The 69,324-nt window shown below is 41.0% G+C and overlaps 3 protein-coding genes across 3 annotated transcripts; 1 reads left to right on the top strand and 2 right to left on the bottom strand.

Moving 5' to 3' along the window:
• Positions 1–10,715: 10,715 nt before the first annotated feature.
• LOC140934432 (uncharacterized) lies at positions 10,716–11,126 on the top strand. The gene has a single exon (XM_073384058.1). The coding sequence runs from the start codon at positions 10,716–10,718 to the stop codon at positions 11,124–11,126; it is 411 nt and encodes a 136-aa protein (XP_073240159.1).
• A 9,542-nt stretch (positions 11,127–20,668) lies between these two features.
• LOC140934430 (uncharacterized) lies at positions 20,669–23,515 on the bottom strand. Its single transcript, XM_073384057.1, has one exon. The coding sequence runs from the start codon at positions 23,513–23,515 to the stop codon at positions 20,669–20,671; it is 2,847 nt and encodes a 948-aa protein (XP_073240158.1).
• A 3-nt stretch (positions 23,516–23,518) lies between these two features.
• Positions 23,519–29,594, bottom strand: LOC140934429 (uncharacterized). Its single transcript, XM_073384056.1, has 2 exons — positions 27,231–29,594; positions 23,519–24,142 (listed from the first exon to the last, which is right to left on the bottom strand). The coding sequence occupies exons 1-2, from the start codon at positions 29,592–29,594 to the stop codon at positions 23,519–23,521; spliced, it is 2,988 nt and encodes a 995-aa protein (XP_073240157.1).
• Positions 29,595–69,324: the final 39,730 nt, after the last annotated feature.

The following is a 69,324-nucleotide window of genomic DNA, read 5'->3' as shown; positions in this document are numbered from 1 at the left end:
CAGTCGAGATGTTCACTCCACGCCATCTTGTCACAAATGATCAGATTTTGAATACCGCAAATGATGCTTAGCGATCGTAGTGCGCACACCACCTGATTCGAGGTTGTAGCTCTGAAATCTCAATTTTCTGATCCAAAAATGAGACCTGCCTAGCTGATTTTCTGATTCTCGAGCAAACTTCCACCTATGAACGGTTGTTTTACCGAGCTATTTAGCTCGAAACGAGCCACAGTTTCACCTGTTTTGAGCTTAGGATTGTTAGCATGGGATTCAAAAATTGCCGCATACCAGCAGTTTCTAAAGCACATTTACTGGAATTTTGTGGAGTCCGGCATCTTAGGGATTGGAATATGGATCAATTTGTGAGTCAGTGTCAGTAATGAATTAGGAAAGCCGTACTTTTGACAAAATCTGCTTGAGATAGATCCGTTACGCCAAATCTGAAAATATCATATTAGCTCGCATAAGCGTTGATACAAACGGTCATAACTTAAAATACTGAAATCGTACATGGGGTTTTGTATCTGATTAATAACAGATGGTCTATCTTTGCGTCTATTTAGTCTAGAGCTTTCAACTATGTCCCAAACGTCAGAAATAAGCTTTTAAAACAGGTTCATTTTTGGTCTTTCGCTCCAAGGCAATCAGTTGTGGCCATATTTTGCTTGATTTCGTCTTTCCAGCTAAATTTAGCGGATAACTTTTACTTTCAGGAAAAACTAGAGATGTTTACCTATAAATAGGTATAAAATTGATTGGTAGATGGTGCAAATCCAACATTTTACAGCGCCGCAAAAAATGCCAAATTTTCAGTTTTCAAGACGTGAAAATGGGCGGAAAAAATACTCGGCGCCCCCCAGCGCAGCCAGAAAATTATTGTGAATCAGTGTACAGGGTCAGGGTCTTATTGTGAATATTTTAGTTATAGTCTCGATAAGCCTTTTATTCGCCGGAGTTTCAGGCAAAATTATTTTTCACGCGAAATTGAGTGGGCGGTTTCTACTGAGACAGCCTCATAAAAATTATTAAAATCAATGTGAGAATCAGTAAAATATGTTATCATGAGAGCAGAAGCTGATAAACCAGTGGCCTTCAACTAAATCAACTAACCTAACAACACAAGATTTATTCAAAATAAGGCCTCAAAATTATCAATATCAATATAAGAGTATCTAAAATAAGTTGTCAAAGCATTCTTAAAAGATGAAAGACTGTTTTTTCTTTAAATATCATCAGGCAGACTGTTCCACAACTTTATGCTACTGACTTAAAAAGACCTTCGCGCTTCAGTGATGTGTCGAAACTTTGGACATACGAAGTTATGTTGGCCATGTCTCGTCTCTACCGTGTACTTATTTGTTCGTAATTAAGGGATCATTATTATATATGGGTCTGCTCCGAATGGGGTCACCACTTATCGTGGTGGGGCAGTTTGTATGTCTCAATGACCCCCTAAAGCTATGTAGGCTGGAGTCTTGTACTCCTGGTAGGGCCACCCATGCCGAAAAGGTCGAAGGGTAGAGACGAGACAAAGAGTGACCCCCTGGTCCTCCAGGTTGGGGGTTGCGCGTAGTGCTTACTAACTGTTACAGGAACCAGAAGCGTTGATAATGAGACAACACTGACTGGGGGTGTTGCTGCTGGGGCTGCAGTGACGCTCTTGGGTCAAAGCCAGCCAGAAGCCCAAAGGCCGATAGGTCGCATAGTAGCCCCCAGGCGACAGTCGATCATCGGTTGTTGGAACGTGAGGACCATGACGGAGACAAAACGGGCGGGGCAAGGAGCTAAGCTACTGATTCTATGAAAGAGTATGGGATTGAAGTGCTAGGGATAAGTGAGACCAGGTGGAAAGGGACGGGATGAGTAAAACCGCAGAGTTGAGAGAAGGTGGTGTACGGCGGAGGAATCAGCCACAGCGGAACTGAAACTTAGGAGCTATTGTAGACAAGGAGGGTGGAGGTAGCAAAGGCATTATGCACCGTCCGCAGAAAGCACGTGGCACATTCCAGAGACTAAGTAGGGTCTGGGCAGCTAGAGGAATAGGGAGGAGAACCAAGATTCGCCTATTCAATACTTTAGTTCGATCGTTCCTACTATATGGCTGTGAAACTTGGAAGATCACCAAGAACGATGAACGGAACCTAAATAGCTTCCCGTGCAAAAGCTTGAGACGGATACGGATACGGATACCAAGAAGAGAGGTTGAGAACGTCTGCTTTAAAGTATTGGGATGGACTCCTGAAGGTCGGAGAGCTAGAGGAAGACCAAAAACTACTTGGAGAAGGACAGTGGAACAAGAGCGAAACAAAGGTGGGAGGAAGAGCTGGGAAGTAGCCAAATCGGTTGCACTAGACAGAAAGTGTTGTTCAGCCAGCGTGGAGGTCTTATGCGCCTACTGGCGCAAAGAGACTTGATAATGATGATAAACATGGGTGATTCGCCCTGCAATGCCTTATAAAGTAGAACACACTTATTAATCGCGCTTGCGCAAGTAGCGAGACTCTGGAAATACTTCGTCGTATTTTGTACACAAATGGGGGGCGGGGGGGGGGGGGGGTCATTGTGCCAGGCGTTCCTAGCGGAGACCGTGGAAATTGGGACTAAGCCGGGATCTTTGCATGATCGGGGCCACGGATGTTTTGCGAAGAAAGCTTAGGAAAGATTAAATTTAGAGCTTTTCCAATACGTGTCGGTCCACGAATTCTATTGCTTCAAAGCGCTGATTACTTTGGAACAAGTGTATACTACTGAGTGGTCGTGGCTCTTGTGATGAGCATGCGGTTTATTATCGGCGATGATTGAAATGACGTGCCATGTAAATCATTTTTTTGATCTGTGGCAATGAAGTCATTTCTCTGGAATCGAGGCACTTGAATTTTCGTGTATTTATACACGCGTATAGCCTGCGACCGCAGACGTGTTTCCGGTCGTCGCTAACACACGTACTAAATCAATAAAAAGTATCGAAGACGATAAAGTAGGAAGTAAAAAACCTTTAGCGAGTAAATCCTGTTTCGTGTAGAATTAATCGCCTCTTCATTTCTCGATCTAATATCCAAGCAAGCGAGATGGAACGCCGCCTTAAGAGCGTTCTTGTTTTACATAGGGCCGTGTGTTGTCAACGGAAACGCATGTGTATATGGTTCGACCTACACCCTGGGCTGAGGTGTTTGTTCATACGTGGGATTCCAGCCCGGTTGATCAAGATCTCGGCAAACCAGTCAAATGGCCTCACAGAGGAGCCCTTAGTAAGAAAAAAGGATGCTATTAACCTATTCCTGGTAATTAATTTCCGTATGATCGCTAAAATCACTGCAAATTCTCCAGTTGTATTAATAGGGTAACCATGACGACGAGGGCAACAAGAATTTTTTTTTTTTTAAGAAAAATGGCTTATGAGCAAAACAACAACTCCGCAAGTGTACCTTTCTTGGACGTCTACTGCATCATGGACTACGACGCAAAACTTCCCGGCAGTGCGAGTTTTTTCTCACAGCGGACGTTACAAAAGAACGACAATTTTTTCTTATTCTTTTTGAACTTGGATGGAATGCCATAAGAATTCAGCGCCACAAGAATCTGAATAATTAAACTACATCTGACAAATTAAGCGAGGCTTAATGAACGTAAAAAGGCGTAGCACACTCCAAACAGGTGGAGCTTATCCCGGTTTCCTTATCATGAAGCAAGCCGAGGAGTATTGGTACTCTCCCCTTGACGGGATGCCGATCCTTCGCAGGGTTACCCCCCCCCCCCCCCCCCAGCAGTATGTCGCCGGTGCAGTTGTCCCTTTCGTAAATGGTCGCTGCCATTTTTATGACACTTATAGAAAATGTTTCATCTGTTATTGAATGTTTCGCAAGCTATGTGTCGAACCCGGACCTTTCGTATCCTAATCTCTCTCCCTTGCCACTACACACCACGCCGACCCACCAAAATTCCGAAAAATTTGAGTAAATACACTAACAAACTGTCTTTTTAACTGTAACCTTACATCAATAACAGGTCACCCCAGCCCTTTCCATAACTTTTAACGAAAATTCAACATGGCCAGCTTCAACGTCGTTCTTTCTAGCACTATTCAAAAACGTATTATTTGCCTTATTGTAACTTAATCCATCTGTCGCTACTAAAGGCTTCGTTAGCAATGGCGGCATCGACCGTTAAAAATGGCAAAGACCGTTTACAAAAGGAAATAGGCGTCGCAGGTACCCCTGGGTGAAGAGAGACAAAGCTGAGTAAAGTTCCTTGTCCAAGGAAACAACGTGACGTGCGAGGCTTGAATCCCGGACCTCCCGATCCGGAGTTTGAGGTGTTAGCAACCGCTCGGCCAAACACCCACTTGAATTTTTGTGTATTTATACACGCGTATAGCCTGCGACCGAAGACGTATTTCTGGTCGTCGCTAACACGCGTACTTAAGTAGTTCAGAAAAAAATAAAAAGTAGCGGCGTCGATAAAGAAGGAAGTAAAAAAACCTTCAGCGAGTAAATCCTGTAAGTAAAGTTATTCCCAGGTCCAACAGTTCTGTAGTCTTATCTCAGATCTTTCCCCTCAGATTACATGGTATCCTTATCGTAAGCCATATTGGGATCTTCATCAAGAAATGAGGCCCAGTTTAGCTCAGTTTGTGTTTGAAATGTTTTCGTTGAATTTACGCAAATTTTTGTCAGTAATCTTACGTATGAATACTTTTCTCCATCGCGCTTCAGAGTTTTGCCAGAAAAATAACCAAAAACCGTAAGTGATAGGATAAATCGTTAGAGTTGCAGAATGAGGCGAGGCGCGTTGGATTGGAGATGAGAGGAATAAATGCGTGCGAAAATAGTGTGTCGATGAATTCTTGAGTTGGTGTATGATTGCTGTACTGGAGAAGGTCGAGGTTAAAGTCTCCTATAACATAACATTGTTTGTTGTCCTTAGAAATGCGAGAGAGAATGTCGTTAAATTTGTCTAGAAACAAGGCCAGGGATATCTGTTTGTTTTTCGATTTTGCGACACCTTCAAATTCCTCTGGCTACTGCTTTTTTAAACTGTCAGCCTTACTTGTTACCATAGTAATGTTAATGCCAACTTTTAACACTCCCAATTCTGCGCCTATTATCTTTCCATGCAGTGATATACCTCCACCTTTAATTACCAAGACCTCAGCTTTGGTGTATCTATCACAAACAGCCACTGTACACTTAGCTTTAAAGTACCCTTAACCGGCAGTGGTTGACTAGACGCATATGGGTAGAGCGCCCTGTCTGGGGTAGCAGCTTGTGATCCACATTTCACTCCCTTCACGTTCAGCTGTTCCCATGTCCCATCGTCAATAATTTTGCTGTTCGCCCCAGAATCTGTTAACATCTTAAGGGCTACTCCTCCTACTTGTATGGTGACCATTTCTGAGTATTCTCCTTCAGTAATACTGAATGCATAGTCGTGCTAGGGCCCAAGATCATTGTCATCGGGTTCCCTCACAACCAGACGAGCATATGACTTTGCCTTGCAGACTATTTCAAAATAATCTTTCCTACGACACTTTCTACATGCTACATGCTTTCTACTTCTTGCTGGGCACTGGGGATCACGGCCAAAATGTCCCATTAAACCACATCTATAACATATCGCCCTTGTATACTAGTGCTCTGATTGTTACTTCTCTCATTGATTTTATTTATACTTTCTGATTCTTCCCTCTTTACTGAAAGTGCAACCAGTTGGGTTTCTATCTTTTCGCATTGTTCGGCAACCTCTAGGGTGCGCGTTAAGCTCAGTCCTTGGCCTTCTCCAAGCAATTTTCGTTTGATGTAAGTAAAAGTGCACTTATTGAAAACTGCATATCTTATCTGGTTGTCGATGTTAGTGGCAAAGTCACAATCTTTAGCTGCTTTCCTTAAGCTAGTGACAAACTGTTGAACTGTCGCACCTGGGTTTTGCGTGACCCGATGAAACGTCTGGTGGGCGAATATTGAGTTTACCTGTGGCACGAAATGAAATCGGTGTTGAGAGCTTCAACAGCAATGGCGTAATTTGTAGCATCCCCGGTTCCAGTACAAGTTAAGGTGGTATATAATCTCCTGCACATCAGGCCCAGCCAGGTGGAGTAACATTGCTCTTCGCTTCTGTTTAGCTGCTGTTGTGGTTCCCCGCATACTTAGCGGCCTAATACATTACAGTAGTTACGTTACTTTTCAATATTTGCTTTCTTGAGCGTTTGTGACAAGTTTGAATTGCTCGGTCATGTGCAAGCCGCCATGATGTTTGAGTGTTATTTCGCCGTTCTTCTTGGATTCATTGCTGGTTACTGTTAGCGGTTTTATCGGATTATTTTGGTCATCTTGTTACTTCAACCTTTCCTCTTTTTAAATTTCGGTTTCGGGGTCTACCCGGGTCTACACCTCTCCTTTTTAACTCGTGGGGACGCGCGAGCGTACCACGAGTTATTGCAGGGACTAGGATATGCAAGTTAGTCACTCACTCACTCGTAGTAGACGGACATCGGGTCGAGGATAATCCGAATTCGAGAGTGCGAAGATCCATCGTTTCCGAAGAAGCACACGCTCCCCGAATTTCGGTGTGATCAAATTCTTATGAGAACGTGCATTGTTCGCTGCTCAGACTCAGAGTTTTCTTTGTGGCAAATTTTTTTCGTCACGGTTAGAGGTCTTACCAAATTTAAGACACGGAGGAGTCTTTCAGATGAGTACGATGGTTAACTTCGGGATTGGATTGACGAGAAGGTGAGCATTTTCTCTTCGACTTCTCAACATAACGGGGGATACACCACTGTATACAAATTCCAGCTTGCTGGAACGTGATCTGAAAGTGAGAAAATATCATGTCATGCTATTCTTAAGAACCTGTATGAGCCAAAAATGGATGTGATTTTGACCATTACTGATTAGCTTCAAAGTAACAGCGGAAATCGAGATGAGAAAAGATCTCAGAAAACTTTGCTTTGTAAAGCATACAATGTATGTTCTTTCATTCATGTTGCCGTGAAATGCGTTCTGTTTTTGTTTTTGTTGTTTTTTAACTGTCATTAGCGCCATTTTACGCGGCTCGATCATCTTTAACGGCGTTTGCCAGTGGATTTTCCGTGGAAAAGGCATTAAATAAAAACTTCTCGCCAAGATGCACCTTAGTGGTGTAGTGGTTAGGTAAAGTCACAAAGAGTTGAAGGTGCCGGGTTCGAGTCCTGCTAGCCTGCGAAAACATCCGTTTTTCCTAAGAGCGAGGAGAAACGGATGTTTTCGCAGGCTAAAGTCCTGCTCATTCCTTTCTTTCTTCCTTCTTTCTTTCTTTCTTTTTTTTTTCCCGGTTTGGTTTGTTTGGTCTTTTTTTACTTATTTGTTTTGTTGTTTTTCTTTAAATATATACCTAAATACATAACTATTATTTAATAAAGCGCAATAAACAGCGAGAAAAGTATCGTGTTTCCAGGGAAAAGATAGTATATTTAATATATGGATAAACAATCTGAATTTCTATTATTTCCTACAATTTACTGTTGGAAAACCGGAATTGATAACCATTTGATTATTTTCTAAACAACGTTCCGATGAGTTGACGATAGTCTTTCTTTGATTCCCGTTACGAGGCGTTGAATGAAGAGATCGTCTCAGCCAAGTAGCACAACTCCCGGGAAGCGGGCTGGGAAAACATGCCGAAGCGGAAGCCGACTTGAAGCGAGTAACGCCAAATCCAGGAAGAATTTGTTCCATTTTAAACCAGAAAAGGTAAATAAGTTTGAATATTGTAACAACCTCTAGAAACAAAACATTTTTCATAACCCAGTGCGGAGACTTAAAGCGTGCCTTTCAAATAATTTGCATGCTGTGTGTGCTATGTGTATGCAGATCTTCATCATAGGTAGCCTGCGTAGCCTCTCCTTCTCGCACGTGCTTTTTTTCTTGTGCCCACTACTTCCAAGCGCCCGCTATGCAGGCTACATCATAGGCGGCCCAAGTTCGGTATGAGAGTTTAATCATTAATACATGTGGTTTCATACTGCATAATCCTTAAAATGGCCTTGAAAGTAAAGGATTTTTGTGAGAATTCAGGTAAAATATTCAAGAAGATAAATAATAGCAAGAATTTTCAATAGAATTCACCTTACCTTAATTACTTAACTTGTCTCTGCTTGCTGTGTGGTTATTTTTCCGATCCATTGCGATTTAAGCGATTTTTTTTAACCCCGAATTAGTGTAAACGCGGCCGGGTTAAAGGAAATCGCTTAAATCGCAATGGATCGGGGCTGGAACGCGTGACGAGCCCCTAAGAACATTTGTGTGGGAGGCTATACTCGACCGTGTCACGACTGAAATAAGGTACATTAGCAGTTTTACCCATGAACCTTTGTGGGTCGTGACACACACCACCTGTGTGTTACGTATCTGTTCACTGACATTCTGTGGAACAGCCGTTTTTAAAGTATTAAAGCAAAACTGAAATTTCATTTCTTCTGCTCATTTTATGCTCTTAAACAAGCATCAAAAACCACGGAGAAAATCTCTTGCTTGACCGTCGATTGATCCAAGTTGATAAGCGTGGACGTAATTTATAACTCGTGTATATAACTGTGTATTTTAAAAGCACTTGGAGGATTTGCCAGACACAATTTTATCATTCACAACTGAATCTTTGCTTGGAAACGAATTAAATTTGTCACTTTCGGGCCGTGAACGAAAGACTCTGCCGCGTTTTCCAATTCACACACGCCCAACCCCTACCCTCATCCCACAAGAAAAGTTGGACGCGTGTATCCAGAATTTTTCCGAGTTTCAACTTTGTATAGAGTAGGGGAAAGGGAGGGGGGGGGAGAGAGAGAACTGCAAGAAAATTTCGAAAAGGATGCACTGTTTTATAAGCGAATCCAGAAATGACAGAAAAACATGAATATTGTATTACTGTCCCGAGGACATTTGTTCATGATTGAAGCTAGAACGATGGACAATTACTATACCCTGCTGCGAGCAGAGGCTACATTTTCGCGGCGTGAGTGAAGTGGGTAGCAGTACGTTTCGCACGCCAGCTCACGTCGCGAAAATGTAGACTCTTCTCGTAGGGCAGACCATTACAGAAATTCCCTGAAATTTTAATTCTGTTAAATTCTGTGCGGATGTATTCTATTTCCATAGAATGAATGAATGAATGAATGAATGAATGAAAAACTTTTTTTTAAGTGTCTATGTTCTTAGCTATAAGCTAATGGGGGACACTGTAAAATAATAAGTCAAATACCAGATAAAAATCACTAAAAAGCAAAAATATAAGATTGCGTGTAGATTGTATAATTATTTACAAAATTTGTTGAAAATCTAAAACGTCTAAATATTTACAAGAGTTGAAAGGTCAACTTTCCTAATGTTCCTCTTTAACGAGTTCAAAGTTTCTATCATTCTTATGTGTCTTGGCAACTTCGACCAATTGAGAGGTCTCATATATTTTATTGAATTCCTACCAAATCTAACAGTTTCGAATCCTGGCAGTTGGAAGTCACTATTCCGTACGTTATACTGAGAGTTCTTTAAATTAAATAAATCAGGAATATTCACGGGTACGAGACTGTGCTTAACTTTAAACATCAAAGTGACAACGTCTTGTAGACGTCGATTGTACAACGTCGGTAGTTTGGCGCGGTCTAGCAGTTCTTGATAGGACGCTGATCTGGTTTTGTACACCGCTCTTAGCGCTGGCTCCTGAATCCGCACTAGCTTTCTCCGATCCGATGCATTGCAAAAGTGCCAGACTAGATGGCAGTAGGTTAGATGGGGCAGAATTGAATACTTGTAAAGTGATAGTTTAGCATTACAAGGTATGAAGTTGCGTAACCGCACTAGGACCCCTACTCTTTTACTGGCCTTAGTGCATAGTTCACTTATATGACCATAGTAAAACTCAGTTTTTCATCGATTTGAACTCCTAAAAGCTTTATTTCCCCCGTTCTCTCAATAGCATGTCCATCTACGGATATATCTTGATTATCGTTGTCTGTGTCAACATTTCTCGGGTTGATTGTTAGTAGCTGAAACTTTTCTGCTTCTTCCCCATGACATACATCTGATGGTCATTGGCGTACATACTCGGATTAGCATTATTTATATGGAATGGCATGTCATTTTGGAACAAATTCCACAGAAGGGGACCGAAAGACGAGTCTTGCTGACAGCCAAGTAACATCCTTTTCCAGTCACTTGTCACGTCTTTTATTTTCACTCTGTTAAAGAAGGTTGAGAGAATTTTGTCCAAAGCCATAAGCCTGGAGTTACTTTACAATAAGAGAATGGCAAAGAGAGTCGAAGGCTTTACTCATATCTGTAGATGTCTCTCTAATTCGATCTATACATGAGTTAAATGCTAAGGTTGCAAAGTGTTCTTTAACGTTATTATTGTATAAGAGTTAAATTAACTCGGTTAGAGGTGATTGCTGTAATAGGACACGGCATTACAATGTTATGACAAATAAAAGGGGTTCCTGCGTAGCATTTGTGTGTTAAACAGTTAAGTTTCATTTGTTGCCTAAGATACACAAACCTGGCAACTCTGGACGACCAGTTGCCTCCGCTTGCTCATGTCCTACAGAGAATTTAGCTTTGTATCTCGACAAGGTAACAGCTCCCTTCGTACGCGGCTTGGAGAGTTACGTGAAAGACACCACCCATATTCTGAACATACTAGACTCTTTTCGTTTCAGCAACGACGGGGGGCAGAGTTTGGTGTTCACAATGGACATCAAATCACTGTATACAGTCATCCCAAATGATGAAGGTCTAGTGTCGCTAAAATATTTCCTAGACAAGAGGGAGGTCAAAGACCCACCAACTGATACCCTTGTTCGCATGGCGGAATTGCTGCTGACCCTCAACACCTTTGAGTTCAACGGCGATTATTACAAGCAAGTAGGCGGCGTGGCAATGGGTAGCAGATTAGGGCCAAACTACTCATGCCTCTTCGTTGGCTATGTCGAAGAGAGGATGTTAGCCGAATACACTGGTAGGAAGCCTGATCCGTATAAGAGATACATGGACAACGTGGCGGGCGCAGCCTCGGGCAGTGAGCAAGACCTACAGCAGTTTCTTGATTTTGCTTCGAAGTACCATCCTAAGCTTGTCTATACGTGGTCTATCTCGTCTTAAAAACTCCCGTTCCAGGACATTTATATAACACCCCGTGACGACCGCAGATCGAGACACTGACAGCCATTCATATCTGAAATTCGGGTAGTCACATCCATCCAAGTGTAAATTGTCCATACCATATACCGTATTTATTCGAATAAGCGCCAAACCTCGAATTAGCGCCCATCCTAAAGGCAGAAAATGTTAATAAGCGCCCAGCCTCGAATAAGCGCCCACCCCACCCCACTTCCTCCCACAAAAACTTCAATAAGATATAATAAGAGACCCTCCCGAAGACGGAGTTTTCTTCAGGGTAGCATTGTACAGAAACCTTGCTTTGTTACATCTTCGCTTTTTGTTATTAGCATTTACTGTTTTGTTGCAAAATATACAACTACACTTACTGAAAATGGTGAAAATTTAATAAGTGCCCAGGGCGGTTAATCGAATAAATACGGTAGTAAGTTTCTACGGCTGCGAAAGATCTGCAGTGAGGACGACGTTTTTCAAAATGAGGCCACAACCGTGCAGGCTTTTTTTGCTGCACGTGGCTACCCCCATGACCTAATTACAAGAGCACGTCTCCAAGAGGAAGAAAACAGAGGGCTGACCCATTAGTCACCACCCCGGGTAGTAACTTCTCTGCGGCCGACCTACTCCCACTGGTCATTACATACCAACCCAAGAACATCGCCGTCTGCAATATCCTACTGCGAAATTATTCCATTCTATGGGATGACGATACCACCAAGGTCGCTTTTGACGAACCGCCGCTTAAAGCCTTCCGTCGGGCTAAAAACCTGAAAGATCTCGTTCATAGCTCCATACTGCAGGTTCTCCAACGTCAGATAGGCACTTAACCTTGTAACAGACGTGACTGCCGGACCTGTCCCTTCATTAACTCCTCTGACCGCATTACCACTACACAAGGGCAGATCAAAATATCAGGTTTTTTTACGTGCATCACCAGCCAGCTGATCTATTGTATTTCGTGCCGCAAATGCCGTGGGGTTGTTTACATAGGAGAGACAGGCCGTAGACTTGGCGACCGTTTTCGGGAGAACCGGCGGACTTCATAAAGAAGAAAGTGGCCCTGCAGGTGCCTGCCCATTTTGCGGGAATGGACCACCTGGTGGAGGACATGCAGGTAGCCGTAATTAGAGCTGGTCTACCCGAACAAGGCAAAAGAAGCCGCGAGGAGATGCGATTTATTCATAATTTTGGCCCCCTCGCTCCTGGTGGACTCAATCAAGATTTCTCTTTCACGTGCTTTGCGCGCGCGCACACTCGCTTGTTTTACGCGCGCATTTTCAAGTCTTAAAATTTTCCTTTATATCGAACTCACATGTTTTCCCTGATGAAGGCAGCATTGCCGAAACGTTGGACTTTTATTTGCAATTATCAGCGTTTAACCAACCACCTTCTCACTTTTATTACAATGTTATTGTCTGATGTAGAACTTCAAAATTATTGTGGTCAGTGCTTCAGCTATTCTCCCTGTGGTCATTTTTACATAAGTTGGTATGCAGACCTTATTGCCCCGGCAGGGTTCAGGTCCAGAGGCCGGAATTTGAGCAGGCACCCTAAATTCCCCTGCTTAGAGAAGTACTGTTTTTTTTCGTCCTATTGATAATATGTGAAATCTTCTCGATTTGAAGAAACTAGACGCGTAAGGTGGTCCCATTTAGTTTTTGAGCATGCGCACAAGGTTATGGACTTCGTTGCACGCCTGGCTTTGGTCCAGTACCTGTGACCACTGTTGCGCTTACCAACTAATTTGCATTTAAAATAGGAAATCTCGCCAGGGTGACATTTAGCACTTACGCGACGGGTGCAAGGCTCACTTCTTCATAGGGCAAGAGCCTAGTGAACCGGTCATTTCCGCCCTTGCACCCGTCGTGTAAGTACTAATTGTCACCCTCGCAAGGTTTCCAATTTCCAATGCAAACTACCAGTAGCCGTTGGTTAGGAAGTGCGGGCGAAACCGCTTTCATTTGAATGTGAATGCCCTTTAGTTATAGTGTCAAAAAAAGGAATCTTCCCGAATCATGAAAACTGGATTGAACAACACAGTGAACAAGGCTCATATTTAATTCAACGATTTTATGCGTAGTTACTTGGATACAATTAGGCGGCGAATGGTAAGGAGCGAGGAGAGACGTTTGTATTCGCCGGCAAAGATACATTGAAACAGTAAGGCGTGAAACTAGTAAAGCATATATATAGTCATGCACGAAGTGTTATTATTCATCGAATATTCAATCAATGTTTAATGACCAAAGGCCGTTGATATTAAATAGAAAAATTGCCACTGGAGTTTAAAACTTATTGAAGCTTTCGGATGAAAAGCAACGTAACAGGCTTGAAAACGTATAAAAATATAAGAACCATGCACTGTAGTGAAACTTGAATAAACTTAATTTACATTGATTTCTAGACTTTGCTAGCATTCGTATCTTACTGAAGACTTGCCCTGCACTAAGCTGAGGTCTGGCTCTACTTTCATTTTCCTGGATAAATAAATTCCGGGCTGGCAAGGCGAATCGAAACGTCACCCTTTTAGTACAGTAATTGTGTACCTAAATTATGTGTGCTTGCGAATCAAATGTCATAGTGATCGTTGCATCACTTCCATGTACATTCACGTGATTACCGTGACATCAGACAGACCTTAAAATCAACACCAGGGCCTCCGCGGCCACATACCATGCATCTTAGTCAGTACACCACAGGCATTCCAAGAATGTGGACAGGTTCGGAAAAAAATCGATATACAATTTAAAGAGTGCCGCTGACCAAGAAGGGCAGCGGGCTCCTTTTGTCGCCAGCAATTACTTGGTAAGCGAAACAGTGGTCACAGGTAGTGGACGAAAGCCATAAGCTAGTGCCTCGAAGACTAGCGCAAATAGCTCGATTTGATGGAGATATCAGCAGCTGTTTTCTAGCTGATCTCCCAGAAAGAAAGAGGAGGTTTACCTCTTGGGCAGGAGCTGAAAAATTTTCCAGCGAATTTGAATTTCGGCGAAAAAAACCCGCCATTTTTGTTGCAACTGCTCCAGGACCCTGCCAGATCGAAATGACCAGCCTTGACTTCGTATTGTGAAGGGAGTAGCAGTGGTTATGCAATGATTAGAGTTATGGACAAACCGGTCTTCTATAAAAGTTGGTATCAAATGGGCATTTCTCAGGTGAATCAAATCGTTTAGGAACAACCAAGTACTTTCTTGTCACCAACAGAATTTGAAAAAAAGTTTCATACAAAGGTTTGCCCTTTGACATTCTATGGAATGACATCTACCCTCCGAGAGCTCTGGAAAAATCAAAAACTACAAAGTGTACTACTAAACTGTAAAGAACAAGAGTCTTTCACAACCGCCTTTTTAAAATCGAAAAAGCCCAGCAGACTAGCTTATCAAAAACTGGTGGAATTAAAATGTAAATTTCTAGTCAGGAGAAATGGAGCAAATTTTTCCCAGAAGCTCGTGATTCAATCTGGCATAACGCATATATGACCGCTTTTAAATGTACCAAAAGCACCAAACTGACTGAATTTCAATTTAGATTCCTTCATCAAACTTTGGCAACAAACGTATCTTTCGTCGAAATGGGATACAAAGACGACATTAAGGGTTCATTTTGCCATGAAGAAGCTGAAAACTTCATGCATCTTTTCTGGTTCTGCAGCAAAATAGAACTTTTCTGGAAACACCTTATTGCCTTTCTAAAGGATCGTAAACTTTTATCCAACGACTATCTCCTTAACAGTCTTGTCGTCTTGGGTCTGATGCCTGGTACTTCCAAAAACAAAGCCGCAATTGACTTCGTTCTGTTACTTGCGAGATTCTACATTTGGCTTTGCAGAAGCAAAGGAAATATTCCAACTATTGAAAATTTTAAGCCTTTTTTAAAACAATATAATAAAGAAATTGGACCTTTCCCTCTTTAGTAACCTTTTACCAGTTTGGGGTCTCTCGCTCTTTTTACACTTTCCTTCCTACCAGACATTCCCTTCCTATTTTCCTCGCTTCAACATTCAAAGTATATAAAGCTAAATTTCAGTGAATCAGCAGAGAAAGATATCTCTTTTTTCTCCTTTGAGTTAGAACTACAGTTAACTAAAATTTACCATACTTCCCCGCCCCCTTTATTTTCTGGTTTTTTGTAGCGTATGGAATCCGTATTGTAACAAGTGCAAGTAGCTGTTTTTTTTTGTATATATGTAAAGTGTGGAGTATAGCACTGTTAGTGTGTTAGTAGCTTAGGTATCTCATTGTAAGTAAGTATTGCAAGTTTTGTATTGTAAGTAGAGTATAGTATTGTTAGTAGCGTAAGTATCTCACATTGTAAATAAGTATTTTTTTGTAAGTAGAGTATAGTTTTGTTAGTAGCGTAAGTACCATACATTGTTTGTAAGTAAGTATTGTAAGTAAGTACTTTGTAATTGAAAGTGTTTTAATTGAATTTAAAAAAATCACTAAAAAGACAAACAGAAACCAAAACACAGTCGAATACATCGCAGGTAGGTCTTTCTAATTCATTTAATTGAGAGACAAATAATATTTAAGGTTATAGTATGTTGTCCAGTATCTAGCTACTTCAGTTTAACATTGCAATAACAGCTAATTTATACAACAGGATAAATTGGAGTTAATGTGATAACCATAAACCCGCCCTTACCAGTAGTGGAATCAGCTCACTTCCTTTCAGGGGTCACTTCCTGCATGCGACCCCTGTCACACTAATTGTTTCGCTCAGCCAATTAGATGCCAGCTATCACATGTACAGTTGATGCCTATATTTTCGCGCCTAGCTCTTCAAAATAGCACTTCATATTCTTCTCTTCGTGGAACAAAATGTTTGTTACTTATAGCCTGGATTTTTTCTTCATGAATTGGAATTTTTCCTAAGCTGTAATGACGAGATCACCGTTTAGGAAGGGCTACCTTGATCTTCCAACTGCATACAAGCCTTACGCGTTTGAGTTTTTCTGGATAGACCTTCCACAAAGAGATGTTGCACCGCCGCTCTTGCTCAAACTCCGTCCTTGGAACATTGATCTACAATAGTGCAACCCTCCTCTCGAATGTGGCTGCTTTCTCCTCTTCTTGAACTTTCGATATCCTCTCGCATGTACCGTCACTTTAGCCGTTTTGACTCTCTCGGCTGGCACTTCACAGTCAAGGTTCCTCCGCAGCAAATCATCTTAGCCCAGTGTGTCTTCCTTTGGGATCAGAGTTGCTCTCTCATGATTCAGGTGCGGTATTTTTCTGGTTTATCGATAGTTAACTTAATATTCTTATTCTATTGTGCCTCGAACGACATCTGTTTCTGTAATATTCCTGAATATTGTGTGCATGTGACTGTACTGAGCGCTTTGAGCCATGGAAAGTTATTTTTGATTCCACCTACTGTATTATGAAGAAGGACTTGGCGCTGCGGCCTCTAAAATTCACTTTATTCAAGTCCCGGGGACTCAAGTATGCATGTCCGTGCGTTTATTATGCTCTTACTATGGAGTAAGAAAGAATACAGACTGTTAAAATCAAATCTGTGACGATTGGGTCTTCAAGGTTTTTTCAAATAATGGATTGAATTTCAGTTTCAATTGTTTATTCTCATCTAACATATTATGAGTTGGGAATGATACATGACAGAAAATTATCAAGGTCGGTTTCATGCTTCGCACATGCAGACTGCTCCCTTAAAAAGGCGCGTTTTACAGTATTCGAAAAATCAGAAATTTCCTTCGTCCTCCGGATCATAAAGAGGAATTATAAGCTAAGATTTTCAGGGATTACCACCTCTCAGGGCCTGGGGATTAGGACCCCAGAGAGAGGATTAGGACCTCTCTTTACCCTGGTTGTTGTGTTGTTGTTGCGTGATAATGTTCTTATTGGGCGAGTCCTCTCGTTGTTGTGGTTGTCCCCAGGGGGCCTGGCAATTAGGATCCCAGAGAGAGGATTAGGACCTCTCTGTAGCCTGGGGACCTGATGGCTTGTTGTGGTTGTCCCCAGGGGGCCTGGGAATTAGGATCCCAGAGAGAGGATTAGGACCTCTCTGTAGCCTGGGGACTTCATGGACCCACGGAAAGGAGTGAGAGGATTACCACCTTTCAGGGCCTGGGGATCAGGACCCCAGAGAGAGGATAAGGACCTCTCTTTAGCCTGGTTGTTGTGTTGTTGTTGCGTGATAATGGTCTCATTGGGTGACTCCTCTCTTTCGGAGCTAACCTTTCTTGTTGTGGTTGTCCCCCGGGGGCCTGGGAATGTACTGTTGTCAATGTTTCAATAATTGGGTTGAAACCATAAATTATACAGTTACTTTTAGTAGCTTACAAACAACAACCATTAGCATGTGTATTCTGATTTATCGATAAGGAATTGTTTTAAATTTTGTCAATATATATTGGGTTCTCACATCTCAGTATCTGGCCCCGACTTGATAGATACACCAGTTGCATCCAGTTTGTGTAATTGGTCAATTGATTGTGCTTATTTAGAGACTGATCCTTTGTTTTGTTCTTTGTTATTGCATAGCTCCTCATTTGCTAGGGAGGAAGTCTTGAAATTGGCCCCTGACCAATTTGTTGCTGTTCCTGGTTAAGTCCTCAGCTGATACCTCGTCGATGGGACATTTGCCCAGTCTAATCTTACACGCAATGTTCAAGTACCATGTGACCATTGTTTCAAATAACATTTGACTCTGGAAATAGCCCTACAATTCCTGTTGTTCGTCTATGGGGAATACCCCTTCGGGGTATTTGTGGGGATGAAGTGCTCCCATACAGGCCACACTTTTCCCCATAGACTCTCGTTACTCCTTAAACCGGGGAATTAGACATCTAGAGAGGTCTTTCCACCTCTCCAGTACCCAAGGGGGATTATCACCTCCACTCACAACCTTAGGGGATTATCAACCCTTAGAGAGGATTATCACCTAGCTTCTCACTATCCTGGAGGATTATAACTCCCTAGAGAGGATTATCACCTCTCCCCTTGTAGATTTGGGACTGTTACACCAATACGTAGAGAAAAGTGACCTGCTGTCCATATTCGGAGTACTTCATCCCTTACCCCTTTTCCCCATAATAATTCTGGTCTAGTTACTTGCTTTTATCTAAGGGGTTATGGGTTAAGAGCATTAAAACTAATTTATATAACAGGATAAATTGGAGTTAATGTGATAACCATAAACCCGCCCTTACCAGTAGTGGAATCAGCTCACTTCCTTTCAGGGGTCACACTAATTATTTCGCTCAGCCAATTAGATGCCAGCTATCACATGTACAGTTGATGCCTATATTTTCGCGCCTAGCTCAGCAAAATATCACTTCATATTCTTCTCTTCGTGGAACAAAATCCCATCCCACTCTCCCTTATTACTGCTTGATTCTCTCTTCTGGTTTCCTTAAGGTTTTATATGTGGTCTGTTCTCTTGCTTAAAAATTTAAGAAGCTGCTTATACTTTTTGCAGTCATACGAACTACTGATCTTTGTTGTTTACACTTTGAATCAATTGGCAGTTGTCAAGAAGATATGGCAGAAAAGAGGTGGGGTTTCTACTGAGGGGTAGAATGAATCCCAGGCCAGTCAAAGTGAACAGAGAAAACCTTACAACAACCTAGGAGTTAACCTACCTTGGCAGCATTCTCAGACATGATAGCGGAGCTGGCAACGACATCAAGAATGAATCGCCTCGGCAAGGCCAGAAATGCCTTGAGAATGATGAACATCGACGTTTGGAAGTCATCCCAGTACAGCACCAAGACCAAAGTAAGACTGTACAAGAGCTGTGTACCTTTCACCCTACTGTACGGCTCGAAATGCTGGAGGATGACGAATTGTGACTTGAACAAGTTGTTCACCTTTTACACAAAGAACATCAGAAGGATCCTGCGTATTTTCTGGCCTGAGGCCATTCCAACAAACAACTTCTCGCCCGCTGTAACCAAGAGAGCATGGAGACCATCATCATGCGAAGGCAATGGAGATGGATCGCACATGTCACCCGCAGAGAGTAGGGCAGCATCATTTGCACAGCTCTACATTGGGCACCAGAAGGAAAACGAAAGCGGGGACGACCCAAGAACACCTAGCCTCGGACTGTGGAAGGGGAGCTCAAGACCCTACAGCACGCCCAATGGAGCCATTCAGAAGCTGGACAGAGAACAGACTGGAGTGGCGTTCCTTTGTTGTTGCCCTACATGCTTGACGGTATTCACGGGCATGAGTGAGTGAGTGATGAGGAAAGACAGTTTAATTTTTGTGCCCTTGTTTTTATCGCGAAATTAATATTTTTGCAGCGTTCCTATGTTTCCCAGAATCCGGGAAGCCGGCTCAGTATCACAACGTAATTATACGTAAATTTCGACAGGCAAGCGACTTAGAAGCTCCTCTTGCACTTGGAAAGTAGTCTGGAATTCGATTCCAAAAGTATAAACCGACATGGGAACCTAGCATCGTGAAACAAAACCTAACAAAACCTCCCAGTCGATTGATGGTGTGACAATGTGACGGGAAATGCCCGTTTGTGTACGGAATTTGTAGGGTATAAACAATTCACTCCTTTAAAATCACCTTTTAAACAAGCCTTTTACTATGTGTGGCTGCCGACGACCCAAACAAACAAACAAACGAGAAACGAAACTTCGAGGGGTGTGTCTCAGCAGGTTAGGTTAGGGACTATTTTACGGGTCGGCAAAACAGGAAAACCACGGAAAACCAAAGGTGACGGTTAACGGTGATTTAATTCCAAATTCCAAAATCTATTGACCAAAGATTGACCGTAAACTGAAATAACAATACAAAAATCTCTATCAATTTTGGCGGAAGGGCGATACTAAGACAAATAACGCGTAATCAATAAACTAAAGCTTGAAAACGGTAATAAAGCGATTCTTTGACGATTAGGTCGATAACAAGACGGTAAAGTCTAATTAAAGGCTACATAAACTTAAATTAGACAATAATTCCATAAATCTGATCTTAATCCTTGTACTATAAAGCAAAAGTGTGGGCGTTGCTCTAACGGGCGTTCAAATCCGCTTTTCGGTCATGAAACAATTATAAATCAATTAAGCTTAAATCTGTATACTTGTACAGTAACATTCGTGTACTTTTGCCCACAAACTAAAGAACGAAACTAAACAAAAGAAATAACAAAAGAAATCACTTACATATCGGTCCCGCTTGTACCAAAGGTTAAAACAAACCACAAAACGATGTTACGACGCGAATCCTACTTGACTTTTCCTGACCAAAAGGACGCTAACGCGCGCTTTTATACCCGCGTGGGGACGCCGAAATATCTCATTACAAAACCAATAGAAAATCAGGTAAACATTGTAACTACGCTAGTAACTAGGATCAAAGCATGAAAATCACGAAGTCAATGAAAGGTATTGTTCTTATGTCTTGTCCTTTACATGGCTCCCCTGAAATAATCATATTATTTCACTAAATCAACTAAAAAATCAACTTAATGTTCATATAATCGTGTTTTCTTTCAAAGTTCAGTTCAATGTTCAAGGCTCCTTGGCGGGGAATTACCCCGGAACTCACTTAATTCTCAACTTGCATCAGCAGTACCAGCTTGTGGATCGGTCGGTCAAAGTACCGTAACTGACCAGTTCTCTTTCCCTTGGAATCGAGGCAGCTATCCGCAAGAACTACCTGGACTTTTCGTACTTGCCCATCTGCACTAGGGTAAACAGCTGATACACGTGCTAACGGCCAAGCATTACGAGGTAGGCTCTCATCCTTCATGATTACAACATCATCCACTTGTAAATCTCTGCTTGGGCGTGTCCACTTCCGACGTTCTTGTAAACTAAGTAGGAACTCTTTTCTCCAGCGTGACCAAAACTCGTTCGCCAAATGTTGGACTCGCCTCCAACGCTTCCTGCAATATACGTCTGCTGGCTGAAAGACACCTGGTGGAGCAAGAACAACTTTTGACTTCATCGTTAGCAGCTGGCTCGGGGTCAAAGGACTTGGAGAATCTGGGTCTGAAATCTGGTTTACTGTCAAGGGTCGGCTGTTAACAATCGCTTCTGCCTCACACATCAGAGTCCTAAGAGACTCGTCGTCTAATTGTCGCCCGTTATTGTTTAACAGCGATGAGAGAACGCTCCGAACGGTTCTTATTTGGCGTTCCCACACACCTCCCATGTGACTCGCTGCTGGGACATTCATTTTGAAGGAAAACCAATCGCACTGCTCTTCTAATAGCTTTGCTTTAATTCTTTCTTGGTCCATTTCACCTAACGCTTGTGCAAGTTCTTTACGAGCTCCTACAAAGTTGGTTCCCTGGTCACTTCTTAGCTGGCGGATGGGTCCTCGCCGACTGATAAATCGTCTAAGGGAATTGATAAATGAATCTGTGTCGATGGAGTTAGATGTTTCAAGGTGTATAGCCCTCGAAGCCATACAAGTGAACAAAACACCATAACGCTTCAGCTCCTTCCGGCCATCTTTAACGATAAAGGGACCAAAATAGTCGACGGCGCAGTAGGTAAAGGGAGGGGCAGTCTCTAAACGGTCTTCTGGGAGGTCTGACATTCTTTGTTCTTGAACTGCTCCACGTAGTTTCTTGCACTTGACACAGGACGAGATTATGCTACTGACCGCAATTGAACCACTTATTATCCAAACTCCATTCGATCGTACTTCATTCAGCGTCATGGTCTTGCCTTGGTGACTTGTGCGTTCGTGAAAATACCTGACAATGAGCGTGGTAACGTGGTTATTTCTTGGAAGTATGATGGGAAACTTCATGTCATCTGACAGACTTGCACGTCTGAGACGTCCACCAACTCGCAAAATTCCATCTTCATCAACAAAAGGATCGAGCTTGTACAGTGAGCTGTAAGTCTTTAAGTTAGTTTTCCTCTGTTGCGCAAAGACTCTACTGTTAGGGTCCGGATTCTTCCGCTTTATCTGCTTCAAGACGTCCAACTCCTCCTTGAATGCGCTTGTCTGTACTGCACGAATGATCGCGCGTTCTGCGCTCTCTAAATCAGTGACTTTTACTTCTCGTGTCAATTCTTCTTTACATTGCATCTTCTGTACTCGTGCTCTTAAACTTCTTATGTAACGTATACACAGAGCAATTGCTCGTTTCGCGCGATACCAGTCGGAGAAGTACTTCACTCTCTCACACAAGCTTGTTTTCTCTGAATCTACTTTGACGATTTGTGTGGTTGCCATGGTAACATGTTTCTTGACTTCGGGGTCATTATTCTGGAGATCAAAGGTACCTTCACTATGATCCTGGCTTATTGGCCACTGGTCTTCAGTCTTCCAAAGAAAGGCAGGTCCGTTGATCCAACGAGAATGTAACAACTCTTGAGACTTTACACCTCGCGAAGCCTCATCTGCAGGGTTCTGTTTTGATTCGACGTGGTTCCACTGTTCAGCTGAAGTGCTATTTTGAATTTCTTGAACTCTGTTAGCCACGAATACATGAAATCGCCTACTTTCATTGCTTATGTATCCAAGGACCACTTTGCTATCTGTCCAAAAGTACTCTTGGTCAATTTGATAACTCAATTCCCGACGCAAATGCTGGCTAATCCTCACAGAACAAACAGCGGCCGTGAGTTCCAGTCTCGGTACGGTTACAGGTTTGAGGGGGGCAACTCTCGATTTTCCCATGACTAAGGTGCAGTGAATCCTTTGCTGCTCATCAAGCATTCTCACATAACTACACTGACCGTAGCCTTTTACCCTTGCGTCTGAGAAGTGGTGGAGCTCAGTGCGCACAACAGGACCAAAGTTTTCGGGCTTGTAACATCTCGAAATTGAAATTTGCTGCAAATTTAACAGGTCTGCTTTCCACTTCTGCCACTTGGTCTTTATATCGTCAGGTATCGGGTCATCCCAGCTTACATCAAGGCGGCATAACTCTTGAAGTATTGACTTCCCGTCTAACAAGAGCGGAGCAACGAAGCCAAGTGGGTCAAAAATCGAACTTATCGTAGAAAGTATTCCTCTTCTAGTGCACGGCTTGTCCTGTAAGACGATGTTAAACTGAAAGCAGTCAGACTCAATACACCACTGCACACCAAGAGCACGTTCTAAGGGAAGCGAATCGAGGTCCAAATCGAGCTCTTTAACGCCATCTGCTTTATCTGACTCTGGTATTCTTCTGATGACGTCTTTACTATTCGACACGAATTTATGAAGGTTGAAACCTCCACTCTTGCACATTTGCTTCACATCTGAAATGAGCGTTACAGCTTCATCGATTGAGTGAACAGACTTGAGACCGTCATCAACGTAGAAGTCGTTTCGAAGACAATCTGCGGCAGCAACACCAAATTCACTCTCATAGTCATTCGCAGTGGACTTCAAAGCAAAATTCGCACACCCAGGCGATGAAGTGGCTCCAAACAAATGAACGGCCATTCTTTATTCTTCTGGTTCTCTAGTGACGTCACCGTCCTCCCACCAGAGGAATCGAAGTAAATCTCTGTGGCTTTCGTCTACTCTGACTTGGTGAAACATGGCTTCTATGTCGCACATAAAGGCGATGGATTCTTCTCGAAAGCGGCAAAGTACCCCGGTCAAGTTGTTTGTCAAGTCAGGGCCTTGAAGCAGGTGCTTGTTTAAAGATTCGCCTCTATGTTCCGCCGCGCAGTCAAAAACTACGCGAATTTTATTTGGTTTCTTTGGATGGTAGACGCCGTGGTGCGGGATATACCAGACATTGTTCCTTTCTGACTTGCGCATGTTTGGTACCTTCTCTGCATAGCCATTTTCAATGATGTTTTTCATAAAGTTTACATAGTCCTCTCTGTATTTTTGTCCCTTTGGAGCTTGAAATCTTCGTTTCAGCTGATCAAGTCGGCGGAGAGCTGTCTCTCTATTATTAGGCAGTTCGATGCGCTCGGTTTTCAATGGCAACGGAAGTTCGTAATGGCCGTCTTCGCACTGATGAATTCCCTGCTCGACTATTTCCAGGAATCGTCTATCCTCTTTAGACAAACCATGCCTTCCGCTGTTTTTGTGATCTGAGAAATCTAGTTCGAACATCTGATGAATCGCAGTCGGATTTATCAACTCCTTTGTTTTTCCTTTAAGCACGAAACTCAATCGGCCCTCACAATCTCCGGGTACTCTCTCTCTCGCTAGGATGCGATGGCATGTGGAATTCAGGTCGTGGTCTTCTAAAGAGCTGTTTGAGGTCGCGACAGGTCCCACGATAGGGCTTATGGTATTCGACGAAACGAAACGAAACGAAACGAAACAATCGGTATTCGACGAAACGAAACGAAACGAAACAATTGGTATTCGACGAAACGAAACAATCTTTGACCCTAGAAAAAAGTGGTAATTGTTCTTCTGCAGCTCCTAACACTTTGGACACGATAGCAGTTTTGTTTCGCTAAATACCAACGCCTGAGGCTCAGTAATTGACGAAGATCTCAAATTCTTTTCATAAAATATGCCCTGTCAGATAAAGGAGACATTGCTACATCAAACGGGGAAAATACTCAGCTCCTAAACAATTCTTCTTCTTCTTTTTGTTTCACGAAATATTAAAGGGGGCTCAGTTGGTAGTTGACTAAACAATGATCTCAAATTCTTATCATAAACGGCCTTATCACAGCTGTTATCATAAAGCGAACATTGCTGTGTCAGACGGGGTAAATATACGTAATTTTGGTCACGATAGTCTTCTTGCTTCGCTAAATACCAACGCCGGGGGTTTAGTTGGTAAATGATGAAAAAATGCTCTCAAATTCTTTACATGACTGGCCTTGTTCTGAAATAGTCAGGGTGAATAGTGCCCTGTCAGAACAAGCAAACCAAGAAGGGAAAGAAGACTCGTAACCTACTGCTGGCTACTACTCTTGCCAGATATTTTAAGAAAACTGCGCGCCTTTCTCATGAAATTAGTTAATTATTAGTATTATTATTTCTTTTTTATGCAGCAATCGAAAAATCTCTTTTGTCTTCGCAGTAGTTAAGCCAAGGGTATGATCAGCATTCTCCTCATCGAAAAAAAGAGAGATAAAACACACATTTACTATATATAATCATTACATGTTTAATCAGTTCCAGAATCACCTAATGAATAAATATTTCAGCTTCCTGGAAATAAGTAACTTGTAGCTATTTGTTCAAATCCTGGGTTCTAATGTACGCTAACTTGAACTTTGAAATCAATCAATAATGAAAACGTTTTTATGTGTAAGCTGGGGTTCGCTCCTTACCACCCTTTATAGCTAAAACCGACGTCTCAAAAACAACAACGATAATAACAACTGTATCGAACTGTAACTCTAACACTAATACACCGAAACTGGCAAGCTATAAGAAACTTAAGTAGCCGTGGGCCATAAGGCGTTACTCTGAGGGTGTTTGCTTTGTTCTGTTGATAAGTTCAACACGTTTGTTTTCTTTGTTTGTTTTTTCACCTCATCGTTCATCTTCGATCTACTTATTTGTCATTTAGTTGCCAGTGAGGGTTTTTTGAATTAAAATGTCAATAATGTGAGTTTCAGGAAAGGAAAAAACAGGTATACACCCGCGAGAAACTGTTTAAAAAAATGTTAAGTTGCATGTTGTACTTTCAGTCATCGTACACTGCGACTTTTCGGCTAGCAAGTAACTCTTACGCATGTCGCAAGTAGCTAGCAAGTTACTTGGCTAGCAAGTAACTCTTACGCATGTCGCATGGTAATGAAAATTTCCTCGAGCCATGCCCGAAATACTGTAAATCCTCTATTAAGCCCCCCTCCCTATCTCAAATAAGCCCCCTCCCTCTAATAAGCCCCCCCTTTTCGGGGGAAGAAAGTTAATAAGCCCCCCTCTCTATTAAGCCCCCCTCCCCTCCTCTATTTATTCTTCACTAATAAATGATACACTGTATTAATTAATCACGACCGTAAAAATTCGTGTGGACTGATCCGGGATGGTTTATGTACCAAATGGAAGATCGGATTTGATCGTAGTACTTGGCTGCATGACCTAAAACGTCATGTACTTGAGCTTTTGCACTTTGTATTCTAGTTCTTTATGGAGAACTGATGCCATCGTCGTTTTTAAATTAAATAAGCCCCTCCTCTCAAATAAGCCCCCCGTCTCTATTAAGCCTCCCTCCGCCTCAAATGGGCTTGAAATAAATAAGCCCCCCCCCGGGGGCTTACTAGAGGATTTATGGTACCTTCTTTGTCCAGACACTGTGATACGGCAACTGGACACGGCGTTGGTCCGATGTCAAATTTCCCTCGACCGAGGGTGGCTCAGTCAACAAAGAAAACCCGCAACAAACGTTTTCTGTTGTTGTTGTAGTTTGGATATCAATAACAGTTTTACCCGTTAAAATTATAAACCTAAAGAATGATCATTCTCACGTGAAAACGAACTAAAAATCTTGAAATGAAATTTCAGTTAATTTGACTGAGCCACCCTCGGTCGAGGGAAATTGTCCTCGGACCAACGCCGTGTCCAGTTGCCGTATCACAGTGTCCGGAGACAGGAGGTATTTTGGACATGGCTCGAGGAAATGTTCCAGCGACATGCGTCGCTTTTGAACGTTTATTGCGGCGTAACGATGATAGAAGTTTGCCTCTGGTCGAAAAAATCTGCCATTCGATGTGTTTTTGGGGCCGCAAACCACCTTTGAATAGACAAGGTCCGGACCGCCGGCTGTTTTTCTGTGCTGCCTTTAGTTTTACTTCGTATTATGAAGAGAGTGACAGGGGTCAAACAATAACAGCCAAAAAAACGACCAAATCGCCGATTTCAAACCAAAAAACACAGGAATACATCAAAGGTAAGTGTCCTCTATTTATTTTATAGAAAAATAAGTAAGAATAATGATATTTAGCGTTCGGAGATCTCAGTATTGTATTTAAGTCTCAACGGTTGTTTGTAATGCGACACCGACTCTCTTGTGAGAAAGTTAATTCACATATATAACAAACTCGTAACGTGAGCTTGGGACATCTGCGCTTTTACAAGTTACAGAATTACAGAATTACAGTATTAGCCGAATTACAGTACTTGTTTCGTTTCGTTTCGTTTCGTTTCGTCGAATACTAATTGTTTCGTTTCGTTTCGTTTCGTCGAATACCGATTGTTTCGTTTCGTTTCGTTTCGTTTCGTCGAATACCATAAGCCCCACGATAGACCATCCTAACAAAGTGCGAACTGCATAAGGATCTTCACTCGTGCCATGTATAACCTCCTTTGGTTTAATTGCCTTGGGACAGTTACAACCAATCAACAAGCCAATTTCTGCGTCCCTTTCATAGGGCGGGATCTTATCGCGTATTTTCTGAAGGTGTGGCCACTTATCCGCAACCTCCGGTGTGGGGATTTGGTCTCGTCTTGATGGAATGCTTTCTCTAGCGTACGCCTTCGGTAGCTCAACTTGGACACGTCCATCAAGTCTTTGTACCATTAGACCATCGATTCTTTCTACTTCTAACACTTCACGACCAAGCATGGTACTAAGGTTCAAACTGGTCTGGACACCCTCTATGCCGAGTTTCTCTTGCACTTGGGTGGTAACGAAGGTCGTGTCACTTGCATCGTCTAAGAGTGCGTAAACCTTTATTTGCTTTTCGGGATTAGCCTTGTGAAACAGATCGACCAAGACTATTCGACAATTGGTGATTAAGCTTGCGTTGCCTGGGACTGAGCGGTGTGCCGCGCTAATCGCGTTTGAATTAGATGGTTCGGGAGCTGGCTTGCTTTCACTACTGGCATCCTTTTGAGGCTCTTTCCTCCTCGGTTGATGAACGCTCGATTTTGCTTTCGTGTCTGGCTGTGGGTTGCTGGATTTGGGTTTTACTCCGTGGAGGAGTGTGTGATGGCGCCTTCCGCACTCTTCACAAGTGAATCTGTCACGACAACTCGCTGACATGTGACCCCTTTTAAAGCAGCCGTAACAAAGTCCCTTTTCACGAATGACATCACTACGCTGGTCTACTGACTTCTTCAAGAAACTGCTGCATTTAACGAGTGAGTGCTGGCCTTCGCAGAGAGGACAGGGCTGGTACGATTTCTCACTTTCAATTTTTGATTCTAGGGGTAAGCCTCCGGTCGCAAGGGACGTCCCGCTAGCTCCGTCGACGCCTTTGCTCTTTGGTCTAATTTTCCGTCCGAACCTGGATTGGTTTGCTGTCACAGTCTTCTTTCTTTCTTTCTTTAGCGCGTCTGGTGAGAAAATAGGGTCGTTTGCTAGTTCTGCTTCTTCCTTAACGAACTTTACGAAGTCGCTAAAGGTGATAATCTTCTTTGTTTTCGTTTGTGCTTCATGGGCTTGCCTACACCACTTAACGCCAGAATAGGAAGGAAGCTTAGCACTGATTTGAAGGAGTGTTTGTGTTGAGTCAAGATCTACCATAGAATTCATTGTTTTCATCGCTTCTTCACATCGCACAAGAAAGTCAGAGAACTCCTGGAGACCACTACTATTTCCGTCACTGATTTTCGGCCATTTTCTAAGGCTAGACTTATACGCTTCTGCTACATGCACTGGATTGCCAAAGCGGTGGTCAAGCAATTTCCGGGCTTCTTTGTAAGCGCTGTTCGAGCCCATAGCTAGAAATCCTTTCACAACTTCGTTCGCCTTATCTTTAGTGTACTTGTTTGGGAAGAAGAGACGATCTCTGTCCGAGGGCACATTAGCGGAAATGATGGAGTCAAAGGCAGTTATAAACGCTGGATACTCAAATGGATCTCCAGAAAAGATGGGCGGCTCCTTTACTGGAAGGTGGGTAGTCCTCTGCTGATTTATGATCATCGAACTTAACTCTGCTTGTTTTGCTTGGAGGTTAACTATTTCGCGCATGGTAGCGCTGATATCTGGACTAACGTACTGCGAGGAAGAGAAAAACGGTTCTGGTAGCAGAATCTCGGGAGACTCAGGTAAGTTACTTGGGACGAAGGGAGGAACGTTCGGGTCCATAGGAAAATCTCTCTCATTTTTAATAAACTTTTCGGCACCCGTGCCTAGATCGATATCTTGATTCACGCTTTTGTTTTCTTCCTTAATAGATAATTTGTCTTCATCTATTATTCTTTTAATTGCATCCTCTTCGGCATTCGCAATCGCTATTTCCTTTTCAAGTTCCAAGCGCCTTATTTCTCTTTCTTTATCGAAAAGTTCCATTTCCGCTCGTAACTTCGCTGCTTTAGCGGCTGCATCGACTAAGGCAAGAGAAATTCGACGAGACGAGGAAGACCGAGAAGACCTGACAGACGACTTCCTACTGTGCCTGGATTTCTCGGATGGAGGTCGAGTAGATATTTTCTTCATTGCCTGAATGCGCTCGCAGATTCTTATCCTACATTCTGTAAACTCTCGATCGCGAATATCAAACCACTGGTACGAGGCGTCCTTTTCTTCTGGCGATTCCAGCAAGTCATCGTATGCCTTTTGCGCGTCATTAAACTCATCTTTCAAGCGATCTAAATAATCCCTCTCTGAGGCTAATTGTTCAATTGTTGTCTCAGGTAAGTCACGCATTATATTGATCTTCTCTATCTCCTTATTCAGTTTCGCAAGCGCACAATCACGGTTAGCTTATTTAATCCCTAATTGGTAAGCTTTTCCTTTTCCCGTCATTTTTCTTGTACGAGGAGCTTCAGTTTTCGAAATGGAAGATGTGACGCTTGTTACGCTGTTTGACGCCGGATGTGTTTGTTTTGGCGCATTATCTTGGTTAGGTGTCGGCGTATGGTTACGAAGGTATGCGACGCTAAAGACACTCATAAGGCCATCAAATAAAGTTTCAAAACTTCAAGCAATGTTCAACAAATGTTCATAACCATCGGCAAACAAGACTGGCGATGTTTTACTGTGGCTGGCGACGACCCAAACAAACAAACAAACGAGAATCGAAACTTCGAGGGGTGTGTCGCAGCAGGTTAGGTTAGGGACTATTTTACGGGTCGGCAAAACAGGAAAACCACGGAAAACCAAAGGTGACGGTTAACGGTGATTTAATTCCAAATTCCAAAATCTATTGACCAAAGATTGACCGTAAACTGAAATAACAATACAAAAATCTCTATCAATTTTGGCGAAAGGGCGATACTAAGACAAATAACGCGTAATCAATAAACTAAAGCTTGAAAACGGTAATAAAGCGATTCTTTGACGATTAGATCGATAACAAGACGGTAAAGTCTAATTAAAGGCTACATAAACTTAAATTAGACAATAATTCCATAAATCTGATCTTAATCCTTGTACTATAAAGCGAAAGTGTGGGCGTTGCTCTAACAGGCGTTCAAATCCGCTTTTCGGTCATGAAACAATTATAAATCAATTAAGCTTAAATCTGTATACTTGTACAGTAACATTCGTGTACTTTTGCCCACAAACTAAAGAACGAAACTAAACAAAAGAAATAACAAAAGAAATCACTTACATATCGGTCCCGCTTGTACCAAAGGTTAAAACAAACCACAAAACGATGTTACGACGCGAATCCTACTTGACTTTTCCTGACCAAAAGGACGCTAACGCGCGCTTTTATACCCGCGTGGGGACGCCGAAATATCTCATTACAAAACCAATAGAAAATCAGGTAAACAAATCACGAAGTCAATGAAAGGTATTGTTCTTATGTCTTGTCCTTTACACTATGAATGATTCCTGATACAAGTCTTTTCTCCGAACTATCGCAAAAAGGTAACTTTCTTTGCTTTCTCCGATTTCAAAATGTCAATCAAATAAAAAGAAAAACCAACACAAAGTTAATAGAGTCACATCCGGTTAAAATGAAATTTGTCACTAAACTTCCGCTAAAATTTCACTAAAATTAAAGCGATTTGATTTTAGTGACAACGACTCTTCCTGAAATGTTAATTCGCAATGAAAGGAATGAACAAGACATCCAGTCCGCACATCAATGCCACAGCTAAGCAGTAGAAACAGAATCACAGAAATCGTCAGTAGTCTGCATCTCAATCCTCGTCTTGTGATAACGGCTGCAACCTCAATCGGGCTTCCTGTGCGGCGCGTCGAGTAGTACTTTCTTAAATCCGGTTCCTGAGCCATAGGTGCGGTACGAACCATCGCAGTTCCCTTGATTTCCAATGACCATACAAAGTTCAACGGCAAAGGAGCCGTTGCCGCAGGTCCATACCGTTGTGCACTGAACACCTTGCACACCTTGCAGTCATTTATCACCTTCTTCACCGGAGCTCGCAGGTGTGGTATCCAGTAACCTTCTCTTACAGTTGGCATGATGTTTGCGACGCCAAGGTGTTTTATGTCTTCGTGGACATGGCGTGTAAGCTTGTTGGCGAACTCTCCCCCTGCAATGTATATCGGTTGGTAACCAGAAATTCTACCAGGACACTTGAGGACATCGGTACGTTCTTCTGTCCTTAATTTCCAGCCTGGATTTTCGAGGGTAGTGTTCACTACTGTCTGTGCCTTTGTTATCCATTGGTTTCTTGCATTATTAATCTCCTTTGTGGTAAGCGGACCAGACCTCTTTTTAGTTTTACGTCTCTTGAAGAGTGAGTTGTGAACGAATCGTAGAGTCCTTGCAGTGACGCGGAATCTCTCTTAAGCGTGCTTCTGTCCAGAAGTGCGTCCCACTGGTCAGGTTCTTTTTCTTCAGAAAACAGCACCTTTTATTTTTCCGCTTTGTGTTCTTCGCTTCACTCTGCGTCCTCTCCAACTTTGGTTGTACGAGCCATTCTTTTTTGTTTGTCAACCACTGTCCCGTCTGCATCTTATCGATTGACGCACCGCGGCTTTCTAAGTCTGCCAGGTTCTTATCTGTTGGACAATGTCTCCAAACGATTCCCGTCTCCTGTGTGATCTCTACAATCTTTCTCACTCGGTTGGAAATGAAAACTTTCCACGCTTTTCCGGTATTACAGATCTAGTACAGTACAATTCGCGGCCATTTGCCCGCTCACCAGCTCCGGCCTTGTGATAGTCTTGTTTTGCTTCGAAATCCTAGACTTGGAAGTAAGCAGCCCCTTAACAAAGCCTCTGGAGTGTTTCACGACTGCAGCAGTTCTCCCTGAACACGCTGTTTTACTGGCATTAGCAAAAACGTGAAGTTGTACTCGGTTTATCTTACTCATTTCTTTAACTATGCTTCTACGCACTTTGACGTTCTTGAGCTGATTGCCCCACTTTAGCCAATCTCGCCTTGTGGCACTGCTCACTTCCGAATTCCAGCCAGTCTTTTCATCACACGCCTCTTTGTAAATACGTTTCCCCTCACCATAGTCGGCGAAATTACCCCCAGCTGGTCATAAATAGAGCTCAGCTGACTCAGAATAGATAGTTCCGTTACTGAACTGTCTACGTTCGTCTTTACTTGAATCTCGACTGTATACCTTCTCTTTTGTCCCAAATGAGACCAAGTATCTTGCTCGAATTAGGTTCTTCGATAACCTCTTGGACGTCGGACTCCCACTTGTTCAGTATGAACTTCGCAATCCCACATGAGTTGACACTCGTGCTCGAATCTTGATGTCCCATAACAGAGGTTGCAACGGCGGGAGAGGATGGGGCTTAGCACTGGCATCGAAAACGATCCTTACTTTTGTCGTTGTGGCCTCTTTCTCATCACTTGTTTATGATTCATGTAGAAGACGCAGGAACCTGTGGGCTGCTCGGGTACTTTCTCGACTATGCCCTGTTCTAGTTGCTCGTGTATTATCTTCTCATACTCGACTTTCAGGTCTTTATTTCTCCTGAGTCTTTTCAAGACGTTCTCTGCTTGCACCTCGTTTGTATTGGACAGCTCGGTACCCGAAACCCACGGGACACCTACTTCGCATCGCCCGTCACTTCTCTTAACAATGTTTTCTCGAAATTCAGAGGACACATCCAGCTGATCGTTCTCCCCTCGGTCCTCTAGTCCTAAAACGTTAAGGGAGTACAGTTTCTCGTAGTCGCTTGTCTTCTTGGTGTACATGCATGTGCTGTCTGCTTTCCGCCATGAACAACCCAACCAAATGTGGATCCCTCAACGACTGGGTCCTCCGGTAGACTTTTGGACACCCGCTCTGTTGGGATTTTGCAGAAGGTGGAGTCTACGAGTATGAGATGATTTGGGTACTCTTCACTTGAGGTTCTGTAAAACATTTTTCCACGCAAGTGCTCATACTTCACCTTTAGCTCCATCAGAGTCGGTGTCTTTATAATGGTGAAATCTGCAAGTATGCTCCCGGTAATCTCTATTTTCTCACTCACTTCATCGTCAACAGGAACTATGGCCACGCAAAAACCCTCTAAGACTGTTTCTTTGTTCCATTCACCGTAACGATTTGGCATGACTCGTGACGTACTGGTTTTAATCCTAGTCTGTTATTCGTTTCCTGTGAGATAAAGTTCCTCCCCTATCCTGTGTCTAGATTCTCCCAGAATGTGATCCCTTGGAGTTTCAATGAGACTATTGCCGGCAGTGACTTCTTTTGGAAGGAAAGGGTGTAGCCATTTAACTTTGCGGAATTTCTGTGTCGTTTCCTCTATGTCTTTTACAGAGATTGGTGTAGTGCTTGCTCTTGCATTTATAACAACAACGACTGCGACAGAATTTTCCTCATTGTCCTGTGCAGACACAGTTAACAAATTCCGTTTCCTGGAAAAACTGCCTCCTTGCTTCTATTGTTTTAACGATCTCACACGCGTCTGCCCAGTGCTTTCCTTCACAAAAGATGCAGACAGGGTACTTTCTCTCTCCACTATACCACTTCTCCCTTTTCGATTGTACAGCTCCACTGCCTTTGGGTGCATCATCCACTTTGTGCCTTCTAAACAACTGCTGAAGGTTGTTTATCATGGCCTCAATATCCCAGTTCTCCCAATTTTCGTCGGTTGGCACAATATCGGGCCTCACTTGCAGTAGTTTGTTGAGAGTGGACATCGCGAGGCCCCGAAACATGTCGGCTTCGCCCACTGTCAGAAACGCATCGTAAAATCTGCTCACGCTCTCGTAAAATTCCTGAATCTTCATATATTTGGATCCTTCTACGTGCGTGTTCACAACAAGTTTGCTCTGGCCACTCTTGGATTTCAGTCTTTTCCAGGCTATCGTGTAGCCAATTTCACCAGGCTTTAGGTTGGCTATCTTTGCTTGTACGTTTGGATTGACCATGTCCAACAGAAAGCCGAATTTCTCTTCTGCGCTGATCGATTTGTTTTGGACTTGTGTGACAAACATATTCTCGAATCTCACCCAGTGGGTGGGCGTTCCCTTGGACGGTGTTATTATCAATTTGGGCAGTTTTGCTGTGGTTGAACAGGTTTCCTTCTCCAGTCCCAGCTGTTTTTGCGTCGTCTCTAACTGTGCATCAATTTTCTCCGGCCACATACCTCGCTCGTGATCTTCTTGTCGAGAAGCAACTCAGTTAAACGGCGCTCCTCTTCTCCATATTGTTCTTGTTTGGCTTCTAATCGTTTTCTTTTCGTTTACTCGTCTATTTCCTCTTGTCTGTTGTTTAAGAACTTCGTAAGCCTTTCTTTGTCCACATGAAATGTGGAATACCTGGCTTTCACGTCCTTCTCGCCGATCGAGCGGATACACCATGATGTATTTTCAATTCTCTACTTGCCTACGATTTTCTCAGCTTGTCTGTTAGCAATATCCATTTCTGTGTGATCCCTTAGTTTAATCAGCTCGTTTGTTTCGTCCAGAAAGTTCTCGAGTTTGTGTATTTCCTCGTGTATCTCTTTCTCTAGTAGCTGTTCGTCCCTACAGTTGTGCCGCGTGTATTCCTTTTCCTCGCCGTTCCTCATATTTCCCTTCACTCGTTGTATAATAACCAGTAGAACTCCGCAGTCACGGTCATGGTCTCGGTAGTACTTTTGTACCGAATTTGTGAGGTACAAACAATTCACTCGTTTAAAATCACCTTTTAAACAAGCCTTTTACTATGAATGATTCCTGCTGATACAAGTCTTTTCTCCGATCGATCACAAAAAGGTAATTTTCCAACACATTATTTGTTTGTTTTCTCCGATTTCAAAATCTCAGTTAAGAGTGAAGAGGTAAACCTAGCGCTAGGTGAGTCTATCTTTTTGTCGAGGGTCGAGGGTTCCATGTCGAGGGCGAGGGTACCATGTCGAGGGTCGAGGGTAACATTTTTTTTTCCAAAATTTTTTTTTGGAAAAGGTAATAATCGATGCAATCAATGTCATTAAAACAAATACGAAGAATTTAAAAAACAAATGGCGCGTGAACAGCTTCTAGTTGTTGGGTGGGGGGTAGAGAAAAGCTCCGGGACATCCATAAAGAAAATGTGATGTTGTTGTTGTTGTTGTTGTTGTTTAATTAATTCGCTTAAAAGTAAAGAACCTTTTCCCTTCCTGTGAAGGTAGACAGTTTTTGCCTAAAAAAAATGTCAGAGCTTAGGCAGGGGCACCGAACGACTGTTTTCTGTAAAATATCTGTTCGGAGAAGCAAAAATTGCCTACAATTTTCTGTTACTTGAGGAAGGCTAAAAATTTCTAGATGGCCGTTCCATTCATGTACAGTTTTCGTAGCTTATCTAATTAATTCCCTACGATTTTCTAAAGTTTAGTTTTCCACATTTCAGTCCCCAACTTAGCCTATTTTTCGTAGAAAAAGGAAATCTAAAATTTTCGGATGAGAAAATGCGATGGAGAGAGGAATCAGAAAAATTTTCACTTTCGTAAAACCTAAAATTGCATCTAAAATTTTCGGGAGAATAATACTGAGGCCCTAACTGATTTCGAAAAGATTCAAGTTGCCTTAGGACGACCGAACAGATACAACTTTTATAGCGCCGCTTAGAATGCATTTCTAGAGATTTGAAAGTACTCTGGATAAGCGAAAAAGTGTTTTCAATGCATTTAGGAGGTAACCGTGGTTGGGTGCCCCTGTTTCGCGGCTTATATTTCAGTCACGTCTGCCTCTTCTCTGCCTTGCTTGGCTGTTCAGTGGGGTAGTTTGAATATGGATATTTCACCGATTCTTTTTTTAAGCTATCCCACTGTATGCGACCGAATTGTCGTGCTTTCAATGAAGTAGAAACTCGCCATGAAATTTTAAAATACAAGTCATCGATAATCACCGACACCGGAAATTGGACCTAGGTACGTAGTTGCGTAGCTAGAGTGATAATTTGCCCCCTTTGGACAAGCACTTGTTCAAAGGGATTAATTGCGCAACACACACCCTTTAGTATCAGGTGATAGGAGTTTCGTGTTTCATTTCGAGTCAGTTTTTACCTCCAGCGTATACCAGAGTTTTGCACCGTACTATTTCGTTTCTTCTTCCCACCCACCCACCCTGGGGGATTTCATTTGATGTTATAGGGTAGCAGAGAGGTTTATTAGGCATATCGTTGGCTGTTGTTTACTTTTGTTCGTATCCTAAATAAACTTCTCTTCGTGCCAAAAAGCGAATTGGTTTTATTTGTGTCAGGGGGCGTAGTTGGGGAATTTAGATGGTTGATGCTATCGCCCGAGTCGCGCCGCAATAATAAACTCCTTTAATTACCAACGTTATGTTCTGCAGCTTAAAAAGTGTATCACTGCAGAAATTTGAAACATCCTGAAACACAAAAGGAACGCAAAACCGACAATTATCGGCGCAGTTGATGGCGGCACTGGGACAATAGGAAGTCATGGGGCGAAACTAATTTTGTACACATCTTTATCCCTAGTGTGCATTTCAAACAGAAATCAGAGGTATCTTCACAAAAACTTTCTTCACAACGGCTTCAGCGATTATTTCCTATTTTGCACGAAAAGGGGAGCTTTTATTCACGAACAGCGATCAGATCGAAGCAGACCGATTATGCGAACTTTCAAAAAAAGAAAAAAAGAGTGTACACTATATGAATATTTAAAGAAAAAAAATTCCGCAAAAGACAGACTTGGAATACACTGTCCAGTTTCTTGCATGATGTTAAAAGTCGTAAATTTACATCAGAAACCACGGAAAAATAGATCACTTGAATTGAAAGCTTGAATTGAAATACCAGGGAAAATATCCTCAAAACAGAACCAAAAATCACTCCACTAACCCAATGCCATTTTTTCTTGCCCGACCGACCGAAAAATTGTACAGAAATGGCCTTGTGTGACATTGTAACATTTCAAACAGTTAAACAGAATTTGCAACACAGTCGATTTTTTTTCGGGAATAAAAAACTTGTATTCACGGTTCAAGATAAACGGCATTATCGCAGTACTCCGTTTTTTCCTATTCATGTCTTGGCAAAACAACAGATCTTTAGTAGAAATGTGTCAAATGTAAAATAATTAATTGGATCAATGGGAGACATGGCCGTACGTCTGTTTTTTTTTTTCCTATTCACGTCCACCATGTCCACGTTTACCAATAAATATGACCGATTGTGGCCTAGAAAGATATATTGTATTTTAATGGGCAAGCGTCGGCAAATGCCGATGTTCACCTCACCGAAAGTCGCTACCAGGAATTATTCTATTTTAAACCTCTGCGTTAGTGGGTGGCGATTTCCATGCGAGTTCCCGCATTTTAATAGCTCTGCAAAAAGATAGACTCCAACGATTGCATTGTTCGTTTATGACACATTTTACAACGCAATAAGAGTTTTTTCCTTCCATTCTTGTTGGTTGGACTAGAAATTCATAATTCAACGCACTCATTCTTGTTTTACGACATTTTAAATTTTGTTTACAACATTTTTTAAAAAATCAGTCTTTTCAAGTAACGTGTTCTGTTCGTGGTATGGGTTTCCGGGGTGTTATAAATGTGATTCTTCGAAAACAAATTGGGATGTCCCGGAGCTTTTCTCTATTCCACCTCTCCCCCCCTTACCCACCCAACAACTAGAAGATGTTCACGCGCCATTTGTTTTTTAAATTCTTCTTATTTGTTTGAATGACATTGATTGCATCGATCATTCCAAAAAAAAAAATTGGAAAAAAAAATGTTACCCTCGCCCTCGACATAGAACCTCGACAAAAAGATAGACTCACGCTAGGTTAATGGAGTCACATCCGGTAAAAATGAAATTTGTCACAACATCCGGACATTTGTCTAATGTAACGCAAGAAATTTGAATCAAAATTGTATACTGGGAAATAATTTAATAAAAGGGGAAGGAACACAAATGATGAAACTCCGCTCACGCTCAGTCCCCACGTGCACGTTTCTGCTGCTTTTCTAGCACCAATTCCTCCTTCTTTCACACTTCTCAATCCTCGTGAGAAACATTTCAGGCCGTTGCAACCCCATTCTAGCAGCCACAACTGGGGAATTTGTATATCAATTCCCGGTTAACCTTTGACGCTTCCGGTTATATATAGAAAATGCAGTGATGCGAAACAAGTCGTGCACACCAAATCAATTCGCTCTATTTCTACAAGGAAGTGAGTAGAATTACATTATACAGATTATACTATATATCCTAAGCTTTAATTGCCGACGAGCCATCCGCGCGAAGACGCGCGGATGACGAGGCGGCAGCAGAATAGAGCCGTGCAAGACTTTGCCATAGGCAGAAAAATTATCGATCGAGCTTCAATACAGCGTACGATCCCCGCCAAAATTCATTGTTTGAACTTTAAATTCATCATTTAAATTTCTACTTTAATATCATTGGTGACGAATTACTCCTTAATTTTGGCGCGAAATTTCAGCGTTAATTTGTAATTTCACATGTGAAATTACTAAATTGTCATGGCAACCTGCCTTACGTCCCTGTTTCAAGATGGCGACGAAGTTTTAAAATGTCATGAATGAAGATGCCAGGGCATAAAAAGACGCTTTAGAAAACCTGAACACAAGAAAGAGCACACCAAGAAGGATTCTTAGAGGTATGTGGTCAAAAAATTTTGAAAACTTATAAATTTCAGCTCTAAACGTTTGAGAGGGTGGAGTTCACGATCGATTGATCCAGGATAAACAAGTCAAAAACCCTCGATTGCTAAAGTAATTCGTCACCCATGATATTAATAGGTAATCAAATGGTATACTCGTGAAATTAGGGATAATTTCACTTGCGTTTTGTCCAAATCCTTATAACTTCCCCAGCCTTTAGGCGAGTGAAATTATAAGGATTTGGAAAAAGAGGCGCGTGAAATTATTCCCTAATTTCACTCGTCACCATTTGATTACACATACGTATTTTATAGCCGACTATAAAATTTTGCACTCTTCCTTCAGATTTCGCATCATTGGAAAACGTTTTCACACTCGTCTTTTATTTTTTAAACTCAACTCTTTTATTTGACCTTGCTCGCCGTATATTTTCAACTCGCTTCATCAAATTACACTTGCCGAGTCATATTTCAAACTCGACCTTGAAAATTCAACACGACTTCTGAATTTTCGTTCACGCTTCAGTGATCGTTGATCAATACCATCTGTGGACAAACATGACCTATAAGCTCGTGATAGTGTGATACGTGTCGGGGGGGGGGGGGGGTATAATGTTTGCTGGGTATGTGCCGCTGGTCTCTCAGAGCCCCTACATTGTAGTCTATTTTTTTGGCCAATTATAGACTCTTATCTTAGTCACCCTTTGGAAAATGTAATTTTCGCCAAGTCACGTTCTATTTATGCATCTACTTTATCGATGTGGTTTCAAGGCGCAGAATGCAATGCGGTCAACGCGAGCTTATTGTTAGATTTAATAAACAACAACTTTCGAGAATCTCCCCATTTTGAATCCTCACTTACCCCCAAAATCCGAAAATCTGCGACCCCATTCTAGTAACTTTATTGCAAATGCGACCTCATTATAGTCACTCCAGTCGTGAAAATGCGACCCCATCCAGTGGCACATCCCCGTTAGCCTCTTGTAAGGGAGTAGCCCACTCCCCCCAAGGGATACGTAAACTTATAGTTTTGCTCTAACGAGGATATCTCCCAGCGATTTTGCTCTTTTATATGAAATGATGGGAGGCTCGTTGTATATTTCTCTCAGTAGTGGTTGATCTTGAATTAAGTGCCATTTGCTCATTAAAATGTTTTTAAGGTTCGGCAAAGCAGGGTGCAGAAAGGCAGAATTTTCTTTCGCACTTCATTGTTCTTTTGTAAGCTAACATCCGTTCGGTAAATTTAACCTCAGAGGTGATTTTTTTCTATGAGATTGTGAGGGTAACCTCTAGCGCGAAGGCGTTTTTTGAAGTTGTAGATGTTCCCATGGAAGGATTTAGCTGAGGAGTCAGTTCTCAGAAGTCTAAGGGCTTCGCCCTTTATGAGACCTTTTCTGACCCTGTGAGGGTTACAGGAAGAGAAATGCGTGTATTAAAAAGTCTCTGTAGGTTTAAAATGTGTGCGGATGTCAAGGATTCCTTGGTTGTGAAATCGCTCGCCTTTGTAAACAGTTGTATCCAGAAAGTTAATCTCTTTATCAGACATTTCAGCCGTAAATTTAATTGAAGGTGAAGCCTGTTTGCAAGAGCAATGAATTCATCTATCTCCTTTCTCTCAGTTCTCCACAGTGAGAAAATATCGTCAATGTATCTTTTCCACTCAAGAGGTTTAGTTTTGCTGAAGTTCAGTATTTCTGTCTCTACCACCGACATAAAGATGTTGGCAAAGGCGACTGCCATCTTTGTACCAATTGCGGTTCCGTGTGTTTGAAGAACTCTTGAAGAATAAGTTTGAGGATTCTTCTGAGGGATTGGGTGGGGATAGGGGTGTTTTTCCCGTAGAAAGTCTGAAATGCTTTACATACTATGTCCATTCCCTGTTCCTTTGGGATATTCTTTGTGTACAGGCTAGCGCTAGCAACGTCTAAGGAGACTAGGAAAGCGTCCTCTGGAAGGTTTCCCCTTTCTATGAAGTTAACAAAGTCAGTTGTGTCCTTAAGATAGGACTTTTGTGACTTAGCTATAGGCTGAAGTAGCCCATCAGCGAATGATGATATTCGTTCGGTGGGTCCGTCGTTTCCTGCCACTATAGGTCGGCCAACAGGAGTTAGCTTATGAATCTCAGGTATTCTGGGTGGGTTAGGTGTCTGTGATAACCATTTAACAGTCATTTCGTCAATAAAACTTCCCTGATGTTGTTCTTCGACTATTTTTTTACTTTTTGGAAAGTTGTCCTTGCCATGGGGTCTTCGAGGGGTGTGTAGTTGTTTCCATCGTCTAGTAGGGTCTGCCTCTCTTGTGTTTTATCTAGTTTGTTTATTATGACTGTGGTAGTACCTTTATCCGCTTTCGTGACGTTTATTTCAGACTTATTTTTTAGCTCTGTGATAGCTTTTCGATAGGTTGGGTATAGCTTTGGTTATCGGTGTGTGCTCAAGTTGTATTTTAATTTCTTCTAGATAGGTTTCTAGGGTGACAGGCTGCTGAACTGGTGTTTCCCAGTTTGACTTAACGTAGAAGGGGTGGATGTTTTCGTCCTTGCCGTGATATATAAACTGGAGCCGCATTCTCCTAGCAAAATCTTTGAAGTCCGTAAGGAGTTGTTTTCTTAATGCGGTTTCGTTTGTTATAGGCGAAGGGACAAATTTTAATCCACGAGAGAGTAGATTTACCTGATCGTTTGTAACTTCTCGATTGGAGACGTTCTTTATGTCGATTCATGTATTTTCTATTGGATTCTGTTTTCATAGCTCTAATATCTTTGCGGGTTTTCTTTCGTCTTTCTGTGTGTTTTTTGTTCTTAAATTTGCGCTTTTTAACCCCGTAGTCCTTCTTATTACTAGACCCTGGCTCAGAGACCACACGAGTGTAAGTTTCAACAGTTTTATTATTTGCCTCTTTAAGGTCGTACAACATTTCATTTACTTCTTCCAGACGTTTCTCTAGGTTAGCTGTGATTGCTTTTAAACTGATGTATTCTTATTACAAGATTTAGTTTTTCGCAATCGTGCCTGGTTGTCCGCCATGCTTGTCATTCCTTAAAGGAACAGTATCCCGTTACTGCGCATGCACCAAACTTTGATTTTTGGACAGGATGTCGCGAAATCAAAAGATGCGAGGAGAGTAAGAGAATCTTGAAAAATCCGTTTGCATCGCGCTTGGCCGGGTTCAATACGACGCTAAAACTTCTCAGGATTATAGATCAATGATATATTGTTCCTGTTAAGTTTTTATTTGGGCAAAATCTGGATTTTTTGGCGTTACTTTTATTGCCGTTGGCTGGAGGACCAAAAGATTGGAAGCACTTTGATGCCGATTGAAGGCTTATTTCTTCTGCTAGCTTCCATACAAGCTCAGATAATTGTGAAAGGAATACGCAGAAATGAAACAGCAACAATAAAGACTGTAAGAAAGAAACCGTTGAGACATTGATGTGACTGAGGAGATCTTGTGGAGGGGAGCTTCGTGAAGCAGAATGTTTTGCAACGACGCGTTAGTAAACTTTTAAATGAATCTCCCTACGGCCGACAAAATCGAACAAACAGGCGCTACACGTTTTGAAAAACTAGTGACATGAATCATAATATCATTCTTGACTAACCTTTGTGGTGATTCATAGCGTTGAGATTGCATTTTTATTTATGTCTTTCAAACGTTTGAGGCTAGAACGCGAGCAAATCAGGCAGATATTACTGGACTTGGAGCGATTGACCTCTGACATGAGTTTCAAATTAGAAAATATGTTTTTAAAGCGAGCAGAACGAGATTTTCGGGTCGCGAGGCGGCCCAGCTAGCGATAAAATCGCGATGAGTCTTCGAACCGCGAGCCAAATTTTTATATAAGACGAAAGACTTCTTCGAAAGTCTAAAATATTACTTGAGAAAATAAACAACAAATCTCTGTCGGCGGTGCGGTCCGGAAGGAAATCTTGTCGAGTCAATTTGACAGTTCTATTGTCTTTTGAAGAAAAAACAGATGACGCTCTCGCGTGCGCATAATCGGGACACTGTCCCTTTAAGATCAACCACTACTGAGAGAAATATACAACGAGCTTCGCATCATTTCATATAAAAGAGCAAAATCGCTGGGCGATATCCACGTTAGAGCAAAACTATAAGGTCACGTATCACACCATCACGAGCTTATGAGTCGTGTTTGGCCTGTCAACACCTTCCACCTATCTCTGTGCGCTCGAGAAACATGTAATGGCGGATCCTATGCCAGCCACGATAGAACCGGGTAAATCCCCACAATTTATAATAATACGATTTAAATACTCCAATCGAAGCAAAATTCCGCTATAATCACCGTCCTGATAGGAATCTGAACGCTCCAAAGTTTCTTGTACAACAGCAAGTGCGAACGCTGCCGCCATGTTTGTACAAAAGGCGCAAAGCATGAGAAAATGCAAGGGGTGATAGGCCGCACATCTATACCGGCGTGAAACCTTGCGTAAACCTTTTATATTTTAGCTCTAACGAGCATGTCCTTTAGGGATTTTCCTTTCTTGTAGGAAATGATAGGTGGTTCTTTGAAAATTTGGCGAAGTAACGGTTGGTTTTGTATAAGATTCCAGTTTTTCATTAAAACTTCTTTTAAAGTAGACACTGAGGGCTGGTACTGTGTCACGAAAGGCAATATTTCTTTTTCCTCTTTGTTGTTGTGTTCCAGGAGAGCAGACTCCCTCTCTGTGAACTTTATATCTGATAGAAGGTTTTCTATCATAGTTTGTGGGTAGCCTCTGTCAATCAAGCGTATTTTGAAATTTGAAATATTTTCCTCAAACGTAGTTTTTTAGGAGTTTGTTCGTAGGATTCTCAACGCTTCTCCTTTGACAAATCCTTTTTTAACACTCGGCGGGTGACAAGAGGTGAAATGTGTGTACTGGAAGGTTTCCGTTTTTTTAAAATGTGTCTTTACATCAAGGATAGATTTTTCCTTGAATCTTGTGCCTTTGTATACAATCGTGTCTAAAAAGACAGTCTCAGTGTCAGATATTTCGGCCGTGAATTTGATAGTTGGGTGATGTAAGTTCGCTTGTTCGATGAAGGCTTCGATGTCTGGTTTACTGATGTCCCATAGGGAAAAGATATCGTCAACGTAGCGTTTCCAAACTGTAGGTTTAAAAACGGTTCTGCTTAGAATTGTCGTTTCAATATGTGCCATGAAAATATTGGCAAAAGAAACTGCTGTCTCTGTACCCATTGCAGTGCCATGGGTTTGTAAGTAGCAGAAGTAGTGTTTTCCATTGAACTGGAAAGAATTTTCTTTGAGGATTAGTCTAAGCATTTCCCTCAGGTAATGTGTAGGAATAGGAGGGTTGTCTTTGTAGAAGTTTTCATATGCTTTGCAGACAATTTCAATGCCCTCGTTTTGTGGTATATTTGTGTAAAGACTTGTGACGTCCATCGAAACAAGAAATGTTCGTTTTTTCACCTTTGTGTTTTCCCTGTAATGGTTGGCTTGTGAATTTTCGTTAGAGTGTAGAACTCTGGTATTCTGGGTGGATTAGGTGTTTGAGATAGCCATTTTCTTGTCATGTCATCAATATGATTTTCACGGTGAAGATCTGTAATTAGGCGCAAGACCTTGCTGTGCGTTTCTTTCACCATGGGTTCAGAGAGAGGTCTGTAGTTATGTTTGTCTTCGATCTGTATTTGACCCTCTCTTATTTTGTCGGTTTTGTTCATGACTACTGTAGTGCTCCCCTTGTCCGCTTTTTTAAGGTTGATGTCTGTGTTTTGCATTAATTCTGTTAAAGCTTCGTGTTCCTTACGTGACAAGTTATTTTTTGGCTTTGTTATTTTTATCGCTGCGAGTTGTGATTTAACTTCTTCCAGATAACTCTCGAGGGCTACTGATGGTTCAACCTGTGGGTTCCAGTCAGATTTAACGTAGAAAGGGTGAACTTCCCTATTTTTTCCGTGGAACATATATTTAAGGCGCATTCGCCTTGCAAAATTTTCAAAATCTCGTAGCAACTGTCGTCGTATTTTGTTTCTGTTAATAGATTTGTTGACTGGTATAAATTTGAGACCTCGAGAGATTAAGCTAATTTGCGCGTCAGTTAATTTTCTGTTTGAGAGGTTCTTAATATATTTTCCCCCTTTAGTAGTTTGATAACTGACTCTTTTCTCCTTTCTTTGCGTGTAGCAGTTTTCCTTTGTATTTTTCTAGAGAATGATTTCCCTGTAATTTTGTTTGACCCACCCACGGTGTCGTTCACACATTTAACAGACATTTGTGAGTACTTTTCACAATTTTTATTCTTTGTGTCACTATTAAGTTTTGACAAAAGGTACTCGTATTGCTCTTTTAGTTTTAAAGCTAAAGCTTTGATTTCATTACGATCCTCTGTAGTAGATACGTTTACATTTTTGGTGTCCTTGCGGCCCTTACCGTTTGCCAAGGACATTTCCTTATGTAGTTTCTGTTTCTGTTTTTCTAGCCGACGGTAGTGAAACTTAGTTAGGGCTTCGACAAAACCGCGCTCGGCTTTCTGTTTGATGGCCTTAATGTCCTTTTTAAATTGTTCATCTGCCGGTATGTTGGCCCGTGCAGAGTATCTAAGTGGCTTCGGACAAGTGTTCCTTTCCAAATGATTTTTCAGGAGTTTTATGGAATCTTCTGTTTTCTTTATCTTTGCTGTTGTGGTGGTTGGAACTTCGCTTGCTTTCCTTTTTAAATCTTTCTTTTTTGCTTCGTTCTTCCTTAGTGGTTCTTGTGGTGGAGGTTGTTGGTAGCTTGTCAGCCCATAGTCCTCGCTGTCGCTGCTATTTTCGTCTCCTCCACCGATCAGTTGATCGTATTCTGTGTTAAGCAGGCTCTGAGAGGTTTCGGCTTCTATGTTGAGCAGGATCTGAGAAGTGGCGTCTTCACTATCGCCCTCCATGTTAGTTTTCTGAAGAAATGTCAGTTTTACAAGCAAGACCGGCGGTTTCGAATCTTACGATTCTCATCAGTTGCTATGTAGTTGGAAGGTTGAGGTTAACTCTGAACCATTCCGAATTGCTAGATTTAAAAACCAGGGTGGATATATAAACGCTTACTAAATCAAGCAATACGGAATGGTTCAGAGTTCACCTCAACCATCCCACCACATAGCAACTGATGAGAATCGTAAGATTCGAAACCGCCGGTCTTGCTTGTAAACTTATATTTTACTACACACATTATGTAGTGGCACAAAGAAGCCAGTCAATTGATTGGTAAAAAAACAACATGCTAATGGTGTTGAAAGGACACAGCAAAGGACACAGCATCATAATGTATTTAAATCATGCATCATAATGTATTTAAATCATGCTTAGACGTGATAAATACTCAAAACCAGTGTCAGATCTGGATATATTTTTTAAAAAGACTACGTGCTGTGTACAGCTAAACATTGTTCTCTGAGATCGCGTAAACCTAAACTTTACGGAGATATTAAAAGCAGTTACTCTCACATAACGGCAGCTATGGAAAAATTATTATATTTTTGAGTAGACATATCTCATAAACGGGCTACAAATTCAACAGGAATACGCGCGAACTGAATAAATTGTCTGTTGAACATTTATTTTTACAGGTTCTGCTGCACTTACACAATTTTCCCTTGCTGAACATAAACTGTACCGAGCCGTATCTTGGTCCGCTATATAGAAGCGATATCATCGTTCAAATTTCAAACTGTAAGATCCCCTGAAAGAGGTCTCCCCAATGGAGCAATATGTAAAAGGTTTCAAAGGTTTCACGCCGGTGAAGATGTGAGGCCTGTCACCTCTTGCAAGTTTTTACAGAGCTTCCCACGACCCACCCCCCAACAGATGGTCTTGATCAACGATCACTGAAGCGTGAACGAAAATTCAGAAGTCGTGTTGAAAATTTTCAAGGTTGAGTTTGAAATATGACTTGGCAAGTGTAATTTGATGAAGCGAGTTGAAAATATACGGCGAGCAAGGTCAAATACAAGAGTTGAGTTTAAGAAATAAAAGACAAGTGTTAAAACGTTTTCCAATGATGCGAAATCTTAAGGAAGAGTGTAAAATTTTATATAAAATTCAAGTACGAATTTAAAAGATGACTTTAAAATTCAAACAATGAATTTTGGCGAGGATCGTACGCCATACTTCAAAACCTGATGTAATGTAGATTCCCCTGAGACCAATGGTCTGACAGTTGTCAACCAATCAAAAGGCGGTACCAAAAGTTGAATGTGGAACTCTTTTAAAAATACAAAAATTAACACACGCTTCCTGTGTTTATTTAACTAAATTTATTTGTTAAACCTGGGCCCGGTAATCAAGAAAAATGAGTACTTGAGCAATTGTTTTAATTTTGGGGGCCATTAATGTAAAGTTTTAACGAAGAGGAGCTTGTAAAACAACAAAAATGTTCCATGTGAAACAAGCAATTCTCACCACACTAAAAAGGATCAGATTACACGAGGAGATAAGGAAAGCTTGATACTAAGAATATAGTCGCTTCTGTTGGAAAATCTGATGTTGGGGAAAAAATCTAAGCAGCGAACCAAAAAATAAGAAAAAAAAAAGAATTAAAAGCCTAAAGCGAACGACAGAAGAAAAAAAAAACAACGCTATCTGTTTCGAAACCTGGCCGAGTTATGAAGTACTATGAAATGAAAATAAAATAACGACGTGCCGTGCATCACAGGCCTAGAAAACATTTCAAACAGCGCAGAGAATCATTCTAACAATCGGGTAACAAAAAGCCCCAGGAAATTTGAAAGGAAGTTTAAATCATTAAAATGCACAAATATTTATCTACAATGTGAAACCGAACCGACAGTAATTTTGTAGCTGAACTGGTAAGAGAAACGATCATTCTTATTTCCCACTAAATAAGCAATTCCTTCCCTCTGCAAAGCTGATTTCATTCTTTCAAAAAAGATCCCTCATGGCACTTCAAACTATAATATAGCAAGTTTGTAAAGCCACAGGAGTCTGAGAACTGACTCTTCTCCGGAACCTTGATACATGCATAACATCTTTTTATTGACAGTGAAGAAAATAATCCTTGCAAAAGGAAGGGACCAAAGAAGCTGTCAAACGTTGAATAAAGATAATTCCATTCCTATGGAAAATACGCATGATTTGTTCGTTGGCACTCTATCGATAGGGTATACCTACAATGTTTAGTGTCAACACGTCACGAAATCCAATCTAACATCGACCGAAACGCGAAACCTAACGGAAACTCGGATGCGACTCCAAAAAACACGTAAATAGCTAAATTTAGCTACTCTTTCTAAAGTCTTTCCGTATAACTGTATGCAAAAATTTGGTGATTTGGCAAGATTCGGCCAACTTCCAAAGAGCATTGATTTTGTTTTACTCTGATTAAGGATGATCCTGTTACTTTCCATCCATTGTACAACTCGATTTAAATCACCCTGTACTACCCTAGCTATCTCCGAGGTGCAAAGATTCGTAAAATGAAAAAGCAGAGGCCCCCAAATTGAACCCTGAGGGACGCCAAAACTGATGGCTTGTGTTGAGGACATATCATTTCATAATAGATTTCCACCGTTTTACCGAAATCGGTCGGATTTTTCATAATAAATGTATTTGTATTTTAAATAATAAAAAAATCTTTCCAAGTTGAAATCTTGAAAATGAAGGACTCGCCTTGCCTCATATCCACTACAATATGGAAAATGAATGACCTTGATGAAATAATCCGCCAAGAGAGGAGAATGGAACTGGCTAATATCCAGAGACGATCGACTCATTCAGCCAATAGCGCAGAAACAAGTCTCGTATCTAAAAGATACGACAGACTTCGTGAACTTATTGAGAGTACAAAATTGCCTTAAAATACAGTCTTAGTCTCTATGGACGTAACTAGTCTCTACACCAACATACCACACGAAGAGGGCGTAACCACCGTATGTCACGCATACGAAGATTTTTATGGGGACAAAGCCCCTATACCAACCAAGTACCTAACAGAAATGCTGTACCTTATATTAACAGAAAACCCGTCCCACTTTTGTGGTAGCAACTACCTACAAACCAAAGGAAAAGCCATGGGAACAAAGATGGCCCTTGTTTTTGCAAACGCCTTAATGGCTAGAATAGAAAAACAAATATTGAGTCAGAATTGCATCAAACCGCTTTTTAGAAAAAGTATATTTAAGATGTCTTTTCGCTATAGACCACAAATCTAGACAAAATAGAGAGCTTTGAGGAAAAGGCAAATAACTTTCATGCTACGATAAAATTTACGGCTGAGATATCAGAAACAGAGATCACGTTCTTGGACACAAAAGTGTACAAAGGGGTTTTATTCGACAAGGAATCAATCCTAGACGTGCAAACACATTACAAACCAACAGAAACATTCCAGTACACAAACTTCTACTTGTGTCAACCACCAGGCGTGAAAAAAGGCTTCATTAAAGGGGAAGCGCTTAGACTTCTAAGGACTAATTCCTCGCAAATCACATTTGAGAGGAATATCAGAAATTTTCAAAACCGCCTTTTTGAAAGAGGCTACCCTGCCGCTATTTTAAGAAAGTACCTATCTGAGGTAAAATTTGCCGACAGGAGAACAGACCTACAACAGAGAAACAAATCCGCACGCAAAAAAATTCTACCTTTTGTCACACAATACCGCCCGGCTTTACCTTGCCTGAAAAGAATACTAATGGGGAAAAGGCACCTTATACAAAACCAGCAACGACTAAGAGAAACCTTTAAGGAGCCTCCCCTCATATCTTATCGCAAGGGAAAATCTCTTATAGTCCAGTCATATGGTGTAAAAAAAAATAGCTGAATTGTGCACTTTGGGGTAAAAGCATTAAACTCGGCTCAGTGATAGTACAACTTGTAGCGACTATTTTTAGCTATGGACCCCACTCAAATATGTGTAGGGGGAGGCACATTGTTTGTTTTGGTCCGGAAAACACTCAAAAAAGGGAGAAAAGCGGTCTGAAAACTTTTAAATTCCTATTTTCTTAACAGCAACACAATTAAACCTTATAAAATACCTGTTACCTGTATTTTCGAGAGATTTTATAAAAATATTTCAACAAAGTGTGTGAATGATTCTCTGAAGGAAAAGCCAGGTAGAGGCAAGTTAAGTAATAAAGGGCGGAATTAATTTTGAGTTAAGAGCAGACAATATTATTATACATGTACCCGTTGACACTCCAAAACACCTTACTAATATTTTTGAGATGCTTCCTGATGGAACAAACAAGACTGCATACGGAAGGTACGGAAGGTTTATTTGCCTGAACATGGTTTCATTTGAAAGAAATTTAATTTTAACTGTAACCGGTATTTTTCGTCTTAATCACCTTAAAATTTACCAACTTTCACAAAGTTATTGAATCATTTAGTCGATCGTTCTAAAGTACCTTTACGGATATCCAGTTAAACTAAAGTTACTTTAGTCCATTGATTCCAAAAACAGGTCGCTAACGCTGCTCACACAAACATATATGATTTTTTGAGATAGTACACTAACATCCTTTCTGAATTTGGTTGAATGGCTGGTCAAAACAACATGTCAGAAAATCCCGCGGTACGCAACGAATCTCACCAGAAAACCTTTTGGTCATCTTCAAAGGATAGTTTTAACTTTCTACAACTTTATTTGTTTGGGATCTTTTGTACTTTTTTTGCTAAATACTTCTTAAAGTAAGCACAATTTCGACTTCCACCATGTTGGAATGTCTTACATCACGGACTGACAGGCAAAACGGAAGTCACCGCTACAGAATCGAACGGCTTATATTTTCACCACTTATTACTATACGAGTCTTCTACGAATCTCTAATAAACTTTTAGATTGTCCAAATTCACCCCCTCAAGTCCGATGTAAAGAAAAAGCAACAAGAAACGCACCATACCTCGGCGGTAACTGCCTGCAATTGTGTCTGCAAAGACTAACGTGATCCCGTGCTGGGACTCGGACAAAACACCACTAGGCTTCGACATGCTTCGCCAGTTCTCACTTGTGTACCCTTCGCTTGAGTTTTTAACACTTAGCCGCTTCATTTTTAGTACTATAAGTCTCATTTCGTGGCCGCTTTAAACTATAATGAGCCCGCATCTTCCTAACACCGCGGCAAAACGCACTGCGCATGAGCACAAAATTTAATATCCGGTCAGCTTTTTATGTCCGGTCTAGTATATAAACCAATTGCCTAAGTATAACTTTGCCGTCGCGCCAAGTTAAAAGCAAAAAGGGAGAAACAGACAAAAAAGAGGGCGAAAAAATCACTTCATTCGATAGCTGATATATTTTTCTAGTGTCAAACTTTTGCACCACATGGTTATCTGGTTGCACCAACGCTGAAAATGTTGTTTGAAGTTTGTTGGTCGCTAGCGCTCGACAAGACGCTCTAACCTGTTTTTATTGGCTTTCTTGCATGCTACTGGTTTGGCGTAAGTTTATTTGAGAGAAGGCGACAACTAAGAAAAGAATCTATAGCAATACTTAGTACATAGATATAGCCAGGGCTAAAAGCGAAGCTCCCATTAATAAATTTGTAATTTAAATCAAACAATAAACTTGTATTCCACAAATCAGTTCACTTTAGAGCACATTCATGTGACTTTTGTTTTGAGGGATTAAGGCTAAGTGATTGAGAGAAAAATAATTTGCTAACAGTCCAAGAGTGGACCAATCTTACATCGAGTTGATGACCTTTATATGAACACCCAAAAAATAGCAATCATCTTCGATCACACTTAACGGCCATAATGGCTCTTGATCACAGTAGATTAGGCCTGGAAAACAAATACTTGGAAAGCAAATCCGGCGGAATTTTTTCCGTTTGACAAGTTTGCTTTATAAATCTTGCTAACAAATCTGAGGGCGTGTAAACACTGGTGCAAAGCAACCTTTTATACTGTTTATACATCACATCTGACTGTCTGAGGTGAAACAGTACTATGAGGCGCTGTTTTTATCATACAGACCTAAGACAGAATGCAGTTTTCACAATTTTGAAATATAAATTGCACTCATTCAATATTCAGGACGATCGAAGCACGCGTGGGCTTTTAACGAAACCGCTAAAAAAATTCCAAAATCACCTATATAAAGGCCAACCAGTTGCAAGCTGTTAAGTGTTTGAATGAATCTCAACAGAGTTACACTTCAACAGAACAAAGAATTTATTGTGTTTATTATTTTTTTATTTAATGGTTTTATAACCATGTGTAAACTTAAAAAGCGTCTGATACGCGCGACGTTTTGAGCACTCCTGCAAGCGATGTTCATGAATGACTGAAAACATTAACGGCAAACATTTACAAAGACAACAATTTTCATTCACGAAGACAATTAAGTATTAATTAAAAGTGTTTCTAAGAATCCTGAGTCTCTATGCTTAAAGCTTGCGGTGTTTGCTGTTTTCAAAGATGAACTCGAGGCGACAAAATTGCTCAAAGTTTTCTTTCTACAGCCAAATTAAAAACGCAAGTTTTTTTCTTTCTATTTGCGGTGAGAAAATATCGACTAAACACTTTTTAAAGTTATGCAAGCTAAATCAAATCTCATACTATTGGTCAGATCATTATCTCAAATCTTAATTCAAACATGCATAAACTAGCCTTATAAACTGCGCTGGCTTCATGAAATTAGATATATTAAAAAAACAAACACAAATACAATAACTACTCAGGCTTACCATTCGAGATGCAGCTCGTGGAAGCTATCAAGTATGGCCAGAATCGTTTCAGACTTTTTAATCAAGCGAGGTGAAAAACAAAAACGAATCGATGCCATCCGAAATCGGACTTGGAATTCCGACTTTGACAGGCGACGTATTTCTCAACCAAAGACCCAATAAACAAACTAGCCATGAATGACAGAAGACTCTTGATAGCAGCTGAATTTCATTTCGTACGTCCAGTAGAAAAAGGACAGTTAAAAACATCACAAGTTGACACAAAACTCTGTCAGCTTCAGCTGTCACAGTAAACAAGCTTCCAGATTCTGCATAAATTTTCTGCTTAAAACCTGTCAAATTTTGACCAATCAGAGCATAAAAATTGGACGTAGAGCGTGACCAACACGTTCACGTACGACTAAAAACAACAACTAGCAAAGCGATCATGTAAGAACGATATCTTGACAAACAATCAAGACAAGAGATATAATACAAAGAAAAATTTAAAGGTCAACAATTTTTATTCTAGAAGACGTGTTTTGAGAGTAAAGTGTCTCTGAAAATCCTGAGTCACGAATAGATTTAAATTAAGCCGCCTTCGCCGTGTTTGCTATTTTGCAAGATGAACTCCAGGCAAGAATATCGCTCAAAGTTTTCTTTTTACAAACAATAGGATAAGTAAACTATTTTTCAGAACTTTTTCTTCTCGTCGCGGTCAGAAAATGTCTAAAGACTTTTTAAGTTCTTTACTAGGTCGGATAAATTGCATGATTCAAACCTTGCAAATATACGTAAAATGGCGGCATAAACATGAAAAAAGAAAATACATAAAATGCAATAAAATTACTCAAGCTTACCGGTCGAGATGCAGCACGGAAACCCATCAAGTAAGGCAAGAATCGCTTAAGACTTTTCGCATAGTCCAGCAAGGCGAAGTAAGCTTACTAAGAGTAGCTTATTTTTGAAAACGATGATTCCCGATTTCTTTTTGTCGTGCGGCGCATTTCTCAACCGCAACCCAGTAAACAAGCCAGCCAAGAATAACAAAAGAATGTTGATAGCTGCTGTATTTCATTTTGTAGATCCAGTGCAAAAAGACAGGTAAAAACATCACAAGATAGCCTGAGATCATGCCCTCTCCCTATTATCCCTTTAAGTCTCTCAAGCCAAAGAAACAAAGAAGCAAAAAAAAAAAAAAAAAACACGCCTGACCTCAGGTCAAATACAAGATGACTCAAAACTCTGTCAGCTTCAGCTATCAGTGAACAAGTCGCAGATGCTGCATAAATTTTCCACTTGAATCCTCTTCGCTAGCGCACCCGTTAATTCTTACTCTACGCCTTTCTCTTCTTTCTCTTTCCCGTTGCTCTTCACTTACAAGCAAATAGTTTGAATTCAATCCGCTTTTGTTTGTTGCCATAACAACTTTTTCGAAACAGTTTACTAGAAACTGAGCACTACGGTCACAAAATCCTTATGCAATGAAGTAGTAAACATGTTTTAGAACGCGACGACAGCCACGCCATTTCTTGCGCGATTTTCCGTCAAGAAAAAGGTGGGTTTCACAAATGCATCGCGCGATTTCTAACATACTCCTCCCGGACGGGCTGACACCTGATCCCCTTCCCTCCCCCGCAAAGAGTGTACAGACGTACGCTACGTCATAACCAAATTTTCTCGGATGGATGGTTTACCAAATTTTCTTACCCATGGTGCTACGCCGGCGCGCTTCGCGCGCCGGAGCTCCGCTATGAAAGAAACAAAAATAAAGACGTCATTATTATGATTAACACTAGAACCAAAAAATACAAGTTTAGGCCGTTCAATATATTTATAATTTTATTATCAGAGAAAACAAGAACTCAAAATAAAAGATGGGCGGGATTTAATGACAACCTCGACTTTGATAACAGCAGTCACGAATACCCTGAGCTGTCGGTGCTGGAAACTAAACATGCCTTATGCCTTTTTTCTACGTTTGGAACGAATGATTGTACATTGTCTAAATATTATAGATCATCAAAGTTGCAACAAAGGACCCAGATTGTACACTGATAACAAGGACGTTATCTTTACAACGACAACCTTGATTTTCCGTGTGATACGGGAATACGTGCAAGAGACGGAAAATGCTGTCCAGCCGCAACTATTGAACAAACCCTACAGGTATCAAATGATAAAAGCTTACAAGGATCTCTTCACGCTAAATACAATCAAGTGTGTAACGTGAGTTGTAGGCGGTTGGGTTTTCGATTTCCGAGCAAGGGACGAGCACACTTTATGTCCTTAAACCAGCTTTCGGTAACGGGAAAGTAAACATGCCTTAAAACGTGGAAAGCACTAGATAACATCGACCTAAACCAGATGAGTCATCGATATGTCAGCGGCGTCTTACTAAATGACTGAAATTATCCCGTCGACTTCCGCTCACTTGATCGATCGAAGCGAGAATGTTATATTTGTGTTAGTTTGAGTTATAAAACGGTCAATATTGTCGTTTCCAGTTCACATCGCTAAAAAAGGTTAAATCTGTAATAGAATAAGCTGTATTGCATTGAACGACGCGACTTATGGTCTTCCCAAGGAGCGATGGTTTCGGGCGATGTTATTTAGTAGTGTCAACAGGTCACGAAATCCTATCTAACATCGACCGAAACCTAACCGGAACTTGGCTGCAGCTACGAAAGAAACGAATTAAATAAATCTCGCGAGAGTGTGAATCCCATTCCAGTTTTGTTGCTGTCATTTGAGTCTCAAACAGCAATTTTCCAGCTTTTCGAATTTCACCTAAGAAAGTTTAAGAAGTTCATGATAAAAAAGTCCTACTTTCACAATCAGACGTGCCAACATTCAACCTGACAATGGCTTGTTTTGACGCAAATGTGCAATAGGCACGCAATACGTGCCAACGTAAACAAGGCAAGTAAACAAGCGAACCGAGACGAATGTCTGCCATGCGAACGTCTTGTACAAGGTAAGAGGCATGTGGGAAAGAAAGCTCTGCTAGCACAGGGCACTTTATCGCACTTTTACGATCCCAAAAGTTAATCTGAATCTTCAGTATTTTTGCCTCATCGAAATTTGGAAGTCTGAAGTCCATGGATGAAATCTATAAATAATATTTGAAATATTAACTTCGGGTTTTGGTCACAATAAGATCACAAGCAACCAACCTTGAAACACAGAAACTCACGAAACGGATCGAAATCCACCAATCACAAATCACAGACAATGACCTTTTGAACCCGTTGAAGAAAACTGTCGTTTCCTAAGAGGTCCGTCAAGATGATTGGCGTCTGACTTTTTTTTGACGAGAGGATCGAAATGCCCCAATCATAGAAAGACAGTTTTAATTGCATGTTTCCTAAGAGGTTTCTTTACTTTATGTCCATTTTCTTTTCCTTATTTTGTGATTGGTCGATTTTGTTAGGTCGAGTGGATAATCCAATAAGGTACGATTTGGATATCGTTTGATCCGGAATTTTTCGAAACAGCAGTAAGAAGCAGTTTGGATAACATTTGGCCGCGGCGTTTCGAGGAACGTGTTAATATATTGTTCAATTATGTTATCCCAGGTTAAACTTACAAATGCACACACTGTTCGCGGCAGGCCCACCTTAGAAAACAACAGTGAGTGTTTTCGGAATGGGCTGGTCCGCGAACTCAAAGAAAAACAAAGGAAATTATCAAGACATCAATGACATCAAAGACTCATGGACCTCATAGACGCAATAAACAACGAAATATCAGGAGTGTACGTGTAAAATGGATAATAGTTTGAACAGAGGAATGTTTAACAAGTTTGAGAGTCGCAAGATTTGTGTAGCTGGTTATCAGTGTGACAATAGTGAAATTGATTTTTGCCTTGCGGAACATAACGAGTTGCCTGTGATAAAAATCTGTTCCGATGAAGGAAGAGGCGATTGTCAACAATTGAAACCAAAAAGGTCTGAGGCTTCTTTTGGATCTACTGTGATAACTGCAACAATTTTTTTTTCCATTTTGTTTAGCAGGGTGACGGTTAATGTACTTGTTTTGTATTGCGTGTTGTGTTTTTTCATCTAATTGTGTATATTGTGACGCGGTACATGCACGATGCTGTGCGTCGGGGTTTTGCATTATCAGCAAGTTTGGTGTTAGAGAAGGTAATGAGCTAGTTGTATAGAAGGAAAATTGTGTTGTGGAGGAAATAAAAGAAGTTGAATTGAGATCTCGCCGTGGGAAATTTATTTATAACAGAACTTACAATTCCATTGGTTTATATCAGGTTAGTCAGTTATATTTTCGGCAAGACAAATTACCATAAAATCGAGATTGTAATTCGAAACTCGCGTTGTTCTCCAAATTTGCATAGATCGGGCGCTGCAAAGAAATATCTAGGCTACAAGCGTTTCAAAATCCTGTACTTTCAGAACGGCATAGCTTTTAGTTGTTGTGCCATATCTTTCAAAACCACCGATCGATTCTAGCTCAAAAAGTCTTAAAGCGGCGGTTTAAATGTTAAAGCTCGTGGCTGGTTGAAATCGTTTCTTGTTTGTTTTCAAACGATTTAGGATCGAATCGACTTTGGATCGATCATTATTTTATCAGCTTGTGGTATGAACGAAACATTTTCTCGATAAAGTTCACTCAACAAATTTAGAAAGATTTACTTTTTATATGTGGAACGAACTGACTCTTTTGTGGAACGAACTGACTATTTTATGGAACGATCTGACCAGGGAAAGAAATGATCGGATACCGTCATGCACCTAGCAGACTACCAATGAACAAATTAAAATCTTTGTTACAGAAAACACGGAAAGTGACACTTTTTGTATGAAAGAGTATTCGGAAAATACACCATTGTCGTCTGAAATTCATTGTTACGTTAAAAATAGAAAAGGTTTACACTTACAGGTAAACAGGTACAGAAGTATTAAACTGTAACAGTGTGAGGTTTTTACTTAAGGGGCAACTCCAAGACTAGTTCGTAAACGAGGGAAGGTGTATCTGTCGTCTAAGCATCAACGCACAGGCGACTTAGGTGGAATGAGATATGCAAATAGGCTTTTAAGTAAGAATTTGCCCCTTGGCTGTACATGCAATTATCCATTTTATAGTGCTTACAACAGTTTGACTCCCCTGGTCAATTTTGGCCAATTTAAGCTTTGTACTGATATCGAGAAGAATCCAGGACCTTCATTTTATGTAGATGCTACAAAAATAATTAATGCTCCATACCGTTAAGGAAATGTGACAGTATTTGGGGAAAATGCTGGATAACAATGTGTCGCAATGAGTCCGGGCGCTTTAATTTACAGTAAGATAACAAAGATTACTTCAGTTGAAGATATGTCTCACATAATGATTGTTGGTATTCAATTATATTCTAGTCTGTCACTGCTTGCAAGACAATCTATGTTAATGTTAACAGAATTGCCAGGAATGGTTACAGTGTTTGAGCAATTTTTCCACCTTGAATACAGTGACAGTTATACTTCTAACATCCATCACTACTGTATATGCCACTCACAGGGTACAGCATTGGAAACACTCTTGGCACTGAACTACAACTCATTCATTTTAACGGTGGCAATTATTGGTGTTGGTATCTACAGCATTGAGGCTGGGGGATATAATGTATTTGATTCTCATGCTAGGGATATGTATAATAACAGTCATAGTGAAGGGACATGTGTATTGTTGGAAATACCATCCATGCATAAATTAGTACAATATTTTCAGATTCTACATAGGAATGAAGATATATATGAACTTAAAGGTGTACATATTGCCACCTTTGAACTTCATCTTTTCTCAAGCAATATTAATGATGAACATTGTAGTATATCAAATGTTAATAGTTACCAATGTTCCTGTAAACAGTGCTGCCCTATAGCAGTTTATACAATGTGTTACTCTCTTATTAATCCTTGTGGATACTGGACTTAAGGAACTTAATTTGCCCTTGTTAGTAACCCGGAATACACTGAACAATGTGGTGGGTGTGAAAACACATTTGTCAGTCAGTCTTCCTCAAAGTGTTAGTATCAGTGGAGCTGAGATAAACCTTACTCTCCGGGCTGTAACCACTTATCTCCCATGTTGCAATTTGGCTCCAAGCATGTCTGCATTGAAGATGTGCGTATTTTCAAAGATTGCCACGAAATGACACTATTTTTGTTGTGGATTGGGACATACTGGTAAGATATGATGACAGTTCTTTAGCAAGTCCTTTAGCTGCAATAAGGCATGTTCAAAGTATCATACCCGTAGTACGAACACGCCCAAGTATACGCTCCCAAAGCGTCTTGTTGTTGGAGATTCAACAAGAGGACAATTGGGCAGGCACGGATCCACACCGGTTTCCACCCTTTTACCGAAATCGGTCGGATTTTTCATAATAAATATATTTTTAGTAATAATAATGCTTTCCAAGTTGAAATCTGGAAAATGTTGGACTCGCCTTGCCTCATATCCGCTACATTATGAAAACTGACCATGGTGAAATAATCCGCCGATTTGCAAGGCTTCATCTGAGGAGAATGGAACTGGCCAATATCCAGAACCCCAGGAAAGGGGACTTTAGGGCCGGTGTTAAAATCCACAAAAATTCCCGGAAGAGCAAGAATCTCTGCAATATTATTTTCCCCGACAAAGTTAGATGCATTTTGCGGCTTTAAGAAGGTTTGGTTTTTTCATTGCTCTCCTCCACACAGTTGCAATCAAAAAAATAGATTAACTTGGGATGGAAAGTGTGAAAAATTCAGCGTCCTAATACAGTTTTTCAGCGTAACTCGAGCCCGGAGGGGGTACTCCGGATTTCAGGTGACAGGGATGATCGAATGGGGGCAAAAATCTGAGCCCCAAAAAATCCCTGGACCAAAATTTAACCCCCAAAAGATCCCCTGCCGAATTTCCGAGCCATACCAAAAATTTCCAGAACTTACAAAACTGATATAACACGAAAAATAGAAACACTAGTTTTGAATGCCCAAAAAAATCCCTACTTAAATCAAGCTGCCAAAAAAATCCTTCGATCATCCCTGTCACTTGAAATCCGGAGTACCCCCTCCCCCTCCCCCCCCACCTGGAAACTCAAGCTACAAAAAGTTCTAAAATCTATTAGTTACTGTGAACTTAAATAATAATGATGGTCGTCTCAAACGTGATTTTTATACTGTTAACGTATGGAAAATACAAATTAGCCGGAGGACACTTGTACAAAGTGCTTTACCACTGCTGGAAAGTCCTCCAGTCTGTTTATTACTGCGCTTTTCATAAAAAAGCGAACTCTGACGTTCAAAAACCAACTAACGTTTGCGTTTTTCGCTGTCGTCAATCATCTTAACGGACCTCTTAGTACACAGAACTTTGCTTAAATGGGTTCCAAAGGTCAAGGTTTGTGATCTTTGATTGGTGGATTTTGATCCGTTTTGTCTGTTTCTGTGTTTCAAGGTTCATTGCTTGTACATACATACATACATACATACATAAACTTTATTTATCCTCGGATTTTAGTGTAGCTTACATAGCTAGTATCTCCGATCCTAACTAATTTTAAAAGTTACAACATATATAATATAATATTAATTAATGTATTATTAACTAAAACCGTGCACTAACAATTTGCGCTTAAATTCACTAAAATCTACAGTCTTTCTAAAGTGATCAGGTAGAGAATTCCGGTACTTAACAGATGAATAGCTAAAGGAATTTAGACCATATGTGGTTGTAGACGGCTTAGGAAGTGATAAAATATTAGTACCCCGTAGGGTGTAAGGAGTAGATCTTAACTTGATCAGTTGTTTTAAATAGCACGGATATATACCAAAATGGAGACATTGAATATACAAATCATCATATTTTGTATCCTCCTATTGGCTAAACCACACACACCAGCCTTGTCTAGAAGAGCATCATAGTTCGAGTCCCAGTCCTTTAAAACAAATCTTAAAATACGTCTATTTAAGGTGTCCAGTTTGACAGAATCTTCTGAATTACAAAAGTGCCATATCATTGAACAGTAGTGAAAATGGGGTAAGATAAACGCTTTATAAAGGCGAAGCATAATTTCAGATGAGATAAGTTTGCCAAATCTTTTGAAGACACTGAACTGATTATTTATTTTTTTGCATACAGAGGATATGTGATCCTTGAAATTAAGTTCATTGTCTAGAGATATTCCAAAAAGATCCAGGCATCTTGTGGTTAAAAAGGAGAAAGAGTAATCGGTTTTGCCAAGAACCATCCCTTGATGTTTAGCAGGGTTTGCTTTCATCCCATTGTCTTCGAACCATTTATTTGCTATTTGTACATCATGATTGATCCGCCGTTCCAAGGCCACTTGGTCTACATCAGATGAGTGCAGTTGGCAGTCATCGGCGTAAGTGTTTAATTTTACAGACTTAATGTGAAAGATGAGGTCGTTGAGGAACATGTTGAAAAACATGGGTCCCAGGACGCTGCCTTGAGGCAGCCCCGCTTCACACTCATCCATTCCGAATAAGTATCACCAATTTTCACTCGCTGCCTTCTATCCGTCAAGTAGTCACCGATAAGGGCGCAGCTGGATTCGTGCAAGCCATACGCTTTCCGTTTTGCTAATAGCAAAGCATGAGGTATGGTGTCGAAAGCCTTTGACAAATCCATTGATATAACCGCCACGATCTCTTTATTGTCTAGACTGTGCCTCCAGTCCTCAGTCAACCTAAGTAACGGATGTCTCACAGCTATGGTGCCTCCTGTAGGCACATATGTATTGAGACAATATGTTCTGGTAAAAGTCGCCCATTTGAGCTGAAAGTAACCTCTCAAAAACGTTATTGAGCGCAGGTAATACGGTCACTGGTCGATAATTGCTTTTGTTTAGTTCATCGTCCTTTTTAAATAAAGGAGTAACTTGACCTAATTTCAAGCGCGACGGATACTGTCCTGTCCTAATCGAGTGATTCATTATTGCAGCTATAGGACCGACAATTGCGTTGGCAGACTCTTTTACCAGTCGCGGTGGTATTCCGTCATAACCACAGGATTTACGGGAGTTGATTTTGAGTAACAAAGCTTCCACTTGGGTTTTATTAGTATATTGAAAAGCAAAATTATTTCTCGCAGCGATCTGCTCATTGTTATTAAAAATCGCCTGAATGCTAGGATGTGCATCAAACCCTTGTGATTGATTGACGGCAGAGAAAAACGCAATTGCGAAGGCGGGTTTTGAATCTTAGAGTTCGCGTGCTTGTGAAAAGCGCAGTAAATTAAATATCATAAAACGGCTAAACGGGTAGAAGTGGCATCCGCTTTTTAAAATAAGTTCCTAGGCTTACACATCCTGATTATGGATCGTATGCGACTTAAAATAGAGATACTCCATGGTGTATCGCTTGATTCTACTCCCGCCATTGTCCTTTACAGAGCATTCTCAGTTGGAAAAATTTAGACTTGGCGCCAATGTGGGCATGTGATTGTGGAAGTAGAACTTTTTTATCATGAACTTCTTAAACTTTCTTAAGTAAAAGTCGAAAAGCTGGAAAACTACTGTTTGAGACTCAAATGACAGCAACAAAACTGGGATGGGATTCATACTCTCCGGGGATTTATTTTAGTTCGGTTTTTTCGTAGCCGCAGCCGAGTTCCGGGTAGGTTTCGGTCTATGTTAGATAGGATTTCGTGACGTGTTGACACTAAATAACATCGACCGAAACCAGCGTTTCTTGGGAGGACCATAAGCCACGTCGTTCAATGCAATACAGCTGATTCTATTACAGGTTTAATTTTTTTTGGTGATATGAACGACAATATTGACCGTTTTATAACTCAAACTAACTCAAATATAACATTCTCGCTGCGATCGATCAAGTGAGCGGAAGTCGACGGGATAATTTCAGTCATTTAGTAAGACGCCGCTGACATATCGATGACTCATCTGGTTTAGGTCGATGTTATCTAGTGCTTTCCTTAAAACGTACTTTCATTCAAGAAAATGCCTATGTAATTCTTTTACATGGTTGTTCTCTGGTTGAAGACTTCAATAATTTCAGACTGTGCGGCTTGGCTGCATCTCATGCAAACACGAGACTTCCAGCTGCTGAATACATGGCATGAAAATTTCGACTTCTAAAAGCCACTGAACCAGCTTTCGCTCTCTGATTCTGAGAATGAAAAATATAAATAAATAGTTGTCAACTTGCTGCCAACCTCAACAGTATGATTAAGCTTATGTTTCATGGTAATCAACTCAGAAGAACTTCATTTCAAAACACGGTAAAACTCACTGGTAAGTACAACTACAAAGGGATTGTGTGTTGTCGTTTTCCAAATAAAGCTCGAAGCGGTTTCAAGACGTTAAGAGTGAGAAATTGAGGAACTGAAAATTAAAACTACAATACACAAGCTTGCAATGATAACTTTTTATGTCTTAGTTTCAGCAAGTTTAAGTGAAAAATGGTAGTCAAAAACTTTGCTTTCGTGAAAGAAAATCAGTTTTAATACCTGACGCTAAGATTAGCCAAAATTACACAAGTTATTATCAACATATAATCAACTAATTGTTTCAGTGATCTGTGCCTGATTATCCATAAAAGCAATTTCAATAACTAAAAAATAGTAAAAAACACGAGCAGCATGAAGAAGAACAACTGAACCACAAGCTGCACATAGAATGAAACCGAGCGCGCGGGGGAGACTATGATCTGACTGGAAAGTGTGACTGAAAAAGTGACCGGAAATGCACAACCTGGCCCATGCGTAGACGTTTTCCCGCGGTGTTCATCTTCTATAACATTCATTCTCGACCCCAGTGCTTACGGGGTTGGGAATGCGCGCGTAAGTTCTGGGAAACTCTGCGCCGGAGTAGCCGAAATCTGGCTATTTGGGCCTCACAGCGTGTGCGCTTTGATCGAACCAAAACTTGTTGCTTCTTTTATATCTACTTCATCGCGAAAGTCTTGTGCTGCCTCGGTATTAGAACTGAAGAAATTCAGTTAACGGCCCTGAAGAATTTTCAGGTATCCAAGGCTCTTGTGGTAGCTCCTGAGAAAATACCGTTAAACGTTCCCAGTCACAGATTTGAGACTTGAAGTTTGCATATGCTTGACAGTTGATTAAATTACTGTGGACTACTTCACTTTGGTCGGCCATTTGTTTCAAAAATTATGGCAGGATATACGTGCGGTTTTTTCCCACGTATCCTTGCAATCATTCCTGCTAGACGATATACGTGCGCTTTTTTGCCACGTATACTTGCGTTCTTTCCTGCTTTGTGGGTTTTTTATTCCCAGGTATATGACCATTTTCTTGCAAACGCGCATATATGTGCCAACAAAAAAGGCCCATATATATGCGTTACAAATAAGCATGTGTATATGGGGCCACAGAAAGTCGTCGTATAAGAGGCACCGAATTATACCGTCAGCAAAAAAATTCCCTTCATATACGATGGAGCTGAAAAGTAGCTCCAGTTTGAATCAAACATGGCAGCAATGGCCACGTTAATTTCGAGCAAGGTTTGGTTCTTATTCATTTCTCTCACAGTAGTGGTGGTTGTTGGCTCCCCGACAACGGATTTCTTGGAATCCGTGGATTGTCTCTTGAGAGACTGTGTACGCTATTTCACAAATGCTGAGCGAAACAACGATCGATTCAGTTAGAAATTAGCGTCCGACAGGTAAAACACGACTCATAAGCTCGTGATAATGTGAAACATGACCTTGAGAGTCTGCAGTTTTTCTTCTTTTCTCTCTCTATCGCCCAAATTATCACCTTTTCTCCTCAAAGAGCACGTTCTAAGCCTCCTAGTCTTGAAGATTTGTATTCTTTCCCACCATTTACTCTATAAATTCCATGTTTGTTGTTTTTTATTCTCACACTTTAAGAGGCAGTCTACCTAAAAGCGTTCCACTCGATTTCGGACTCGAAAAAACTTTTGCCCTTTATTTTTATCATCAACACTACTATCCATTCTAATAACGAAATTTCAGTTAGAATGAGGAAATTGTTTATTTTACTGCCATTCCCAGCATTTCATTGCTGGACGACCATTAGCGGCTAAAATATGCAAATTTTAGATGCCGTTTTACAGGTTTTTTAACGATCGTTTAAAAGTACTTCGGGTCATCAAATCCGAGACTGTTGGCACTCATTTGGAAGCATATTACTTCTTCCTACTGTTTCAATATCATTTAGGCATTAACTTCCTTTAATCAGCAAAAACTGGTCGTCTTTATTTCGGGTGACAATTTTCCACGGGCGTAGAGGGAGGGTGAGTTTTGGTTGCTCAATCAACAAGTCAGCGGTGTCCTTGAACTCTGTGGTAGGTACCTACTTGTTGTATGGGAATATATATTGTATTGATTCCAAGTGACGGGGATGATTGAATGCGGCCAGAATTCAAAACCAAAAAAAATGCTTCGATTATGGGGAATGTTTTGCCTCCCAATAACAGTGTTCTCCACAAGTCCATGTAGTTGGATGTAACTAGTTTTATTCACGATTCACTCTCACTTAGTTTCACCGCATCACGATGTCTCTAAAACGAAAATCATTTTTCTTTGTTCTCTTTTAACGTAACCGAGAATTCCGAATCGCGAATCTATGCCATAACCCGGTATTTGCCGAAAAGAAATAACAATAATAACAATGGTTTGTAGATTCTATTTTGATACTGAAGTTATTAGGATCATTGTATTTGTCAGGCATTCTCTTGTAATCAAAAATATCCGATACGACCAGCACCTATCACTTGAATCGGAACTTGAAATCCGAAGTGCCCCCTATGGGAGTTGCATTGATGTCGTTTTACGCTGTGTGCAGTGAAACTACAACACCAGCTATAAACATTTCTGATTTTGACCTCAAATGACGATTTATTACAAATATGTATTAAAAGCCGGTGTTACCGCATACATGAAAGTATACACTAAGTAACAATTCTCCCCTGTTTTGTGTATGTGTGTTTTCACAATAATCTCGATACTTATTGATATTAATACAATTTCTCATTAGTCGCTCGTTCATGGTATTGCGAATGATTTTGTTACATGTTAGGGCTTGTAAAGAGGAATTAAACACCCCTTAAAAATAAACCAAACAAACAAGAAAAGAACCACAGGTAATTCGGAAAATAGATCGCAGTCAGAACATTGGATTCGTTTTTCGTATATTGTTGCAAGCGGTTTGGTTAGACTAACTCGAACTCGGCTATGCAAAAGTTGAAGGCTACAGACTGAAAGCTATGATGAAATGCAATAAAAAGTTTGACAAAGTGTGCTGGCAAAGTCCACTCCCAGACAGCTGGCATGGAAGAATTGTCCACAGCGATCACAGCCCAACCAGTCCTCATTGTTATCCTGTTAACAGATCTTACAAACTGCAATGTTGCGACCTCTAAAAATAGGAAACGAGAGTCCATCGTTAGTAATTGTCTGGCATAATGACAGGCAATTTATAGTCAACGCCTTAACATTTAAGATTTTCGTTGCATTTTATTTTCTGCTTTTCAGCCTCAATTCACACGCCCTTTGGTATACTGTGGGTTGTTGTCGTTGTTAGAAAAAGGAAGTGAGCTTACTTGTGTATGTCATCGTAGCAAGAGCCAAACAGCGTTGAAAGAAGTCTTCTGCGTTCCGTTTGGATATTAAACTGAGACGTGAAGTCAAGCCCTTGAACAAGACATCGTGAAAACTAGAGAAAGTAAATGGATAAATTATCTTGTATTCTTTTCTTTTCACTTTCCCATTAGAAAAAAATTAAACAAAATTGACAGAGAAACTTACAAGGCACACAAAAACTCCGCAGTTGTAACCATCCCTCTTCTGGCAATGTCGAGGCTGGATTAAGGGCCAGTTACCGACCTTCCACCCTGTTTTCACATCAACAAGGACACTGAAAACAAGTACATTGTATTATTGAGTCTAATTCACATACCGTTTTGCTTACAGTTATGCTCTTTATAACTGAATGAACATGTTTGCCAAAGTATCTCTCAAGCGAACCTGAGATCCTCTAAATGTCTCCTAAGGGCAGGACTACATGTAACTTGTGCAGTACTTTTCACTTCAAACGGATCAAAGTAAAGTCTTCTGCTGGAGTCCTTGTCTATAGCCTAAAGAAAAAGTGATAACAAGATATGACCAAAACAGAGTTACGTGTTATCACCGAGACTCATTCTATGCTTGTATCTTATAATGCATACAGTTTGCTTAATATTGACTCACAAATAATGTCCAGTGGTTTCCAGGAAAATTAACGGGCTGCAAAATAAGTCTGATGTGTGAAACTTTTACACCTCCCCAGGTACGACGGGTGCTGCTTCCACATTTGACGAGCTCTGATACGTATGACTGACTGGCTAGAACCATAGGATTGTCTCTCTGGAGACACCAAAGATACCCGTCTATTACCTAAGGAGTATAATACAAAAATTTACATCAAAAAATGATTAGTCATAGCAGCTGGAAAGTGATATTTTCTTTGTTTGTAATCATGCATCTCGATAACAGGAATGTAATTCAGTAACATAATAATAATGACAACGACAGCCTTAATAAACGATATAATCCAAACAAACAATACAGAAATGAGACGAAGAGTTAACACCTTAATCAAATAAACAGACAAAAATGGGTGATCAATCACTACTTACACTGTCATATAACCACCCAATCGAGAAAGATCCTGCATCCTTCAATTTCGCAGATTCTGCCGCTGTTATTTCAGCGGGGGAATGCGGGTCCACAGGTCACCCACTGTGATTTTCACGGGCCCAAACTCCAACATAGCATCGACAAAGTGCGTGCCATCCTCAGTCGCTCTTCTTACTCTTTCTGCAGGAGAGCACTTTCGCTCTTCCTCTGTTGGCCTTATTTAGAATAGAAAATATTTCTTTTTAATCAAATTGATAACCTGTATGACGTTTTCGGAGAGAAGATTTTTCGCACTTGTTAAAAATAACTTCACCTGTCTAAAGTAGTTTCATCTGGTCGCACTGTGGTCTTGGGGCATGAACTATGGTCTGGACTGGCCTGTGAACACTCTTCGCCGAATCCTTGTTCCTGTAAAACCTCAAGGTCTATACACTCTTCAGTAACTATCTGTGAAAGTAAAGGACAAAGAGAGAAAAAATTAAGAGGGAATTTGGTACGTTGTAGAGAGCCTGGTGTGTACTCTACCTGTGTGTCAGCGTAAATTCCTACCCGATCTGCTGATGGTAAAGGTGAGCTGCAAGTAAGGTCTACCACAGGTATGTTTTCGGCCATCGCGTTTTTTTTTATTTTACACGTATTTTTCTTTTTCGACGGAGAGGTAGTTTCTTGTGGAATACTTTGATAGTCCTAGCTTGTTACCTTTAAGCGCTTCTTTGCTGGACTGCTGCGTATAGGAAGACCTCTTTCTCGAAAGGGTGTTGCACATGAGAGATTGATGTATTTTCTTCAGAGCCTCCATCGCTTTCTTAAGGCAATCAATATTGTCCACATGGTAGGTGGCATCACGGAGAAGGCCTGCTGTTTCATGTACCTGAGTGCGCAATTTTGCCACTGACGGGTCTGAATTGATATTTCTATTGGTCTCACGATTCGACCTACAATCACTTCGTTCACTTGAAAGACCATCAGGGATATTTTTGTAGTCGCATGGGCTATCTGCGCTTGGCACATCATGATCCTGAGAGGTGGAATCATCTTCGGTTTCTGCTTCATCTATATCCATGAAGTGGACTTCCTCTTCAGACTGTTGCCGAAAATCTTCCCCTCTCTCCTCAAACCCAATGTTGTCAAGTGTGATGAAAACATTGTTAAGGTACGTTTATGGCAGGCGAGAAAAATCCCACTCCTCGTATGCATTGAAAACTGCTTGCATGGAAAGTGGGTCTTCAACCATGCCTCGCAGGTGCAACTTTGGATTTCTAGTTGTACGGTGCACTCTATCTTCACATCACCGGAGTTTCTGACCCTGAATTTGCCCTTCACCAAATGTACACAATCAACATCGCTCTCTCGAAACTCGTCAGCCTGGCACTTGCTGCGAATACAGTGCTTAATGAAATGAGCTGGGAGATTTCGTAGATAAGACGGTATGTTGTCTTTGTTTTTCCTGTATGTAAGTTTGTGTCCAGATAATGCTGGTAACTATCTAGTATAAATGATTCCACCAAAAGAACAGCAATACCAAATACAGATATATCCACAGATCTGGGCAGATAATCGTACTTAAGATGCTTATTTTGTGCTTCCACCCCGTTGTTGGTGTTCACTATGTTGAGCATCTGTTGCTTTTGAAAAGCTTTAGCCCAACGTTCTACACAAGACATCCACACATTTTCTTCGTAATCTTGCACGTATTTGTTGGTCTTGTAGAGGGCAATGTTTGGTAACCTTGTCACCGCAGTTTTATGAGCACTCGCTTCGCGCGCGGTAGCCACGCGTTGCAAAAGTGCAATGAGGATTTCTTGTTGTTGTGAATCAAGTCCACTTTTGCCGGAACGGACCCATCTACCAGCTATTCCACGCCTGACTTCTGTGGAAATCACAAATATACACAGATGCGTTGGGAATTTTTTTTTCGATGGCGTTTATTTCTGCTGTCGAATAGTCCACCATAAAGAAAGAGGGAATCCAACAATTATTCCAACCTCTAATCACACTCAACGCCTCAGCCATGGAGTCAGCATCTTCATTCTCACATATGAGCTCTGACACGACTTTGTAACCGACATTGGTATGAAAGCAAAGAAAAATTAAAGGCAGCGCATGCCTGGTGGTCTTGTAGGTGGCGTCAAGGAAGAACCAGCTCTGATCCATACCTCCTAAGAAGTCTTTGCTGCGAGACTTCCT

This window comes from Porites lutea, chromosome 4, assembly GCF_958299795.1.
Source record: "Porites lutea chromosome 4, jaPorLute2.1, whole genome shotgun sequence".
NCBI lineage: Eukaryota > Metazoa > Cnidaria > Anthozoa > Scleractinia > Poritidae > Porites > Porites lutea.
This window is presented reverse-complemented; position numbering and strand designations above follow the sequence as displayed.

Bases quoted from the DNA above. Each gene is read 5' to 3' on its own strand.
- LOC140934429 (XM_073384056.1), bottom strand. From the start codon at position 29,594: ATGCGTGACTTACCTGAGACAACAATTGAACAATTAGCCTCAGAGAGG. The intron at 24,143-27,230 runs GTATTCGACGAA...GCGATTCATCAG, and splicing joins GGTCTATCGTGGGGCTTATG to ATGTTCGAACTAGATTTCTC.
- LOC140934430 (XM_073384057.1), bottom strand. From the start codon at position 23,515: ATGGCCGTTCATTTGTTTGGAGCCACTTCATCGCCTGGGTGTGCGAAT.
- LOC140934432 (XM_073384058.1), top strand. From the start codon at position 10,716: ATGGACATCAAATCACTGTATACAGTCATCCCAAATGATGAAGGTCTA.